General features: G+C 32.9%; 5 protein-coding genes and 1 long non-coding RNA gene across 6 annotated transcripts; all 6 read left to right on the top strand.

Annotated features, from left to right (window-relative positions):
- The first annotated feature begins 5,595 nt into the window (after positions 1-5,595).
- On the top strand, positions 5,596-14,848 carry LOC147398569 (UPF0481 protein At3g47200-like). Its single transcript, XM_086446739.1, has 3 exons — positions 5,596-5,755; positions 6,052-6,394; positions 14,191-14,848. Exons 1-3 carry the CDS (start codon positions 5,596-5,598, stop codon positions 14,846-14,848), a joined length of 1,161 nt encoding a protein of 386 aa, XP_086302865.1.
- An 8,000-nt stretch (positions 14,849-22,848) lies between these two features.
- LOC147398568 (UPF0481 protein At3g47200-like) lies at positions 22,849-24,150 on the top strand. The gene has a single exon (XM_086446738.1). It carries the CDS (start codon positions 22,849-22,851, stop codon positions 24,148-24,150), a length of 1,302 nt encoding a protein of 433 aa, XP_086302864.1.
- Positions 24,151-31,437: 7,287 nt separating this feature from the next.
- On the top strand, positions 31,438-32,583 carry LOC147398567 (UPF0481 protein At3g47200-like). Its single transcript, XM_086446737.1, has one exon. It carries the CDS (start codon positions 31,438-31,440, stop codon positions 32,581-32,583), a length of 1,146 nt encoding a protein of 381 aa, XP_086302863.1.
- Positions 32,584-40,862: 8,279 nt separating this feature from the next.
- LOC147398564 (uncharacterized) lies at positions 40,863-66,489 on the top strand. Its single transcript, XR_015179957.1, has 3 exons — positions 40,863-41,046; positions 43,653-43,757; positions 65,526-66,489. It is a non-coding gene; the product is annotated as an uncharacterized LOC147398564 (long non-coding RNA).
- On the top strand, positions 45,158-46,582 carry LOC147398566 (UPF0481 protein At3g47200-like). The gene has a single exon (XM_086447812.1). It carries the CDS (start codon positions 45,172-45,174, stop codon positions 46,438-46,440), a length of 1,269 nt encoding a protein of 422 aa, XP_086303938.1. The 5' UTR covers positions 45,158-45,171; the 3' UTR covers positions 46,441-46,582.
- LOC147398565 (UPF0481 protein At3g47200-like) lies at positions 55,523-58,227 on the top strand. Its single transcript, XM_086447811.1, has 2 exons — positions 55,523-55,616; positions 56,827-58,227. The coding sequence occupies exon 2, from the start codon at positions 56,835-56,837 to the stop codon at positions 58,131-58,133; it is 1,299 nt and encodes a 432-aa protein (XP_086303937.1). The 5' UTR covers positions 55,523-55,616; positions 56,827-56,834; the 3' UTR covers positions 58,134-58,227.
- Positions 66,490-72,089: the final 5,600 nt, after the last annotated feature.

The following is a 72,089-nucleotide window of genomic DNA, read 5'->3' as shown; positions in this document are numbered from 1 at the left end:
GAGTAAAAATAGGCCAATAGAGATTATGGGGGATCAAGAGATCTCATAGAGATGTTTGATGACGACACTTAAGGTTGGAAAGGTTGTTGAGGTAGTACTAAAAAAAGAAGAAGGAAGTACCCACAGGAGATTAGGAGCAATAACACTTATAGAGGGGGCCGTAGAAAGAATGGGTAGTAGTAGCGGAAAAGATAGTAGAAGTGGACCACAAGGAAGAAGAAAAAATGAATATCGGGACAAGCATACTCGAGGAACAGTGGGAGGAGTTAGTATAGTTTCTGAGGTCCAACAAAGATGTCTTTGCATGGTTGTTCGAAAACATGCTCAAGATAGACCCTCTCATCGTGAGCTACCGATTGAATGTGGAAGCAACAATCAAATTAGTCTGATAGAAGCCAAGAAGGTTATCTCCCCACCTAAGGTAGGAGGTAAATGAAGAAATTAGCAAGTTTCTCAATGTAGGATTTATCTGAAAAGTCGAATATCCAGAGTGAATATCAAATATTGTAGTAGTCCTGAAGAAAGATGAAAGAGTCAGGGTTTCGATCAACTTCACCAGCCTTAATAAGGTGAAGGATAGTTTTTCGCTCTTAAAGATTAATTGACTGGTTGATTCAACTTTGGGGCACGAAATGATGTCTTTCATGGATGGGTACTCGGACTACAATCAAATCTTCCTACCTTTCGAGGATCACAAGAAAACATTATTTGTAATCGAATAATGGTTTTCTATTATAGGGTTATGTCGTTTGGACTAAAAAAATATAGGAACAACCTATCAACGATTGGTAACTAGGATGTTCAAGGATATGATCAGAAAGACGATAGAGGTGTAGATAGATGATATGCTGGTGAAAAGCAAGTTGGCAAAAAACCATCTCAAGGACCTCGGAAAAAACGTTTGCACTGCTCAGAGAATACTGAATGAAGTTAAACCCAAAGAATGCACTTTCAGAGTCTCATCAGGGAAATTTATCGGGTATATGGTTACACAAAGGGGTATAGAGGCTGATCAGGACCAAATTAGATCGCTAATAGAGATGCTGAATCCGAAGAACTTGAAACAAGTGCAAACTTTGACTACAAGGATAAGGGCTCTGAACATATTCACTCAAGAGTATCAGACAGGTGTCGACCACTATTTGAATTATTAAAGAAAGGAAGGAGATTCGAATGGACCGAGGAATGTAAAATGCTTTTCCAGAACTTTAAAAAATACCTCGAAGAGCCACCCATACCTAGTACACCAGAGAAAGATGCCGATTTGAGAATTTATCTTGCAATAACGACACTCTTAGTAAGTTCGATTTTGTTCAGAGTAGAAACTAATTAAGAAATCCTAGGAAATACAAGATTTTGGGGATTTTATTATTTTTTATTTGGAAGTTGGAACTACCTATTTCCAAGGTTCAAGGTAATTAAGTCAATATTTTTTGGGATCTTATGCTCTAATTAAGAAATCCCCAGGGCATAGGAGATTTTGGATATTTTTTTAAGATTAATTTTTATTTGAAAATTGGAACTACCTATTTCCAACTTGAAAGACAATTCAAGTCAACATTTTTGGGGGTCTTATGCTCAGCCATGGATTTAGGAAATCTTATCTCCTATTTTATTTATTTTTGATTATTTTCAAATAAAAAATGTCTATTTTAATAAATAAATAAATAATTGCATTCCCTCGTCAATATTCTAACGTGAATACAAGATATCCATCCTAAATATGCTCGGTTCAAATTTTTTTTATTATTATATAAATTTTTTTTGGGGGTCTTGCATCTTAGTGAGGTCTTAGGCGGCTACGCAAATGACCTGATGCTTGAGCCAGCGCTAGGGTCGGGCATTTTATAACCATTCAAATTTGATGTCAGGTCACTTTTACTCCTTAATAACCACTCAAATTTGGTCCTTAAATATGAAAGTACAGGCATTTTATAACCACTCAAATTTGGTGATCACTTTTACTCCTTAAAAGGTGGGGCATTGCCATTTTGAGTGGCTAGCCCTCTGAATAATTTACTATGTTAACTCTAAACAATTATAATTTTAAGTCCTACTTATCTTTCTAAGTAAGAATTTCACCCTTACGAAGCGTCTTGGGCTTAACTTGTGGCATCCAAAATCATGATTCGATGCTTCAACATTGTATAGGACAAAATTTTAAGAATTTCGAAGAAAAAAATTATTATTTTAATTTTAAATTTTGGAGTTAGAGCTCATTTTGTGGCATCCAAATCCATGATCAGATTCAAGTTTATAAAGGCCAAACATTTATAAACTTTGAAAAAAAAAAATTAAGTAATTAATTTTCATCATCGATTTTAACTTTAAATTTGAGAGTAAATGTGGAAGTTCGGTAGTTGTATATTTTCAAAACCTTGGATCAAGTACAAAAGTTTTTTTTTTTTTAAAATGAGTTTTTCCATGAAATTTAGAGGGCTGTGGTGTTGGATTGCCAACGTGATTATCCATTTGAGGAAAATGACCCTTAATAAGGCTTAAAATCTTGCTAAGTTTGAAAGGAAAGTGTTAGTGGAAAAGAGTCGATCTTGTCCTTTCGGTATTCTTAAAAACCAATATAAACAAGTGCACAATACTTTTCACTTTGCATCCAAAGCAATAAACAGCAATAATCTCTCTCGGCTTTCTCCTCAAATTTTGGGCTTTTTGTCTCTGTATTGGGCCAGGTAATCATCTCCCTTTTTCCCTAAATTATGCTTCATGATGGATCATCTTGTGATTATAATTCTCTCTTTAGAACATGGTTTTAAAACTCGGTTTTACATCTCTCTAGTCCATGCCAAATACCGAATTGTCTCTGACTAGTTTTCCGATACGTTTGAGATGTCTTGTTCAAAAATGAGAAAAATGAGCATTAGATTTTAAATCTATTCCAAAAAATAGACTTGTCCATCCATCTCGTCCATGCCCAATACCAACAGACGACTCGAGTGATATGTCTCAGTCTCAGATTAGTTTTGAAACCATGCTTTAGAAGAAAAGGGGGTAGTTTAAATACTATTAAAATTAGTTCATCAACAAGACGTTGACTGCAAGTCAACGGCTACTCTTGAAATTTTGCAATGAGTGTTAATATCCCCAATTCTGTCGGGGTATATTTATTAGAATTCCCTTAAAATTGTGTAATTATGATCTTTCAACCCTTGCCATAAAATGGCTTTAATAAAAATAAAAAAAAAAAAAAAAAAAAAAACTTTCGAACTTGGTCCAAGGTGTTGAAAATGGACCGCTGTTGAGCACCCAAATCTGAAATTAAAATCCAATGGTGAAAAATAACTTTTTTAAATTTTTATCACAATTCATGGAATTTCATCCTCTACAGCATAGAATTGGATCATGTTTTTGAGTGTCAAAAGTGATTTAATCAATAAATTTCGTTTTTTTCACTGTGGGCAAGAGAGAAAATTTTTCTTTCTAATTGTTTTCGTCATCCGTGCCATATGTCAAACGGGTGTTGCGCTGTGAGTAAAAAAATCACTCAATTTATATATAATTAAATGAAATCTTTTCCTTGCTAACATAGTATGATTTTTAAGTCCAATATCACAGCCCTCTTAAGTTAAATTGAAAAACTCATATCTAAAAATAAAAAATAAAAATAATTTCTTTTGAACTAACTCCAATTTTTTTAAAAATGAACGGCTGTCAAACTTCCACCTAGCTGCCAAAGTTAGTCATGACTCATGACCGACACAGCTAGGCCAAAGATTAACTCAGGATCAATTATGCTTTGATGGATGTTTAGTTTGCTCATAAGGAGGGGTTCGTAAGGTTTAAATAATCAAAGAATCCAAACAATCACTACATGAAATTGGAAAATTCAATAAAAAAAATTGACAGACCAAGGCCCACTAATTTTAGAAACTGAATTTTGACAGTGTAGGACCATCGAAATTCTTGATATTCCCAGATTTGACGGCTTAGAGCTGTCGAATTTTTCCCATCCTTCATTAATTTGACAGTTTTGGCACATTGAAAAAAATAATTTGACAATGAAAAATTCAACGCCAATTTGACCTCTTGGTCCTCAACTCCCTTTTTTCCTAAATTATGCTTCATGATGGTTGATCTTGTGATTATAATTCTTACTTTAGAACATGGTTTTAAAACTCGGTTTTAAATCTCATCTAGTCCATGACAAATACCAAATTGATGTCAATTTCAATGTTACCAGAGCATTTTCCTTTAGTAATATCTGCATTAAAAATTGGTGATATTTGGTTTGAGTTGCGATCTGGTAAGGTTTCCCATTATATAATAGAAATGAACAATGTCTACATGACACTTTTTCATTGGAGACTAAACATATCAGGCTGCATGCCACATGAAGAACGGCTTGGTTAGTAGCCCAATATGTTTAAAACTCCAATTAAAACGTGCCAAGTAGACATTGTTTCTATTATAGGAACGAGACACCTTATCGTATCCTGAATACAGATGGGCCAAGCTTGTGCTAGATTTTTTCGGTCGAAAAAGGCTCAATACAATTTCTCTAATACTTATGGGATTGGAGAAGGATTGAATCTCTCAATGCCTCTCTATCCATTGTAATAAAGATATGATGGGTGACTGTAGCTTACTATTAACTGCAACTCACCATACCAACATCACTCACTGAATAATGCTATTGATTAGGACGGTCAATGGATCCGTTCTGGATAGGGTAGGCCTCGATTTGGGACCAAGCTAATAAGGAATAGATTGGATCAGGAGTTGACCTAATAAGCATTGTATTGAACTCATATCTAGTCTCAATAACAGGATTCAGACCCAATCCAATGTCAATTAGATCAGGTCCGGGTCTGGATCAACCCAACCCATTCAATATAAACGAACTTCATTATTTAAGTAGAGTATATAATACAATTTCTATACATTCTCACATTTTATTGGACATGCCCCTATTAGATCTGGACATAGTTGATGCTAAAGTGTTCCGATAAGTTATGGGAACAGAACCTTATCTGATGGGGTCCTCATTGGAATCCAAATCTTCAGTCTAGGACCGAAGTTTGGAATAGATCAGATCAATTGCCAGCCCTACGCACTATTGATGGATTTGCTTAGATTGTATTGAACATGGAAATTTATAAAAAGTTTAGCAATTTTTTTAAATGATAAATCTATTGATGATTACGTCTTTCTCATGTTCGCATAATCAATATTTGAACAATGCAATCAAATGTTTGACCATACTATTTATTTTTAAATAACCTTTCGCATGTTTGGTTAAAACAAACAGGAATAAAGATGTCAAACAACAATGGAAGTGATGAAAGAATGGGAGAAATTCATGTTTCTTTTGAAATTAAACATGCCAACAAACTATTAGCTGAGTCAATCAAGAGAAAAATTCAACCAAAACCTTCACAACGTCCAAGTATCTATAAAGTTTCCCCAATTCATAAACAAGGAAAAGAAGAGATGTTCATACCTAACGTAGTATCTATTGGCCCTTTTTATCATGGAAAAGAAAGCCTACAAATCACGGAAGAGCATAAAAAGTGGTATTTACATGCTTCCCTCTCTCGAAATTCGGCAAATTTGGAGGAATGGGTAAACGCAATCGGGGAGATGGATAAAAACGCTCGTGAGTGCTATGCAGAATCAATCAACCTCAGTCGTGATGAATTTATAGAAATGATGTTACTTGATGGCTGTTTTATACTTGAGATATTCTACTTATTTGCAAAGGAAGTAGAGATGGACGAAGAAGACCCCTTCTTAAGTACAGGTTGGATGACTTCTAGATTACAACAAGACTTCATATTACTTGAAAATCAGATTCCTTTTTTTATCTTGGACTGTTTGTTCAACCTAACTAGGGTCTCTAAGGAAGGAAATCGCTCACTCAATGAACTTGTAATGTGCTACTTTGAAAGTATATTACCTACAATTAAAAGATTCCAAGTACAATCTGGCATCCATGGCAAACATATATTGGACTTGATCACAATTTTCTCCTTCCCCCCTATCAATCACAAGATATCGGCGATTCTCCAATATGGCGACACACTTATTCTGCTACAGATCTTTGGGAGGCAGGAGTGGATTTCAAGAAGAAGGACAATGAGGACAATGGCAAGGAAAACGGTAACAACAACGGTAACGTTGGACTACTAGACATCACATTCAATGAACGTACAGGGGTGTTAGAAATCCCTCCTTTCTTTTTGGGAAGAGCAACAAGTTGTCTTCTCCAAAATCTCATTTCGTTGGAGGAATATGGTCGTGATTATACAAGTCAGATCAAATCTTATGTTAGATTTATGGATATTCTCATCGACTCTCCGAAGGATGTAATATTACTTTGTAATAAAGGGATTATGGAGACCTTCAGGGACTATGAAGAGGTTGCGCGTGTCGTAAATAGGTTTGGAAAAGACCTAATGAATGAGGATTTTTATTACGATGGGCTGTACCACCGAGTTAATCAATATTGCAAAACTGATTGGCATAAATGGCGCGCAATCTTGATACATAATTATTTCAATTCTCCTTGGTCAATCATTTCAGTTGTTGCTGCCTTCATACTTTTAGTTCTAACCATATTACAAACTATTTTCTCCATTCTTCCTTAGAGACACCCTTCTTCTCTTTCCTCCAAAGTCACTCCCAGTTCTTGTAATATCAATGAACAGTTGTTGTATTGTAGTAATTACCCTTTGATTTCATGTATTCAACTCTTAGTTGTTTCTCTTTACATATTCTAAGATGTTTGGTTATTTTTATAAATTAATGAATGCATATTTTGGAACAGAACAGATCAGATCAGATCAATTGACAGCCCTACTATTGATGGATTTGCTTAGATTGTATTTAAGATGGAAATTTATTAAAAGTTTAGCAATTTTTTTTAAATGATAAATCTATTGATGATCACGTCCTTCTCATGTTCACATAATCAGTATTTGAACAATGCAATTGAATGTTTGACCATACTATTTATTTTTAAATAACCTTTAGGCATGTTTGGTTAAAGCAAGCAGGGATAATGATGTCAAACAACAATGGAAGAGATGAAGAAATGGGAGAAATTCATGTTTCGTCTGAAATTGAAGATGCATACAAAATATTAGTTGAGTCTATCAATAGAAAAATTCAACCAAAACCTTCACCACGGTCATGTATCTATAAAGTTTCCCCAATTCTTCAACAAGGAAAAGAAGATATGTTTATACCTCAAATTGTAGACGTATCATAAAGTCAAAAAAACATGTTTGTTGTTAAAAACTTTTCCGGGAAGCCAAAAACTATGTTTTTGATAAGCTTTGTTGGGGCTGCTTTTGAGCGGGAACCACTAATAAAAGCCAATACCGCAAAATCTCTTCTTAACTCATTGATTAAACAACAAAATCAATTCAACCCTCTTTCTACTACTTTTTCAGCTACTTCTATAATAAACAAGATTCTCCTAAAAGCAACTGCCTAGACTCTAAACTTTTGCTTATCCTAGACACAGAATCCTGAAGCTAAAGTTGAAATCTATAATAAACAGACTCTAATATACCTCTATCTTTTTTCACTAAGACAAAATGATATAGGGATTATTGGAAAAAAAAATGTTGGATAATGCTAACGTTCCACATAAGGTCTTGGACGTTAGCATTGTCCAACAAAAATTTTCAAATAATATTTTCCCATCATTTTGTCTTTTAGTGAAAAAGATAAATGTGTATTAGTCTTTTACATAATAATTGGTATAAGCATTTAAGTATTTTGAATTAAATATTTTTATTGTAGTAAATGATTTGACAATAAATACCAACATAATAAATGCATTTATTGCGTAAATGATTAACATGTCCTTGTCTTTTTCATTTAAAGATAAAATGAAAAAGGGTATTACTGAAAAATAAAAGTGTTGGATAATGCTAACGTCCCCATGAGATTTTAGATGTTAGCATTTCCTTATATATATTAGACATTATATTTAAATTTATGAAATTCATTTTGAATTTATATATCAAATCGGGATCGACCCAATCTTACTTTTATCGAATTGAGTTTGTTTCGATAGAACCCAACCCAATAAGCACCTGATCCAAGGTTTATTGGATCAATTCCAAATCTGAGTCAGTTCTATCCAATCCAAACCTGATCTATTGACAGTCTTAATCACGATCAACACACCCAAGCCAAAGATTAACTTGGGGATCAATTATGCTTTGATAGATTTTTAAGTTTTTGCCAAACAATGGGTTGGTAAGGTTTAATGAAAGAATCCATATTTACCAGAGAGACATAGAGGGAAGTTTCCTTTCTCATCCTTAAAATAAAATGAATATTTACAAAATATAATCCAATTCTAAATAAAAATGAATATTTACTATCGTCCTCCCCGCACTATATAATTTACATCTATATAAATATTTAAATTGGATATGGTTAAGATAGTCTTAAATGTATATATTATATAGTCCCTTTGCCATTGAATTTTTGAATCAGCTGTTCCGCTATATAATTTACATATAATTAATTTATTTTAAATTTAATATTACCAAGATACCCCTAAATGATAGTATTTCAACTCTTATATAGGGTCAACATTGTCTATTCAGTGTCCTAAAGATCCAACATAAACAAGTGTACAATACTTTCCACTTTCTATCCAAAGCAATTAACACCATTTTGTTACTTGTAAAAACAAATAAAAAAATAAAAAAAGATAAATTAACACCATATGTGCTATATTTTAAAACATAAGGTCACTGATGTTATTTTTCATATATATATATATACCTTTTTCATGCTTATTTAGTGGATCATGTCGCGAGCAAGCTGTTAACATTCATTAATTACCCAATCTCATAAGATATGAAATTGAAACTAAAAAAATTCCAGCCATGTCTAGGGTTGTTATGGATCAGATCATTACCTAAAGTTTAATTCATTCCGATCGGGGATTTGGATTCTAATAAAGTTCGAATTTAATATCTTATCGGTTCATTCTTGGATCCAATAAAATGTGGGAAGGTATGTAAATTATATACTATACGTTATGTTAAAATATATAAATTTCATTTTGATTTTATATATCAAATCAAGTCTGACCTTATACTATTTTTATTGAATCCAGTTTGATCAATTCCAAATTTGATCTGATCCTTATTGGAGTGATACCAAATTGATCTGATCCTATCCGATCACCAATCCATTGACAGCCCTAGTCGTAACATACAGAGCCATATCAAAGATTAATTTGAGGATCAATTATACTTTGAAGGATTTTTAAGTATGTGTCTAACAGTGGGTTGGTAAGGTTTAGTGAAAGAATCCAAATTTACAAGAGAGATGGAGAGAAGTTTCGTCTTTTTAAATAAATAAAATATTAAAATCCCATTAAAAGTGGTTTAGAATTGTGAATTGTTGATTTTTTTATCTTTAATTTGTAAATATTTTTAATGGGTTTAAAAGTTTCAAATTAGGATGATTTTCATTACACAAATGTATCAGATTCTTTGATAACCAAAACTTGTAAGATATCAGATTGAATCTAAAATATTCCAGCCATGACGTTAGCTGTCAATGAGTTGACAAGGTTTTAATAATGAAAGGATCCAAATAATGAGTTGGTAAGGTTTAATGAAAGAATCCATATTTACTACTTCTCTCGTCCTTCTCGAATAAAAAAAATGAATATTTATAAAATATAGCCCATTTGTATATTAAAAAAAATAAATGTATACATAATAATGTCCATTATCCATAGGTCACATTTTTAATAGGCTCGCCTGCTATAAAAAAAATGAATATTTATAAAATATAGCCCAATTGTATATTAAAAAAAATAAATGTATATATAATAATGATTATTATCCATAGGTCACATTTGCTTTATGCATGAAATTTTTTTTCCATTATTGAATATTTTTTGTTGACTCTAAAGATTGAATAATCAATCCAAAGAGATATTTTTTCTATCTATCTCTAAAAACTGCTATCTTTCTTGAGGTTTGAAATTGTGAAGTAGATAGAATCTTAAGATTGAAGATAAATTATTATTATTATTATTTTTTAACAAAACAAGTTAAAAATTGACATCGAGTAAAACAAATCAAGGGTTTGCCAATTCCAATGTCTTCTTTGTAAGTTCAATTTTATTCTTGAGTTTGAAGGTTTTGAAGTAGATAAAATCCCAAGTTACAAAATTTTTAATAGAAAAAGTTAAAGATGACACATGGTATTTTATTTAAAGAATTAAGGGTTAGTATAATATTTAATCTTCTAAAGTGATGTGGGCCCACTTCAATGTTTGTTGAGTAACAAGCTTGAGAAAGTAGGTTCCCTTGAAATTGTCAGAGGTACTCTAAGGGAGATTTTTAATAAAAATGCAACAAATAGATATAATTCATAAATATTTCTCTCGAGAAATATTTGTAAAGAAACAGAAGTGACTTTGAAAATAACACTGTGCAGATATTGGTCAAGGTAGTGTTATAGGAAGTCAGTGTAGCACTACTCATTTGTAAAAAAAGGTACATACCACCCTCTTTGGGAAATAGTTTGAAAATGTATCTATTTCACTAATTTAGAAAAGTTTGAAGTCATTTTCCTTGATTCTTCTTAATTAGAGTTTTGTGGAAGTATGATATGATAGATTTTTGGATAGAAAAATATAGGACTTTTTTCAATGAGTTAAAATACCTTTATTTATATTCATAAAAGGGTGGTCCTAAAAATCCATGATTTATTGGTTAAACCTATTAAATTAATTGAATTACCTTGCAAGGTAAACAAAGAAGTAACCCCCAGTCAAAATTAAAACTCATCAGTAATAAATTATGGAGAAACCCTTTCCTTACTAAGATAGTGAGGAAAAAGGCCTTACTAAGCCTCAGCCACTGCCAAAAGGACCTTGAGATGCATAAAACAAGACCTCCAGCCGATTTATTACAAATATCGAGGACTTGTTTAATTCATCTCCAGGTCCTTTCGATGGTGGATGAGTATTAGTAAGACCTTTTCTTCCTCTTTATCAAAGTAAGGCTAGCCGGACTCTAAATTATACTTTGATGGGCTTGTAAGTTTTGGATCTAATCATGAGAATCATGTCCTCATTGTCTTTCTCTTTTTCTATTTTTATTTTGTGAGCATGACGATTTTCTAAAAGAATCCATACTTACCTTAGAGATGGATGAAGGTATCATTTACAGTCTTTCTTAAAATTCCTATAAGTAGGAAGTGATTCTAGTAATCAGATCAATGGTTGTGAAGGAGCATTTCTAACTTTGAGGTGCCCAGAGACTAAACATCACCCTTTTGAACGTGGAATTTGACATAGTTGTAAGCTATTGGAGGTATTTCTAGACTCTGCTCTATCTTTAGTGATTTATGTTTCAATCTTGAGCATATGACTTATGTTTAGGAAGCCAAAATGGAGTCAAAGTTTTGTCCCATATGATTACAAGTTTTGCATGAGCTGATTTTTTGTGAGGATGATTTTTATGGTGAGGAGATAATCCTTACAAAAAATTAGCCCATTCTGAAACTTTTAGACCCATCACAAGTATTTTACAAATTAACACTAGAAATTGATGGTCCACGATTATTCAATTTGTTAATTGGGGTTAAAAGTTTCAAAATGGGCTGATCCTCTCAAAAAGTCAACTTATTCTGAAACTTTTAGTCCATATAAGACAAAATACTTTGACTATCTTGTTGACTATCTTATTGGTACTCTAAGATAAATTTGAATCGGTGGATTTTGCATTTACACCATCCAGATTGTGCGTGTGAACATATGAATTCATTTCCATGAGTTCTTTTTTCCTATGTGTGTGTGAGAGAGAGAAAGAGAGGGTGCAACGGGTAGAAATCTACGAATCCAAAATTATTTATCAAACACATCTTTAAAACATTTTTCAAAAAATAGCTTATACCAGTTTTGGTATTTTACTTTTTGGGAGATTTAGATTCTCCATCCATGTTTTGTTGAATATTTGAGATACCCCTAGATGTTTTAATTAACATACAAAGAAGGCCAATAAAAAGTTACCTAAATGCTCTCTTCTTCAAAATCAATCAGAAAATCTTGGATTTTACACTCAAAAATTTGTCTTCTTCAAGTGCTAGAACCTCTAAGATAAGTTATGTTGACCTATTTTTCAACGTTGTCTTGAACCTCTTATAAAATATCCTTAATTTTTCCATCCAAAAAATCAATCTTCTTTCACTTTTATTGGAAATTGAACGTCAAATTTTAAAAGTTTGGAATTTCCCGGTGGATTTTGTGCAAATTGGGGTGTGCACGAGTTGCTTTTATGAACACGGGTTTTTTGAAGCTCGGGCTTCTCAAGTTGTAGAACATGGGTTCCTTTTGTGAGTGTGGGCTCTTTGAAGCTCAGATTTCTCTAATTGGGGAACGCGTGTTTCTTTTGTGAGTGTGGGCTCTTTGAAGCTCAGATTTCTCTAATTGGGGAACGCGTGTTTCTTTTGTGAGCATGGGCTCTTTGAAGCTCAGGCCTCTTAAGTTGTGGAACGTGAGTTCCAAGAGCGTGGGCTCATTGTTTTTGAAGCTCGGGCTTCTTTATTTTTGGAATATTTCGAAGCTCTGGCTTCTTAAATTTTGCAACGTAGGTTCTAAATCGTGGGCTCATCGTATTTGTTAAGCGTGGGCTTCTTTTTTGAGTGTGGACTCTGGGTCTTGGACTTTTAATCGTACTGAACTTTCGAGTTGGGGTATGATTCCAGGCAACTCGGCTTGGAAATCTTACACTAATTGAAAAGAAAATTACATATTCTTTCCCCTTTTAATCATCAGGATGCAAGTCGAGTTTTTTTTATTAAAAAAATACTTTTTTGTTGCTATGCTTGCAATGCCTCTCTTATTCAATTGAATAATAATACACTAAATTACTGTAGTTCACCATTAACTGAGATCACACCATATGAACATCACTCACTGAATGATTCTATTAATTAGCACTGTTAATGGATCGAATCCAGATTGCATTGAGTGGATTTGGGACCAATCCAATTAGGAATGGATCAGATCTGAAGCTGATCCAATAAGTATTGGATCGGACTCTTATCAGATATCAATAACAGGATCCAGACCCAATCCAATGACAATTGGATCAGATCTATATTGGCCAGATATAAATTGTAAACAAACTAAATTATTTAAATAATATAATTTACATAATTTCTCACATTTTATGGGAAATGTCCGTAAGACATTGGGATATGGTTGACAGAAAAGCGTTATGATAAGAACCTAATAGGATTGGGTCCTTATTGGAATCCAAACCCAAAGTTATTGGATTGGAACAAATCGGATCAATTGGAAGCCCTACTATTGATGGATTTTCTTAGATCATATTGAACATGGAAATTTATAATAATTTTTTTTATAGCAATTTTGGTTAAAATAATGGATAGATCGATGACCATATCTTTCTCATATACAAAGTTAATATTTTGACAATGAAATTGTATGTTTAACCTTACTATTTATTTTTTTAAATAACCTTTGCATGTTTGATTAAAGCAAACTGGGATAAAGATGTTCAACAAGAATGGAAGTCATGAAAGAATGGGAGAAATTCATGTTTCTTCTGAAATTGAAGATGTGGCCGACAAAATATTAGCTGAGTCGATCAAAAGAAAAATTCATCCAAAACCTTCACAACATCCATGTATCTATAGAGTTTCCCTAATTCTTCAACGAGGAAAAGAAGACATGTTCGTACCTCAAGTAGTATCTATTGGCCCTTTTCATTGTGGAAAAGAAAGCTTACAAATCATGGAAGAACATAAAAAATGGTATTTGCATGCTTCCCTCTCTCAAAATTCTGTAAATTTGGAGGAATGGGTCAAAGCTGTTAGGGAGATGGAGAAAGAAGCTCGTGATTGCTATGCAGAATCAATCAACCTTAGTATTGAAGAATTTATAGAAATGATGTTACTTGACGAATTTATAGAAATGATGTTACTTGACGGTTGTTTTATCCTTGAGAGATTCTACTCATATAAAGGAATTTGAGATGGCCGAAGTGGTCCCCTTCTCAAGTACAAGTTGGATGACAACTGTATTAAAAAAAGATTTCATATATTACTTGAAAATCAGATTCCTTTTTTTATCTTGGGCCGTTTGTTCAACCTAACTAGGGCCTCAAACGAAGGAAATCGCTCACTCAATGAACTTGTAATGTGCTACTTTGATAGTATATTACCTACAATTAAAAGATTCCAAGTACAATCTGGCAAACATATATTGGACTTGATACGCAATTTTCTCCTTCCCCCTGATCAATCACAAGATATCGGTGATTCTCCAATATGGGGACACACTTATTCTGCCACAGATCTTTGGGAGGCAGGAGTGGATTTCAAGAAGAAGGACAATGGTAATGGTGGACTACTGGACATCACATTCAATGAACATACAGGGGTGTTAGAAATCCCTCCTTTCTATTTGGGAAAAGCAACAAGTTGTCTTCTCCAAAATCTCATTTGCTTGGAGGAATATGATCGTGATTATACGACTCAGATCAAATCTTATGTTAGATTTATGGATATCCTCATTGACTCTACGAAGGATGTAAGATTACTTTGTAATAAAGGGATTATGGAGACCATCAGGGACCATGAAGATGTTGCACTTGTCGTAAATAGTCTTGGAAAAGATCTACCATATGTGGATTTTTATTACGATGGGATGTACCACCGAGTTAATAAATATTGCCAAACTGATTGGCCTAAATGGCGGACAATCTTAATGCAAAGTTATTTCAACACTCCTTGGTCAATCATTTCAGTTGTTGCTGCCTTTATAATTATAATTCTAACTTTATTACAAACTATTTTCTCCATTCTTCCTTAGAGACACCCCTTCTTCTCATTCCTCCAAAGTCACACCCAGTTCTTGTAATATCAATGAACAGTTGTTGTATTTTAGTAATTACCCTTTTGATTACATGTATTCAGCTCTTAGTTGTTTCTCTTTACATATTCTAAGATGTTTGGTTGTTTTTATATATTAATGAATGCATATTTTGGTCAATAAATTTTTTTTTTCCAATGATTATGTGGATCCCTTATGGGGAAATTGAATATATTTTGTTAATTTTCTTAATGATTCAATTTGTTTATTTTTGTACTTACAGTGAGCCATGTTTCATTAAGAAATGTGTCTGTTTGTGTGTGTGGAATCGCTACTGTTTACACTGCTTGGAAAGTAAAATAATAGTTCATTAGTCTATGATGTTGGGGAATTTAAACCCTTGAACAAGAATTAAGACTAAAAATCCAGGATCTAGAGGAACAAAGGTCACGAGGATTAACGAATCCAAAATGTAAATAATATGCCTGTTTGGGAAGACGAAATGACTGTATAGTGGCTATAAGATCCGATGCCAAATAAAGCTCAATCCTTATGGAATCTTCAATTAACCTGAAAAAGAATAACCAATACAGTGGAAAAAGAAGTACTGCCACTTCCTTTTGTACTAAATATGATGGAGATTAAATCTAGCGTACATTGGAAGGGGACGACTACCCTTTTTATAAACAAATCAATTGGTTTGATCTAGTATTTCTCAGCCCATCATAGGGAACATGGATCTGGGTAGAATTACTCAATGTGGAATACCATGATCGTTAAGCAATTGGTACTGCACCAATTTTATTATACCCCTTTTATTTTACACAAATTGCAAACCCATCCTTTTTAGAAAAGGCATGCGTTGGTCATAGAGAGGTTGTAACGAAAATAAAACTTTGCAATTGAGGATGACTCATTTAAAAATATGAGACCCACAAGAACTAAAAGAAACTGTGGATCATATTAAAATCGAACCAACAATCTCCCACTTGACTCATTCATGCATTTGAGTATTTTAAGAAAATTAAACAAACATGGGTTGTAACCTTTTAAAGTTGAGTAGCCACGCATATTATCAAAACTAATTTTTGGTATGAACTTTTACTTTCAATTAATCTCAAAGTAGCACTAATGATAGATCGTCAAAGTACAAATTGTTCTCTATGACACCTGTAGATACGCGAGCTTCGAAATCTTTAGAATTTTGACCTCATCTACATGGATTTAGGAGTTGCCACCATTCAATTAATGTGTGAATGGGCACCATATGAAATGTTTTGAAATCTATTTTTCTTTAAGTTGTAGTAACTCTCATATCCAAAGGATAGGGCAAACTTGGATTACCTTTGATATACCGTATAGGTACGAGTCTAGGGTTGTAGCTTTCATAAATAGTTTAGCATCCCACGAGATAACCGACCACGTACTAGTACTATGTTGACAATCGGGACATGTGACTGTGCAGCTTACAATAGGTCAAAGGCTCAGGTCGTTCCAGCCTGGGTGCATCGATATACCTTTTCAGAGTCACCTAATCAGATGGTACTGATGTCCTAGTTTGATATACCTTAAGATACGTGACTGGAGTTGTGATTTTCATGAATGACGTCGTATCTCCGAAGAGACTAGGACACTCACTAGTGCCACATTGGCTATATTGGAACATGCAAGTGTGCAAAACAGTAAACGTACTTGTGGTGTGTGCAATATAAGGTGGGGTGTGCCCGGGGCATTTTTTCAAATAAATGGGTCCGTGGGCCATATCAAACAACAAAATATGGATATCCCATAGCATCAAAAATTAAGACCAAGGCATGCACATAAAAAGTATATATCAAACAAGATCATGACATGTTAGATAAGCGATTAATCAGTATAGTACAAGGAATAATCAATCAGATCCAATATTGAAACAGGTACAATTTTTTTTTTTTTTTTATCTATGATTCATTAAGAATCACTTTAGGTGATCCAACATAAATCAAGATTCTAACAAATATTGAATTGATGATAGAATGATGGTTGTAGGGATAAGGAGCGATGAACCCTTTTTTTTTAAATTAAAAAAAAAAATTAGAAACACATCCTAAAAGAAAATCAAAGAGAAAGATCCTAGTGCCAAATGAGCTTGCTCTCATAAAATAAATTAGGAACATTAACTGTGCTAATACCAGATAAATTCGGATTTTCTATGAATTAGGAAAATACAATCTGAACTTGCATCGATGATATCTAAGGCTCCCGATAATGAAATTGAGTGAATTCAGGTTGTAAATTAATATACTCGATGAGATCTACATTTTATTAATAGGTGTCCAAACTTAATTCTCAAAAGAATGTTCTGTAAAAACGTTTTAACATTGTTGTCTCAACCTTCATTCAGCAACAATTCCAGATTTACAGATTAATCCGAACTTGCATCGATGATATCCAAGGCTACCGATAATGAAATTGAGTGAATTCAGGTTCTAAATTAATCTACTCGATGAGATCTATGTTTTGTTAATAAATATATTTTAATTTGATGCTACTACAATACCCCTAAATGATTACCATTTCAATGTTTATATTGGGGCAATCCTGTCTATTCAATATCCTAAAGAACCAATATAAACAAGCGTACAACACTTTCACTTTGCATCCAAAGTAATTAACATCATTAATCTATGTCTCTCTCTCTCCTCGGTATTCGTTCAAAAGTAATCATCTCTCTTTTGTCCTTAATTATGGTGGCGACTCCAAACAATGTAACATTGAGGTTCATGGTAAACATTTCATGTCTACAAGATTGAGATAAATAGAGAACCATAATTTACTGATAATGCTTGTGAAGGTGGATCCAATTGATCTACAATTCTATCTCGTATTTCTATGTTTATTTTATTTTAGTAGTTTATTTTAGATAGATCCTCTCTTACAAACTGTTTTTAAATCGTTTGTTAAACTTGAATTGGATTGGAAGTAAAAAATTATGTGGTTCGACCCTTACTTGCCAATGTTTTCTTTTGTTCTTTATTTTATCATCATCTACAGTTCGAACAAGGGGTTATGAAAAAAAAACTTGATTTTGAATGAGTTTACATAATAGTTAGGGTTAAATACAAGTAAAATCGAAAATTTCAATCTGATTAAAAAAATCATCAACACAATATAATACATGAGAAATTAAATGGCCTAAGACTGATTTATATTATAGCAAACAAACCTAGTTGTAGTTGTAGAGTTGGAGATCATCATCTTCTCTATCCTTGAATCTCATCCCTCACCTTCTTCAGTTACCTCGATTCTCTTCTCTTTCTAGTGAAACAAACCCTTCATTTCTTGCAATCTATACAACACCCTCATCCACCTCTTTGCGCCCATTTGCTTCTATACTATAAATCTCCCATCTCTCTCTCTCTCTCTTGATTAAGAACACCAATTGACAGAGCCTCTGCATTATTTATTTTATGAATGGTGTTACAGTCATTTCACATGAACCATTTTTAAATACAATTGTGAGAAGCTCCTATAACCCGATAGTTAAAACTACGGTCAAAAGTCAGAAAAAACGTGAATGAAAAGCTCTATCAAACATAAATCGCGGCATGAAATCAATTTTTAACCGCAAAAGCTATAAAAAAAAAAAAGGATTGTGAAGCGCTATCAAACGACACCTATGTAAAAAGACTAAGAGTTTGATTGTTACAGCTTTTTTCGACAGCTTTCTGGATTTTGAGCCGAAAAAATCAGAAAAACATGTTTGTTTGTAACAACTTCTGCTTCAATAAATTTTGCGAGAAGTCAAAAACTACGCTTTTGATAAGTCTTGTTAGGACTGCTTTCGAGGGAGAACCACTAATAAAAGCCAACATCAAAAAATCTCTTTTTAACTCATTGATTAAACAACAAAATTAATTTGATGCTCTCTTTACTATTTTTTCAGCAGCTTTTATAATAAACAAGATTTTCTTAGAAGTTGCTTCCAGACCCTAAGTTTCTGCTTCTGCTGGACACAGAGTCATGAAGCTTAAGTTGAAATCTATAATAAACAAACTTTATTATACCTTTATCTTTTTCACTAAGACAAAATGGGTAAGAGGATTATTAGAAAAAAAAAAAAAAGTGTTGGAGAATGCTAACATTTGCCATAAGGTCTTGGATGTTAGCATTGCCCAATAAAATTTTTCAAATAATACCCCTCATCATTTTATTTTTTAGTGAAAAAGACAAGAGTGTATTGATCATTTACACAAAAAATGTTTCTTTACATAATAATGAATTAAATATCTTTTTTGTAGTAAATGCTTTGGTAATCAATGCTAACATAATAAATGCATTTATTGTATAAAAGACTAACATGTCTTTATCTTTTTCATTAAAAGACAAAAAAAGAGGGGTATTACTGAAAAGTAAAAGTGTTGGACAATGCTAACATCCCCATGAGGTCTTAGACGTTAGCATTTCCCTATAATAATTATAAATAAAAAAAAATTAGACATTATTTTTTTAAATTTATGAAATTCATTTTGAATTTATATATCAAATCAAGTTTGACCCGATCCTACTTTTATCGAATTGAGTTTGGTTCGATAGAACCCAACCCAATAAGCACCTGATCCAAGGTTTATTGGATCAATTCCAAATCTGAGCCAATTCTATCCAATCCAAACTTGATCTATTGATAGCCTTAGTCACAACAACACAGCCAAGCCAAAGATTAACTCCGGGAACAATTATGCTTTGATAGATTTTTAAGTTTTTGCGTAACAATGGGTTGGTAAGGTTTAATGAAAGAATCCATATTTACCAAAGAGACATGGAGGGAAGTTTCCTCTCTCATCTGTAAAATAAAATGAATATTTATAAAATATGATCCAATTGTAAATAAAAATGAATATTTGCTATCGTCCTCTGAGCCCACTAAATAATTTACATATATATAAATATTTAAATTTGATATAGTTAAGATACTCCTAAATGTATATATTATATAGTCCCTTTGCCATTGACTTTTTGAATCGGCTGTTCTGCTATATAATTTACATATAGTTAATTAATTTTAAATTTAATATTACCAAGATACCCCTAAATGATAGTATTTCAACTCTTATATAGGGTCAATCTTGGCTATTCAGTTCCTAAAGATCCAACATAAACAAGTGTACAATACTTTCCACTTTGTATCCAAAGAAATTAACACCATTTTGTTACTTGTAAAAACAAATAAAAAAATAAAAAAAGATAAATTAACACCATACGTGCTATATTTAAAACATAAGGTCACTGATGTTATTTTTCATTACATATATATATATATATACCTTTATCATGCTTCTTTAGTGGATCACGTCGCGAGCAAGCTGTTAACATTCATTAATTACCCAATCTCATAAGATATCAAATAGAAACTAAAAAAATTCCAGCCATGTCTAGGGTTGTTATGGATCAGATCATTACCTAAAGTTCAATTCATTCCGATCGAGGATTTGGATCCTGATAAAGTTCGAATTTAATATCTTATCGGATCATTTTTAAATCCAATAAAATGTGAGAAAGTATGTAAATTATATACTATACGTTATGTTAAAATATATAAAGTTCATTTTGATTTTATATATCAAATCAGGTTTGACCTTATACTATTTTTATTGAATCGAGTTTGATCAATTCCAAATTTGATCTGATCCTTATTGGAGTGATACCAAATCGACCTGATCCTATCCTATCACCAATCCATTGACAGCCCTTGTTATAACATACAGAGCCATATCAAAGATTAATTTGGAGATCAATTATACTTTGAAGGATTTTTTAAGTATGTGTGTAACAGTGGGTTGGTAAGGTTTAGTGAAAGAATCCAAATTTACAAGAGAGATGGAGAGAAGTTTCTTCTTTGTATATCACTTTTGATGGGTTTGAAAGTTTCAAATTAGGATGATTTTCATTACACAAATGTTTGAGATTCTTTGATAACCCAAACTTGTAAGATATCAAATTGAATCTAAAATATTCCAGCCATGACGTGAGCTGTCAATGAGTTGACAAAGTTTTAATAATGAAAGGATCCAAATAATGGGTTGGTAAGGTTTAATGAAAGAATTCATATTTACTACTTCTCTCGTCATTTGAATAAAAAAAAATGAATATTTATAAAATATAGCCCAATTATATATTAAAAAAATAAATGTATATATAATAATGTCCATTACTCAAAGGTCACATTTTTAATAGGCTCACCTGCTATATGACTTGCATATATAATAAATGGGTCCCGTTCAGCACCAATCATTTTTGTCCTACATGGGTTAGAAGTTTTGGAATGGGCTGATTTTTGGTGAGGATGATCTCTGTGGTGAGGAGATCATCCTCACCAAAAATCAGCCCATTCCAAAACTTCTAGCCCCATATTTACAAGTTGAAAAATTGTGGACCGTCCATTTTTCGTAAACCATTTTTGATGGGATTAGAAGTTTTGGAATGGGCTGATTTTTGGTGATGATGATCTCCTCACCGTAGAGATCATCCTCACCAAAAATCAGCCAATTCCAAAATTTCTAACCCATGTTTTGAAAAATATTTTGCCAAATTGTTTGTTGCTGAATATTTCCCATAATAAATATATTTAAATTTGATGTTACTACAATACCCCTAAATGATTACCATTTCAATGTTTACATAGGGTCAATCCTGTCTATTCAGTATCCTAAAGATCCAATATAAACAAGCGTACTACACTTTCACTTTGCATCCAAAGCAATTAACACCATTAATCTCTGTCTCTCTCTCTCTCTCCGGTATTCGCCCAGAGGTAATCATCACTCTTTTGTCCTTAATTATAGTTCATGATGGATGATCTTGTGATTATGATTCTTAAACTAGGAGAAGGGTGTATTTCGATTGCCATTAAAGTTATGATAATTTAGTAATGAGTAATGTTGGAGCAACATTCAAATTGACATCGTTTGGGACATTGGTGTGCATAGAACCATAGATGCTTCTCATTCGTATCTCAATGAAAAGTTTCTATGGTTTTTTAGGCACATCCATGTCAGCAATGTCCCAAAAGAAGTCAATTTCAATTTCATTGGAGAATAAACACATCAGGCTGCATGCCACATGAAGAGCAGCTTGGTTAGGAGCCCAATGTGTTTAAAGTAGACATCATTTCTATTATAGGAATGAGACACCTTATTGTATCCGGAATACAGATGGGCCAAGCTTGTGGTAGAATTTTTCCGTCGATAAAGGCCCAATACAATTTCTCTAATACTTATGGGATTGGAGAAGGATTGAATCTCTCAATGCCTCTCTATCCAATCGAATAAAGATATGATGGGTGACTGTAGTTTACTATTAACTGCGCTCACCATACGAACATCACTCACCGAATAATGCTATTGATTAGGACTGTCAATGGATCCGTTCTGGATATGGTAGGCCTCAATTTGGGACCAATCTAATAAGGAATAGATTGGATCTGGAGTTGACCTAATAAGCATTGTATTGAACTCATATCTAATCTCAATAACAGGATCCTGACCCAATCCAATGTCAATTAGATCAGGTCCGTGTCCGGATCAAGCCAAACCCATTCAATATAAACGAACTTCATTATTTAAATAAAATATATAATAGAATTTCCATACATTCTCACATTTTATTGGACAAGCCCCTATTAGATCCGGACATAGTTGATGCTAGAGCGTTCCTATAAGATATGGGAACAGAACCTTATCGGATCGGTTCCTCATTGGAATCCAAATCTTCAGTCTAGGACCGAAGTTTGGAATAGATCAGATCAATTGAGAGCCCTAGTATTGATGGATTTGCTTAGATTGTATTGAACATGGAAATTTATCAAGAGTTTAGCAATTTTGGTTAAATGATAAATCTCTTGATGATTATGTCTTTCTCATGTTCACTTGATCAATATTTGAACAATGCAATTGAATGTTTGACCATACCGATTATTTTTAAATAACCTTTGGCATGTTTGGTTAAAGCAAGCAGGGATAAAGATGTCGAACAACAATGAAAGAGATGAAGAAATGGGAGAAATTCATGTTTCGTCTGAAGTTGAAGATGCATACAAAATATTAGCTGAGTCTATCAACAGAAAAATTCAACCAAAACCTTCACCACGGTCATGTATCTATAAAGTTTCCCCTATTCTTCAACAAGGAAAAGAAGATATGTTTGTACCTCAAGTAGTATCTATTGGCCCTTTTCATCATGGAAAAGAAAGCCTACGAAGCGTGGAAGAGAGTAAAAAGTGGTATTTGCATGCTTCCCTTTCTCGAAATTCGGCAAATTTGGAGGAATGGGTCAAAGCCATCGGTGAGAAGGAGGAAGAAGCTCGTGAGTGCTATGCAGAATCAATCAACCTCAGTCGTGATGAATTCATAGAAATGATGTTACTTGACGGTTGTTTTATCCTTGAGGTACTCTACAGGGCTGCAAATAACAAAGAGATAAACGAAAATGAACCATTTTACAGGGGAAGGTGGGTGTTTAGTAGATTAGCACAAGATTTCTTATTACTTGAAAATCAGCTTCCTTTTTTTATTTTAAACCTTTTGTTCGACTTAACTATGGCCTCCTTGGAAGAAAATCTTTCACTCAAAGAACTTGTAATCTGTTCATTTAAGAATTTTTTACCTACACCTAAACCAAACCCCGGAGACTATAGCATTGATGGCAGACATATGCTGGATTTGATACACAATATTCTCCTTCCCTCTTATCAACAACATGATGTTGTGCATTCTAAAACACAATGGCAATACACTTATTCTGCCACGGATCTTTGGGAATTAGGAGTTGATTTCAAGAAGAAGGACAACAATGGTGGAATACTGGACATCACATTCAATGAAGATGAAGGGGTATTAGAAATCCCTCCTTTCTTTTTGGGAAAAGAAACAATTTGTCTTCTCCAAAATCTCATTGCCTTGGAGGAATATGATCCAGATTGTACGAGTCAGATCATATCATATGTTAGATTTATGGATTTCCTCATTGACTCTCCAAAGGATGTAAGATTACTTTGTAATAAAGGGATTATGGAGACCTTCAGGGACCATGAAGAGGTTGCACATGTCGTAAATAGGCTTGGCAAAGGGGTAATCAATATGGATTTTTATTACGATGGGCTGTACCACCGAGTTAATAAATATTGCAGAAGTGATTGGCATGGATGGCGTGCAAACTTGATGCATAATTATTTCAATACTCCTTGGTCAATCATTTCAGTTGTTGCTGCCTTCATACTTCTAGTTCTAACTTTACTGCAAACTGTATTTTCCATTCTTTCTTATTGACACCCTTCTCCTCATTCCTCTAAAGTCACTCTCGGTTCCGTTCTTGTAGTTTGTTTATATTTCAATAAACAATTGCTGTAATGTAGTAGTTACCCTTTGATTACATGTATTGAAATCTTAGTTGTTTCTCTTTATGTATTCTTACTTGTTTGGTTATTTTTATAAAAGAATGCATTTTTATTTTATTTTATTTTTTTTTGTTCAGTAAAGTATCTCTTTTTTCCAAAGATTAGGCGGAACCCTTGTGGGGAAATTGAATATATTTTGTTAATTTTCATAATGATTCAATTTATTTAATTTTTCTAGATACAATGAACTATGTTTGATTCAAGTAGAGTTACATTGTTTGGATGTTTCATCAGTCTTAGACAATTAGATATGAACAGAAGTGCCTATGCTTGGTTGCTTTTCTAATCTGTATGTCTATAGTTCATGTAAGCTCCAACTATATAATACCTCTACAACTTTATTATCTCACAATTTTTTAAAAACACCTCTACAACTTTATTATCTTTTTCCTTTTATCCTTTTAACCTCAAAGATTTTTAATAATATTCTTTCAAACTTTATTATTTTTCTTCTTTTACCACCTTAATCATAAATTAGTCCATTCCAAAATTTTTAAGTCATGTTTTGAAAAATGTTTGACTCATTTCAGGGCCTCCGAACCCCCCCCCCCCCCCTCCTCCTTAAAACACACACCCCCCCTCCCTCCCCCCCTTAAAACACACACACACACACACACACACACACACACACACACATATATATATATATTAGCCCATTCCAAAATTTCTAAACCATGTTTTGAAAAATGTTTGGCACAATGTTTAGCTCACTCTAGGGCCTCCGAACGCCACACACACATATATATATGTACTATTAATATATTATATAGTCTCTTTACCGTTGACTTTTTGAATCAGCTAGCCAGCTATATAATTTACATATAATTAATTTATTTTAAATTCGATATTATCAAGATATCCCTAAGTGATAGAATTTCAACTCTTATATAGGGTCAATCTTGTATATTCAAGATCTTAAATATCCAATATCAACATGTGTACCATTTTGGGCTATATTTTAAAAAATAAGGTCATTTATATATATATATATATATAGAGGGAGCGGTTCAGCAGCCTTAAAGTTTGCCAAAAATTGTGCCAAACATTTTTCAAAACATGGGTTAGAAGTTTTTGAATGAGCTGATTTTTTGTGAGGATGATCTCTATGATGAGAAGATCATCCTCACCAAAAAGCAGCCTATTCCAAAACTTCTAACCCCATCAAAAGTGATTTACAAAAATTTAACGATCCACGATTCTTCAATTTGTAAACTATGGTTAGAAATTTCAAAATGAGCTGATTTTTGAAGAGGATGATCTCTTCACCGTAGAAATCATCCTCACGAAAAATCAGCTCATTCCAAAGCTTTTAACCCATGTTTTGAAAAATGTTTGGCAAACTTTAGGGCCATTGAACCGCTCCCATATATATATATATATATATATAGCTGGATCACGTGGGGAGCAAGTTTTTTGACATTCATTAATAACCCAATCTCATAAGATATCAAATTGAAACTAAAAAAAAATTCCAACCATGACTAGGGTTGTTAATGGATCGGATCATTACCTGAAGTTCAATTCATTTCGATCGAGGATTTCGATTTTGATCAAGTTCGGATTTAATATCTTAGAGGATCATTTTTGGATCCAATAAAATGTGAGAAGGTATGTAAATTATCTCTACAACAAAAATGGAGTTTGAAATGGTTGACATGTCTCTTATGGAGGTGTCTTTAATGTCTAAGGTTAACATACAAGTAAAATCGAAAATTTCAATCCAATTAAAAGAAAATCATCAAACACAGTATAATACATGATAAACTCAAATCAAATGGCCCGAGAATGATTTATATTATAGCAAATGAACCTAGTTGTAGTTGTAGAGTTGGAGATCATCATCTACTCTATCCTTGAATCTCATCCTTCAACTTCTTCAGCTTCCTCAATTTTCTTCTCTTTCTAGTGAAACAAACCCTCTATCTCTCGCAATTTACACAGCACCCTTGTCCACCTCTTTGCACCATTTTACTTATACACTATAAATCTCCCATCTCTTTCTCTCTCTCTTTTCCACTCTCGATTAAGAACACCGATCTATAGAGTCTCTGTATGATTTATTTTATGAATGGTATTACGGTCATTTCACATTAACCAATTTTAAAGGCAATTGTGAGAAGCTCCTACAACTCGATCGTTAAAATTGTGGTCAAAAGCCAGAAAAGTATGAATGAAAAGCGCTATCAAATACAAATCGCGGCACGAAATTGATTTTTAACCGTAAAAGCTACAAAAAAATGGGATTGTGAAGCGCTATCAAACACCACCAATGTTAAAAGACTAAGAGTCTATTCTTTGCGGTTTTTTTCGACAGCTTTCTAGGCTTTGAGTTGAAAATGTCAGAAAAACATGTTTGTTGGTAACACCTAGGTGTTACCAACAACTTTTGCAGGAACCCAAAAACTACGTTTTTTAGAAGGCTTGTTGGGGCTGCTTTTGAGTGGGAACCACTAATAAAAGCCAATACCCAAAACTACTTCTTAACTCATTGATTAAACAACAACATCAATTCGACCCTCTTTCTATTACTTTTTCAGCAACTTCCAGACTCTAAACTTTTACTTCTCCTAGACACAGAATCCTGAAGCTGAAGTTGAAATCTGTAATATACAGACTCTACTATAGCTCTATCTATTTCACTAAGACAAAATGGTAAAGGGATTATTGGAAAAAAAAATGTTGGAGAATGTTAACATTCCACATAAGGTCTTGGACGTTAGCATTGTCCAACAAAATTTTTCAAATAATACCTCCCCATCATTTTGTCTTTTAGTGAAAAAGACAAAGGTGTATTGGTCTTTTACATAATAATTGCTATAAGCATTTAAGTATTTTGAATTAAATATTTTTATTGTAGTAATGCTTTGGCAATCAATACCAACATAATAAATGCATTTATTGCGTAAAAAACTAACATGTCCTTGTCTTTTTCATTTAAAGACAAAACGAAGAAGGGTATTACTGAAAAATAAAAGTGTTGGACAATGCTAACTCCCCAATGAGGTCTTAGACGTTAGCATTCCCCTATATATATTAGACATTATATTTAAATTTATGAAATTCATTTTGAATTTATATATCAAATCGGGTTTGACCCGATCCTACTTTTATCGAATTGAATTTGTTTCGATAGAACCCAACCCATTAAGCACCTGATCCAAGGTTTATTGGATCAATTCCAAATATGAGCCAGCTCTATCCAATCCAAACCTGATCTATTGACAGCCTTAATCATGACCAACACACCAAGCCAAAGATTAACTCAGGGATCAATTATGCTTTAATAGATTTTTAAGTTTTTGCCCAACAATGGGTTGGTAAGGGTTAATGAAAGAATCCATGTTTACCAAGGAGACAGAGAGGGAAGTTTAATTTCCTCTCTCATCCTTAAAATAAAATGAATATTTACAAAATATAATCCAATAGTAAATAAAAATGAATATTTGCTATCGTCCTCCCTGAGCCCACTATATAATTTACATATATATATAAATATTTAAATTTGATATGGTTAAGATACTCCTAAATATATATATTATATAGTCCCTTTGCCATTGACATATAATTAATTTATTTTAAATTTAATATTACCAAGATACCCCTAAATGATAGTATTTCAACTCTTATATAGGGTCAATCTTGTCTATTCAGTATCCTAAAGATCCAACATAAACAAGTTTACAATACTTTCCACTTTGTATCCAAAGCAATTAACACCATTTTGTTACTTGTAAAAACAAAAAAAACAAAAAAAAAAGATAAATTAACACCATTTTGTTACTTGTAAAAACAAAAATAAAAAATAGAAAAAGATAAATTAACACCATACATGCTATATTTTAAAACATAAGGTCACTGATGTTATTTTTCATTATATATATACCTTTATCATGCTTATTTAGTGGATCATGTCGCGAGTAAGCTGTTAACATTCATTAATTACCCAATGTCATAAGATATCAAATTGAAACTAAAAAAATTCCAGCCATGTCTAGGGTTGTTATGGATCAGATCATTATCTAAAGTTCAATTCATTCCGATCGAGGATTTGGATTCTGATAAAGTTCTAATTTAATATCTTATCGGATCATTTTTGGATCCAATAAAATGTGAGAAGGTATGTAAATTATATACTATACGTTATGTTAAAATATATAAAGTTCATTTTGATTTTATATATCAAATCAGGTTTGACCTTATACTATTTTTATTGAATCGAGTTTGATCAATTCCAAATTTGATCTGATCCTTATTGGAGTGATTCCAAATTGATCTGATCCTATCCTATCACCAATCCATTGACAGCCCTAGTCGTAACATACAGAGCCATATCAAAGATTAATTTGGGGATCAATTATACTTTGAAGGATTTTTTAAGTATGTGTGTAACAGTGGGTTGGTAAGGTTTAGTGAAAGAATCCAAATTTACAAGAGAGATGGAGAGAAGTTTCTTCTTAATCACTTTTGATGGGTTTGAAATTTTCAAATTAGTAGGCCTGTCAACGGATAGCCGAAATCCGAATTCGAATTCGAAAAATCAGATATTATCCGAAATTTTCAGATATCGAATTCGGATTCGGATAGTTTTCAATATCTGATATCATTTCGGATACGAATTCGGATATAGGTGAATTCGAATTCGATAATATCCGATTCGAAAATAATAGTTTTTTTTTAAATATTTTTTTAATATATTTTTTCATTTTAACTTTCGAACTTTGGTTCTGTCGAACAAAACTCAGCCCGACAGGCGACAACAGCCTCTGCCCTCTGCGACTCTACCTTCATCGTCTTCTACCCTCTTCGACAGGCGTCATCGACAGCCATCGTCGTCTTCACTCTTCAACCCTCATCGACAGCCATCGTCTTCTTCACTCTTCAACCCTCATCGACAGCCATCGTCTTCAGTCGAAAACGGAATTTCTCTCAACAGCTCACCTTCGGCATCAGCTTCCATTGACAGGTCGAATCGGCGTCAGTCTCTTTGTCTCTCACTCTCTCTCTCTCAAAAGCTTTTTACAGACTTCAGCCCGACAACCGACAACCCTCATCATTTTCCACGATTTCAACCCCTCGCCGTCGGAATCTCTCTCAACGGCTCACCTTGGGCATCGGCGTCCATGGATAGGCCGAATCGGCGTCTGAATCTGTTTCTCCCTCTCTCTCAAAAGATCATCGACATCGTTAGGTTAGGGTTTTATTTTTTTCGAATAAGTTTCAGATGATTTCGAATAATTATTTCGGATAATTTTTGGATAGTAAATTTTGGATTCGAATCGGATAATATCGGATATCCGATAATTTATTCGGATACGAATTCGAATATTGGTTAGTGGTATCCGATCAGATTCGAATTCGAATTCGAATTCGGATATTACTAAAAAATTTCGGATTCGAATTCGGATATAGCATTATCCGATTGGATATCTATCTGTTGACAGGCCTACAAATTAGGATGATTTTCTTTACACAAATGTTTCAGATTCTTTGATAACCCAAACTTGTAATATATCAAATTGAATCTAAAATATTCCAGCCATGACATGAGCTGTCAATGACTTGACAAGGTTTTAATAATGAAAAGATCCAAATAATGGGTTGGTAAGGTTTAATGAAAGAATCCATATTTACTGCTTCTCTCGTCCGTCCTTCGAATAAAAAAAAATTGAATATTTATAAAATAAAGCCCAATTGTATATAAAAAAATGAATGTATATATAATAATGTCCATTACTCATAGGTCACATTTTTAATAGGCTCACCTGCTATATGATTTGTATATATAATAAATATATTTAAATTCAATTTTACTACTATACCCCTAAAAGATTACCATTTCAACTCTTATTTAGGGGTAATCCTATCTACTCAGTATCCTAAAAAACCAATATAAACGAGCGTGCAACACTTTCACTTTGTATCCAAAGCAATTAACACCATTAATCTCTCTCTCTCTCTCTCTCCGGTATTCAACCAGACAAAAGTGTCTCTCTTTTGTCCTAAATTATGGCTCATGATGGATGATCTTGTGATTATGATTCTTAAGCTAGGAGAAGGGTATATTTTAACTGCTATTAAAGGTATGATAATTTAGTAATGAATAATGCTGGAGCAACATTGAAATTGACATTGTTTGGGACATTGGTATGCATAGAATCATAGATGCTTCTCATTCATATCTCAATGAAAAGTTTCTATGGATTTTTAGACACATCCATGTTAGTTGTATCTGCATTAGAAATTGGTGATATTAGGTTTGAGTTGCAATCTGGTAAGGTTTCCCATTATATAATAGAAACGAACAGTGTCTACATGACACTTTTTCATTGGAGAATAAGCACATCAGGCTGCATGCCACATGAAGAGCGGCTTGGTTAGGAGCCCAATGTGTTTAAAACTCCAACACAGATGGGCCAAGCTTGTGCTAGAATTTTTCGGTTGAAAAAGGCCCGATACAATTTCTCTAATACTAATGGGATTGGAGAAGGATTGAATCTCTCAATGCCTCTCTATCCAATGGAATAAAGACATGATGAGTGACTGTAGTTTACTATTAACTGCGCTCACCATACCAACATCATTCATTGACTAATGAGATAATTGATTTGGACTGTCAATGGATCAGTTCTGGATCGGGTAGGCCTTGATTTGGGACCAATCTAATAAGTAATAGATTGGATCTGGAGTTGATCTAAAATGCGTCGTATTGAAGTCATATCAGTTCCGGATCATGCCAAACCCATTCAATATAAACGAACTTCATTATTTAAATAAAATATATAATACAATTTCCACACATTCTCACATTTTATTGGACATGCCCCTATTAAATCCGGACATAGTGGATGCTAGTTATGGGAGCAGAACCTTATCAGATCGCGTACTGTTAGGAATCCAAATCTTCGGTCTAGGGCCGAAGTTTGGAATATATCAGATCAATTAACAGACCTACCATTGATGGATTTGCTTAGATTGTCTTGCCCATGGAAATTTATCAAAAGTTTAGGAATTTTGGTTAAATGATGAATATATTGATGATTCTGTCTTTCTCATGTTCACATAATCAATATTTGAACAATGCAATTGAATGTTTGACCATATATACTATTTATCTTTAAATAATCTTTGGCATGTTTGGTTAAAGCAAGCAGGGATAAAGATGTCAAACAAGAATGGAAGTGATGAAAGAATGGGAGAAATTCATGTTTCTTATGAAATTGAAGGTGCCGACAAAATATTAGCTGAGTCGATCAAGAGAAAAATTCATCCAAAACCTTCACAATATCCATGTATTTATAAAGTTTCCCCAGTTCTTCAACAAGGACAAGAAGACATGTTCATACCTCAAGTAGTATCTATTGGCCCTTTTCATCGTGGAAAAGAAAGCTTACAAATCATGGAAGAACATAAAAAGTGGTATTTGCATGCTTCCCTTTCTCGAAATTCGGCAAATTTGGAGGAATGGGTCAAAGCCATTAGGGAGATGGAGAAAGAAGCTTGTGATTGTTATGCGGAATCAATCAACCTTAGTAGTGAAGAATTTATAGAAATGATGTTACTTGACGGTTGTTTTATCCATGAGAGATTCTACTCATATGCAAAGGAATTTGAGATGGCCGAAGTGGTCCCCATCTCAAGTACAAGTCGGATGTCTTCTATATTAAAAAAAGATTTCATATTACTTGAAAATCAGATTCCTTATTTTATCTTGGACCGTTTGTTCAACCTAACTAGGGTCTCCAAGGAAGGAAATCTCCCACTCAATGAACTTGTAATTTCCTACTTTGAAAGTATATTACCTACAATTAAAAGATTCCAAGTACAATCTGGCATCCATGGCAAACATATATTGGACTTGATACGCAATTTTCTCCTTCCCCCCTATCAAGCACAAGATGTCGACGATTCTCCAACATGGGGACACACTTATTCTGCCACTGATCTTTGGGAGGCAGGAGTGGGTTTCAAGAAGAAGGACAATGGTAATGCTGGACTACTGGACATCACGTTCAATGAACATACAGGAGTGTTAGAAATCCCTCCTTTCTATTTGGGAAGATCAACAAGTTGTCTTCTCCAAAATCTCATTTTCTTGGAGGAATATGGTCTTGAGTATACGAGTCAGATCAAATCTTATGTTAGATTTATGGATATCCTCATTGACTCTCCGAAGGATGTAAGATTACTTTGTAATAAAGGTATTATGGAGACCTTCAGGGACCATGAAGAGGTTGCGCGTGTCGTAAATAGGCTTGGAAAAGATCTACCATATGTGGATTTTTGTTACGATGGGCTGTACCACTGAGTTAATAAATATTGCAGAACCAATTGGCATAAATGGCATGCAATCTTAATGCATAGTTATTTCAGCACTCCTTGGTCAATCATTTCAGTTGTTGCTGCCTTCATAATTATAATTCTAACCTTATTACAAACTATTTTCTCCATTCTTTCTTAGAGACACCCTTCTTCTCATTCCTCCAAAGTAACTCCCAGTTCTTGTATTATCAATGAACAGTTGTTGTATTGTAGTAATTACCCTTTTGATTACATGTATTCAACTCTTATTTTTTCTCTTTGCATATTCTAAGATGTTTGGTTATTTTTATAAATTAATGAATGCATATTTTGGTCAATAATTTTTTTTTTTCCAATGATTATGTGGAACCCTTATGGGAAAATTGAATATATTTTGTTAATTTCATATTGTTTCAATTTATTTATTTTTGTACTTTCAGTGAGCCATGTTTCATTAAGAAATGTTTATGTGTGTGTGTGTGTGTGTGGAATCGCTACTGGTTACGTAAGGGAGTAGATTACATTGCTTGGAAAGTAAAATAATAGTTCATTAGTCTATGATGTTGGGGGTTTTAAACCCTCGAACAAGAATTAAGACTAAAAATCCAGGATCTAGAGGAATAAAGGTCACGAGGATTAACGAATCCAATGCGAAATAAAGCTCAATCCTCGTGCAATCTTAAATTAACATGAAAAAGAATTACCAATACAGTTGAAAAAGAAGTACTGCCACTTTCTTTTATACTAAATATGATGGAGATTAAATCTAGCGTACATAGGGAGGGGATAACTACCCTTCTTATAAACAAATCAATTAGTTTGATCTAGGCAGAATTGCTCAACGTGGAATACCATGATCGCTAAGCAATTGGGACTGCACCAATTTTATCATACCCCTTTTATTTTACACAAATTGCAAACCCATCCTTTTTAGAAAAGGCATTTGTCGGTCATAGAGAGGTTGTAACCAAAATAAAACTTTACAATTGAGGATGACTCATTTAAAAATATGAGACCCACAAGAACTAAAAATCCCTTAGGACGATGTTAAAATTGAACCAACAATCTCCCACTTGACTCATACATGCATTTGAGTATTTTAAGAAAAATAAACAAACATTGGTAGTAGTAACCTTTTAAAGTTGAGTAGCCAGTCATATTATCAAAACTAATTTCTGGTATGAAATTTTACTTTCAATTAATCTCAAAGTAGCACTAACGATGGATTGATCAAATGTGAGATTAGAAACTCAATTTTGCATTTTAAAGATAGAGGAAATTATAAAAAATATTAAAAAAATTGATTATAGTTTATTTCTAAAAAATAACAAATCAAGATGATGAGCAAGCCCCAAAAGAAGTAGGTGCTTGCTATTTTTTTTTTTTTTTTGTAAGCTTGAGACTTTGATGAAAATCTATATGGATTTCATCATTTAAGATCTCAAAGCTTCAAAACAAGTTTATGTGATTCCTAAGGAGACTTTATCTGTTAGTTTGATCCTTAAGTGATGTTTATAGATTGAACAAAATCATATTAGAATCAAATTTTATGCATGAAGATTTTGTCCATTGTTGGATTGTTTTTGTTAGTTCTAAAGATTGAATAATAAATTTATAAGGACTTATACTCTTGTTTGTAACCATTTTTAAAGTGGGTGTGTGCAAAGTGTATCTATGGGATGGACTTAGCAATAGAAGATTACATCATAAGAAGGTTTACCCTCTAACTCTATTGTCATCTAAAGAAAAATAAAACATCCGCAAAGAAATTTAAATTGCATGAAGTAAATAAAATTAAAAATCATAATCTAATACTCTCAATGAGCTTATTGAGAACTTATAAAGGGAGATTACCTCAAAGAAGGATTATTAGCTCTCTTCATGCCTCTAACTAAAGAAATGTAAATCTATATTAATAAAATAGAAAGTATGTAAATAAAGTAAAATTGCTTAAAACTGAAGAAGATGGGTAGTAAGAAAGGAGTGATTAGATGGGAAAATAGAGGGTTTAACCCCACCTTGGTATTCTTCTTCCTCTTTCCTCTTCTTCTTCTTCTTCTTTTTTTTCTTGATTTTTTCTTTTATGGATTTTGGGAGAGGTTTGAAATAATAGGGAGGGACTTGGATCACCAAATGAACTCTTCCCCTTTTATTTATAGGATTTTGGGAGTCCCTTAAGGATAAATTGGTCCTGAATCTTTAAGTTCCCAATAATTGCATTAAAACCTTGATGAAAAATCTAAATTACTTTTCGTCTCCTTGGCCTTGATGGTATTTGACTTACTTATGGGTTTTACTAATCATGATCATCAATGGGTAAGATGGTAAAAGCTTAAAAGTTCTAGAAAATTCTTTGAGAGGGGTAAAATGGTCCTAAAACTTTGGTTTTGAGTCAATTGTTAAGGAATCAAGTCAAGTGACATGTAATTAAATGATAGGTTTTTGGCCTCTTTGATTACTTCCTTTAAAATAAACTCTAACAAACTGGGGATTAAAGAGTCAAGTAACACAAATTCTAGAGAATTTTGTAAGAAGGATAAAGTAGTCATAGGCTTTGAAAGATAATCAATTTACATTGAATGTCGTAGGAGTTAGAATCTCCAACAAACTAGGGATTAAAGGGTCAATTGACACAAATTCTAAGAATTTTCTAAGAAAGACAAAGTAGTCATAGGCTTTAGAAGATAATCAATTTACATCTAATGACACGGGAGCCATATGAATTTTGAAGAAGATTAAAAGAGTAGCAGTGGGAATCCACTCTTTTGAGTTTTAATAAACTTGGGTCAGGGAGGTAATTATCCATGAGTGGGGACCAAGCAAGACTTAGAATCTTTTTAGAAGATCTTGAAGAATTACTTAAAAACCAAGGTGAGGAAATTATTAGAGAATTAATACAAGAATTAAAAAAGTAAAATAATGAATTTCGTGAGGGAAAATTCATTAAAGAGAGGGATTATGAAGTCATTTTTCCTAAGAAAATTCAAGAGCACATAGGTTTTAACTATTTGGGTTGAACTCAAGGTTTGACCAAACTAAATTTAACCCTAGCCAAACTTGAGGTTCAGCCAGACAAAACTTTAACCCTAGTCAAACCCCAAAATTTGTTTTTGGTGTGGGTGAGGTCATTCCAGGATTAAATATGGCCTGATCAAAGGCAAGGTTCTGTCATACTTAAAATTTTCTCTAAAAATGGCCTATGGACCATGTGACTTCTCAAAAGCTAGGTTTTAAAATTCTTTAAAAAGTTTCTTAGGTCAAACCCATTTTTGGAAGGTTCTTGATGCTCTCCAACTCAGCCAAGGCAAAAATGGGGTGTGTAAAAAAAATCAAGCCATCGACTTACAAAAAAACAAACAACATATCTCCATTTTTTTTTTTTTTTTATCTTGGTATTTAGTGCATGCTCTTATGGGCATTTGATAAAATCATTATCATGAAAATATTGATTGATTTTACTATTTCATACCCTTAGAGCTTGTTTTAAACCAAACAAGGCCCCTTTTCTAATATGACCAATGATTGCTTCACATAGATCCATTTTTCAAAGTAAACACTCAAAAATGCAGATTTAGTGGATCATGCACAAGATTTCTCTTTCTTCAAAAATTCTCTCTCACCATCTCATCATTGCTTCATATTCATCACACCAATCTGGCTAATCTTTTTTTTTTTTCGTTTCAGTTTGCTCGCCACAAATTGCCACTATTGCAAGTTTTATGATGCATACTACATAGTTTTCAAAGATTATACTTTTTTTTTGTGTGAGAAGAGAGGGGCATATTGATATAGAGGTGGTTATAAATGTATTAATTTTGATTATTTGAAATTTGGTTAAATGTATATACATTAATGAAACAATTTAGATTTCTTTCTTATCTCTTGGTCGATCATCTTTCTTCTTATTTTAAGAGTGTGTTTGTAGATGGACTCTGGAATAATAAAGTCTAAGTCCAAGTTTGATATGTTCTATATCAGATTTGGGTTTGGAAATAATATAGACCATGTTCAATATCTATTGCGTCGAATTTAAGCTCAGAAATAATATGTCCTTGGATTGAGTCTAGGACAGTGAATCAATACGTCAGATTCTGGGGGTGGAAATATTACTTGATCGAGGTACCTTAGGCATTTTTTCCATGGATGCAAAAATTCAAACTACAGTACTACATGAGATGGATCAAGTGCCTGATGGTTCATCTTTTCTATTTTGGGCTTTGGTTTTTAGTGAAAGAGAAACGGGTATGTTGATCTTTTATATAATAATTCCAAAGGACATTTTAGTATTTAGATTTAAATGTTTTATTCACAGTAAATGCTTTGACAATCAATGCCAACAACATTATATAAGATTTTTTTATATTTATAACAATATCATTGCACAAATACCAGCATATCATTGTCCTTTTCATTAAAAGAAAAGTTGGGCAAGGGCATTGATAAGGTCCCATTAATGTGATTTTGGGATCGTAATTTCACAAATTCTATAACATTTTAAATGTTAGTCCTTGTAAATAATTACAAAATTAAATTGTTTCTCCAATTAATGAAACTAATGAGATATTATTGTTAATTACAGATAAATAAAGTGCACGTGAAAGTTATCAAACAAAGTAACAAAGTCGGTTACAATGTACGAGCAAAAAGGAGAAACTTCATCGAAGATGAGCAACAAAACCTGTCACGTTACCGCACCGCGGTGATCTAGAGCCATCTTGCCTCGAGATTCACACAGGATATTTCAGATACTTCGGTCGTTGTAACTGAATGGTTCTTTCGAATTGAATCATCCGAAAAGTTGACCCAATAACTCGATTACGAATGTTATAAATTAGAGGTTTGATTTCAAAGAAAGGGCTTCTCTCTTGATCTTTAATTTTTTTTCATTTTCTCTGTAATTCTCTGTAGTTTTCTTTGTTTTTTTAGAAAACTCTTGATTGTAGTGAGAACATCAAGAGTGATTTCAACCATTAGTTATTATTGTAATTCTTTTGAAAAGCCATCAAATAAGGAATCAAGTTACATATCTATTTTACATCATCTTCTTCATCTATCATTTTCTTTATTTTTTTATTGCTGCAACTATGAACCCTGCAATGAGTGGCTAGATTCTCCTTAAAGATGTCAAGAATGCCAGAGCAAATTCATCCCTCTAATGTAGTTTTAATTTCTTATTTTGCTTACATGTTAATTATTTTGAAAACTCTCCTTTGATTAGGTAATCTACCTTATATTACTAATTCAACTTTGATAGCTATTATTTAGATAAGTTCAAGAACGGCTATGCTCTGTGAAGAATCTAAATATAAGTTAGGCAATCTCAATCAAATTATGATTTTCATGAATAACTTTTGGTTGCTTTCGATGATTTAATTGTTCCACCTTCCAATCCATGAGCAATGACTTGCTACATGGATTGAGTTAATTCTAGAATTAATTTGTATTATGGATGATTTGCAAATGTTGAATTGACTTTTCTAAGCCCCTTTCTTATATCTTCAATCTCTACTTTCTGTTTTTATTTCAATTACAAGTTAATTTCCATCTTATTTGTGCAACAAATTTGTTTTGTTTTCAATCAATTTGTTTTAAACTCTGTTTTAATTTTCAATTTGAATTTTAATTGAATTCCAACTGTCCTTGTGGAACGAATTCGACTTCCCAAAGTTTCATTTTAAATATTTATTCATCTGCAATCTACATCAAGTTTATACAAACATGGTATTATTGAAAAATAAATGTGATAGAGAAATATGATAGCATCCCCACGAGACCTTGGACAATAGCATTCTACTAGTTAATATATTTAAATTTGGTATCACTTGAATTCCCATAAATGATTAATACTTCAACTCTTATCTATGGTCAATCTCGTATATTCCTAAAGAACCCATATAAACCAATGGTCAGCAGTTTCCACTTTGTATCCAGAGCAATTAACACCATTTTGTTACTTATATAAAAATGAAAAAATGACACCAATTTGTTACATATGGTAAAAAAATAAGGCCATTGATATCATTTTTCATTATATTTTTTTTTTATTAGGCTAATAGTATTGTGGTGGATCGTGTCCAGAGCAAGTTGTTGAGATTCATTGAAAACACAATCTTGTAAGATAACATATTGCATCTAAAATATTCCAACCGTGCCGAGGGCTGTCAATGGATAGGATCATTATCAAAGTTCAATTAATTTCGATCCGATAATTTCAAGTCTGGATCAAGGATTTGGATTCTAATAATAGGTTCAGATTTGTATCTTACTAGATCAGTTCTGGATCTAATAAAATTTGAGAAAGTATGTAAATTATTTTATACGTTATGTTTAAATATATGAAGTTGGTTCTAATTTTATATATCAAATCAGGTTTGACCCAATCCTGCTTTTATTGAATTGAGTTTGGTCCATATTGAAGATTTGGATTTTGATAAGGTTCAGATTTAATATCTTATTGGATCAGTTCTGGGTCCAATAAAATTCGAGAAAGTATATATGTAAATTATTTTATACATTGTGTTTAAATATATGAAGTTCATTTTGATCATTTTATATATCAAATCAGGTTTGACCCAATCCTACTTTATCGAATTGAGTTTGTTCCATAGAGATTTGATAAAACCCAACTCGATAATCAAATCCATATGATCCTATCCAAACCCTATTCATTTACACAGTAAGGTTTTAATAATGAAAGAATACAAACAATGGGTTTGGTAAGGTTTAATAAATGAATTCATATTTACCAAAGAGATGGGTGGAAGTTTCCTCTCTCGTCCTTAAATAACTGAAAATTTATAAAATATAGTCCAATTGTTTATTTAAAAAAATGTATATATAATAATGTCTCTTTCCCATAGATGACATTTTGAATCGGCTGACCGGTTATATGATTTGCATATAATAGATATATTTAAATTTGATGTTACTACAATACCCCTATCTGATTACCATTTCAACGCTTATATAAGGTCAATCCTGTCTATTAAGTATCCTAAAGAACCTATATAAACAAGCGTACAACACTTTCATAGTAGAAACTAGTTAAGAAATCCTAAGAAATAAGAGATTTTGAGGGTTTTTTTATTTTTTATTTGGAAGTTGGAACTATCTATTTCGAAGATGCAAGGTAATTAAGTCAACATTTTTGGGCGTTTTATACTCTAATTAAGAAATCCTAGGAAATAGGAGATTTTGGATTTTTTTTATTAATTTTTATTTGAAAATTAGAACTACCTATTTCTAACGTGGAAGGCAATTAAAGTCACATTTTGAGGGGTCTTATGCTCAGCCATGGATTTAGGAAATCTTATCTCTTATTTTATTTTTTGATTATTTTTAAATCAGAAATTTCTATTTTAATAAATAAATAATTGAATTCCTCCGTAAATATTCTAACGTGAATAGAAGATATCCCTCATTCCATCCTAAATTTGCTTGGTTCAATTGTTTTTATTATATATAAAAAAAATAAAATTGGGGTCTTGTATGTTTGCGGGGTCTTTTGGCGGCCACATGCTTGAGCCGGCCCTGGGGTCGGGCATTTTATAACGACTCATATTTGGTGTCAGTTCACTTTTACTCCTTAAACGTGACAGGTGGGGCATTGATTTCTTGAATGGCTAGCCTTCTAAACAATTATAATTCTAAGTCCAACTAACCTTTGTAAGTAAAAATTTCATCCTAACTATGAGTCTTGGGTTTAACTTGTGGCATCCAAAATCATGATCCAATGCTTCAACGTTGTATGGGACAAAATTTTAAGAATTTCAAAGAATAAATTTAAATAAAAAAAAAGAAATTATTTTAATTTTAAATTTTGGACTTAGGACTCATTTTGTGACATCCAAATCCATGATCAGATGCTTCAAGTTTATGGAGGACAAATTTTTATAAATTTTGAATATATATATCTTTTTTTTTTTTTTTTTTAATTTCTATCATTGATTTTAATTTTAAATTTTAGAGTTAATGTGAAAGTTCAGTAACTGTATATTTTCAAAACCTTGGATCAAGTACAAAAGTTTTTATTTGTATTTTTTTTAATTGAGTTTTTTTATGAAATCTAGAGCGTTGTGCTATTGGATTGCCAACATGATTATTTATTTGAGTAAAATGACCTTTAATAAGATTTAAAATCTTCCTAAGCTAATTAGACAAGTGTTAGTGTTATTTCAACTCTTATCTAGGATCAATCTTATCATTCAGTATTCTTAAAAATCAATATAAATAATTGCACAATACTCTTCACTTTCCATCCAAAGCAATAAACATTAGTAATCTCTCTCTCTCTCAATAATTGCACAATACTTTTCCCTTTGCATCCAAAGCAATAAAGTGCAATAATCTCTCTCTCTCTCTCTCTCAATAATTGCACAATACTTTTCCCTTTGCATCCAAAGCAATAAAGTGCAATAATCTCTCTCTCTCCTCCTCAAATTTTGGGCTTTTCGTCCCTGTATCGGGCCAGGTAATCGTCTCTCTTTTTTCCTAAATTATGCTTCATGATGGATGACCTTGTGATTATAATTCTTACTTTAGAATATGATTTTAAAACTCAGTTTTAGATCTCGTCTAGTCCATGCCAAATACCGAATTGTCTCTGATTAATTTTCCAATATGTTTGAGATGTCTTGTTCAAATTATTTTATACATTGTATTTAGAATAATTTACCAAAACGGTAGAGTTTTCGAAATTAATTCCGAAAATGGTACACTGTAGCAATTAATTCCGAAAATGGTAAATTTACCGTTTTCAGAATTAATATTTTTTACCAAAACGGTAAAAACAGTAAAAAAAAAATTTTTTTACCGAAAATACCCTTTTTTTTGTTTTACATATATATTTATAATTTTAACCTTAAAAAAATGAAAATCGAACTAAAAAGATTCACTCTCTTTCGGTAATCCAACAATAATATGTATTTATAATTTTTTTTTTTTTTACCAAAATCAATTTTATTTTCATAATTTCAGTCAAAAAATAAAAAAGGGCATTTTCGGTAAAAAAAAAAAATACATTTTACTGTTTTTACCGTTTTGGTAAAAAAATTAATTCCGAAAACGGTAAATTTACCATTTTCGAAATTAATTGCTACAGTGTACCGTTTTCGGAATTAATCGAAATGTTGTGCATGTTTTGGTAAATCTGCCTTGTATTTAAATATATGAAGTTCATTTTGATCATTTTATATATCAAATTAGGTTTGACCCAATCCTACTTTATCGAATTGAGTTTGGTCCATAGAGATTCGACAAAACCCAACCTGATAAGCATCTAATCGGATCCTTATTGGAGTGATACCAAATCCATACGATCCTATCCTATCCTATCCAAACCCGATCCATTAACAGCCTTAGTTATGATCGACACAGGCAGGTTAAAGATTAACTCGGGGATCAATTGTACTTTGATTTAAGTTTGCGCATAAGAACGGGTTGGTAAGGTTTTACTAATGAAAGATTCCAAATAATGGGTTGGAAGGCTTAATTAAAGAATCCAAACAATGGGTTGGTAAGGTTTAATGAATGAATTCATACTTACCAAAGAGATGAGTGGAAGTTTCCTCTCTCGTACTTAGATAAATGAATATTTATCCAATTGTATATTTTTTTTAAAATGTATATACAATAATGTCCCTTTCCCATAGATGACATTTTTGACCCGTTACAGGATTTGCATATAATAAATATATTTAAATTTGATGTTACTACAATACCCCTAAATGATTATCATTTCAATGTTTATATAGGGTCAATCCTGTCTATTCAATATCCTAAAGAACCAATATAAACAATCGTACTACACTTTCACTTTGCATCTAAAGCAATTAACACCATTAATCTCTGTCTCTCTCTCTCTCTCCCAGTATTCGCCCAGAGGTTATCATCTCTCTTTTGTCCTTAATTATAGTTCATGATGGATGATCTTGTGATTATAATTCTTAAACTGGGAGAAGGGTGTATTTCAATTGCCATTAAAGTTATGATAATTTAGTAATATTTGCATGAGAAATTGGTGATATGGATCGAGTTTGATAAGTTCTATGTCGAGTTTGAAGGTAATATAGATCGAGTTCAATATTTATTGTGTCGAATTCGAGCTTAGAAATAATATGGCTCGAGATTGAATTTGGGATGATGATTCACTATGTTGGACTCTGGTCATGGAAATATAATTTGATAGAGGTATCTGAGCATTTTTTTCCCAGATGCACAAATTCAAACTACAATACTACTAGAGATACCATATCATTTTTGTTTTAGACTTTGACTTTTGATAAAAGGGAAGGATATGCTATTTTATACATAATACATTTTAAGGATATCTTATTCTTTAGATTTAGTAGTAAATGTTTTGATAATCAATGTCAATAATACTATATAAATATATCTATAAGATTTTTTATATTTACAACAATACCATTACACAAAGATCAACATACAATTATCTTTTTCACTAAAAGAAATATGATAACATCCCTATGAGGTCTTAGACATTAGCATCACCCTACTTAATATATTTAATTAAATTTGATATCACTATAATATCCCAAAATAATTACTAGTTCAATTCTTATTTATAGTCAATCTCGTCTATTCAGTATATCCTAGAGAATCAATATAAACAAGTGTTCAATATTTTTCATTTTCTATTCAAAGCAATTAACACCATTTTGTTACTTATATAAAAAATAGAAATAAAAATAAAAAGAAATAACACCATTGTCCAGAGCAAGTTGTTAAGATTCTTTGATAACCCAAACTTGTAAGATATCAGATTGAATCTAATAATGCGTTGGTAAGGTTTAATGAGAGAATCCATATTTAGTAGAGAACCAATATAAACAAATGATTTGCATATAATAAATGAATATTTATAAAATATAGCCCAATTGTATATTAAAAAAAAATGTATATATAATAACGTCCCTCACCCATATGTGACGTTTTAAATATGCTGACCCGCTATATGATTTGCATATCATAAGTATATTTAAATTTGATTTTACTACTACACCCCTAAAAGATTACTATTTCATCGCTTATTTAAGGTTAATCCTGTATATTCTGTAGTCTAAAGAACCAAATATAAACAAGCGTACAACACTTTCACTCTGTATCCAAAGCAATTAAGACAAATAGTCTCTCTCTCTCTCTCCCCCTGCTATTCAATCAGAGGTAATCATCTCCCTTTTGTCCTAAATTATGGTTCATGATGGACGATCTTGTGATTATGATTCTTAAGCTAGGAGAAGGGTATATGTTATTTGCTATTGAAGGTAAAATAATTTAGTAATGAGTCGTGTTAGAGTAACATTGATATTAACATAGTTTGGGACATTGGTGTGCACAGAATCATATATGCTTCTCACTCGTATCTCGATGAAAAGTTTCTATAATTTTTTAGACACAACCCTGTCAGCAACGTCCCAAACAATGTCAATTTCAATGTCACTAGAGCATTTTCCTTTAGTAATGTACGCATTAGAAATTGGTGATATTAGGTTCAAGGTTTCCCATTATATAATAGAAATGAACAGTGTCCACATGACACTTTTTCATTGGACAATAAACACATCAGGCAGCATGCCACATGAAGACCGGCTTGGTTAGGAGTCCAATGTGTTTAAAACTCCAATTAAAACATGCCAAGTAGACATTGTTTCTATTATAGGAACGAGACATCTAATAGGATCCTAAATACAGATGGGCCAAGCTTGTGTGCTAGAATTTTTCGGTCGAAAAAGGCCCAATACAATTTCTCTAAGACTTATGGGATTGGAGAAGGATTCAATCTCTCAATGCCTCTCTATCCAATGGGATAAAGACATGATGAGTGATTGTATTTTACTATTAACTGCGCTCACCATACGAATATCACTCACTAAATAATGCTATTGATTAGTAGGGGAGCACATGATTCGGATTGGTTCGGATTTTTGCAAAATTGAAATTGAATCAAACATAATCGGTTCTAAAAATTAGGAACTGAGCCAATCCAATTATCCTATAGAACTGAACCAATCCAAACCAACCTTGGTTTGGACCGGTTCTCGATTCTCATACTTTCAAAATAGAAAAAGTAGTATTTTTTTTTTTTTTTTTCAAAAGAGGATCTCTTTGGATCAAATCATAAATAATGCCTATTTTAAAAATGAAAATGATTTTATGATTAAATTTTGATTGAAATCTATATAAATTGAATATTCTAAGAAGTTCAATGAGACTAAAAAAAAATTATAATTTTAAAATTGGTATTTTGGATGGATTAGTGAGGAAACTAATCCATAAATGGTAGATTAACGAATCTAAGTCTAGGTTCGTCTATTATATTTCATCTAACAAACATGGCATAAATATTGTTATCATAAAAAAACAATGAATCAAACTTTTTGAAAAAGTTTTTTTATAAATGGGTTGATCCATTTGAGAGTTAAGAGAGAGATTTGTGTACATTTTTTTGAGTTTTTATTAGAAAAAACATAGAGGAGATGAAATTGAAGAAGAGAGAAATAGATAATAGAAGAATAAAACTTAGAAAGGGTTTTATTTTTATATATATCTATATATATACAATGGAAGTGATGAAAGAATGGGAGAAATTCATGTTTCTTTTGAAATTGAAGATGCGGACAAACTATTAGCTGAGTCGATCAAGAGAAAAATTCAACCAAAATCTTCACAACATCCAAGTATCTATAAAGTTTCCCCAATTCATCGACAAGGAAAAGAAGAAATGTTCGTACCTAAAGTTGTATCTATTGGCCCTTTTTATCAGGGAAAAGAAAGCCTACAAATCACGGAAGAGCATAAAAAGTGGTATTTGCATGCTTCCCTCTCTCGAAATTCGGCAAATTTGGAGGAATGGGTAAAAGGAATTGGGGAGATGGAGAAAAAAGCTCGTGAGTGCTATGCAGAATCAATCAACCTCAGTCGTGATGAATTTATAGAAATGATGTTACTTGACGGTTGTTTTATCCTTGAGAGATTCTACTTATCTGCAAAGGAAGTGGAGATGGACGAAGAAGACCCCTTCTTAAGTACAAGTTGGATGACTTCTAGATTACAGCAAGATTTCATATTACTTGAAAATCAGATTCCTTTTTTTATCTTGGACTGTTTGTTCAACCTAACTAGGGTCTCTAAGGAAGGAAATCGCTCACTCAATGAACTTGTAATGTGCTACTTTGAAAGTATATTACCTACAATTAAAAGATTTCAAGTACAATCTGGCATGCATGGCAAACATATATTGGACTTGATACGCAATTTTCTCCTTCCCCCCTATCAAGCACAAGATGTCGACGATTCTCCAACATGGGGACACACTTATTCTGCCACAGATCTTTGGGAGGCAGGAGTGGATTTCAAGAAGAAGGACAATGGTAATGGTGGACTACTGGACATCACGTTCAATGAAAATACAGGTGTGTTAGAAATCCCTCCTTTCTATTTGGGAAAAACAACAAGTTGTCTCCTCCAAAATCTCATTTCCTTGGAGGATTATGGCCGTGATTATACGAGTCAGATCAAATCTTATGTTAGATTTATGGATATTCTCATTGACTCTCCGAAGGATGTAAGATTACTTTGTAATAAAGGGATTATGGAGACCTTCAGAGACTATGAAGAGGTTGCGCGTGTCGTAAATAGGCTTGGAAATGAGCTAATTAATGAGGATTTTTATTATGATGGGCTGTACCACCGAGTTAATAAATATTGCAGAACCGATTGGCATAAATGGCGCGCAATCTTAATGCATAATTATTTCAATACTCCTTGGTCAATCATTTCAGTTGTTGCTGCCTTCATAATTATAATTCTAACCTTATTACAAACTATTTTCTCCACTCTTCCTTAGAGTCTCATTCCTCCAAAGTCACTCCCAGTTCTTGTGATATCAATGAACAGTTGTTTTATTGTAGTAATTACCCTTTTGATTACATGTATTCAACTCTTAGTTGTTTGGTTATTTTTATAAATTAATGAATGCATATTTTGGTCAACAAATTTTTTTTCCACTGATTATGTGGAACCTTTATGAGGAAATTGAATATATTTTGTTAATTTTCATAATGCTTCAATTTATTTATTTTTGTATTTATAGTGAACCATGTTCATTAGGAAATGTGTGTGTGTGTGTGGAATCGCTACTGGTTGCATAATGGAGTAGATTGCATTGCTTGGAAAGTAAAATAGTAGTTCGTTAGTCTATGATGTTGGGGGTTTTAAACCCTCGAACAAGAATTAAGACTAAAAATCCAGGATCTAGAGGAACAAAGATGACGAGGATTAATGTATCCAAAATGTAAATAATATGCCCGTTTGGCAAGACGAAATGACTGTATAGTGGTTATAAGATCCGATGTGAAATAAAGCTCAATCTTCGTGCAATCTTCAATTAACCTGTGAAAGAATAACCAATACAGTGGAAAAAGAAGTACTGCCACTTCCTTTGATACTAAATAAATATGATGGAGATTAAATCTAACGAACATAGGAAGGGGAGGGCTACCCTTTTTATAAACAAATCAATTGGTTTGATCTAGTATTTCTCAGCCCATCATAGAGAACATGGATCCAGGTAGAATTGCTCAACGTGGAACACCATGATCCCTAAGCAATTGGGATTGCACTAATTTTATCATACCCCTTTTATTTTACGCAAATTACAAATCCATCCTTTTCAGAAAAGGTATGCGTGGATCATAGAGAGGTTGTAACCAAAACAAAACTTTGTAATTGAGGATGACTCATTTAAAAATATGGGACCGACAAGAACTAAAAGAAACGTGGACCCCATTATTAAAATCGATTCGACAATCTCCCACTTGACTCCTGCATGCATTTGAGTATTGTAAGAAAAATAAGAAAATTAACATGGGTTGTAACCTTTTAAAATTAAGTAGCCACTCATAATTTTGAAAAATATTATCAAAACTAATTTTTGATATGAGCTTTTACTTTCAATTAATCCTAAAGTAGCACTAATGATGGATCATGAAAATATAAATTATTTTCTTTATGACACCTATAGATACGTGAGTTTCGAAATTTTTGAGATTTTGAGTTCATCTACACGAGTTTAAGAGTTATCACCATTCAATTAAAGTGTGAATAGACACTATAAAAAAAGTTTTGAAATCTAGTTTTCTTTAACTTGTAATGACTCTCATATCCAAATGATAGAGCAAAGGTTTTCCCAGATATTCTGTGGTAAAGGAGTTCGGTTGAGGGACAAAGAAGATGTTAAGCACCTTGTCCCTCCCATCTAAAGATGACTACCAATAATTGACCAAATGTGATATTAGAAACTCATTTTTGAATTTTAAAAATAGAGGAAGTTATAAAAAATATTAAGAAAATTCATTATAATTTATTTATAAAAAATAGCAAATCAAGATGTTGAACAAACCCCTATTAGAAGTAGGTGTTTGTTGGATTTTTTTGTGAGCTCAAGACTTTAATGAAAATCTACATAGATTTCATCATTTAAGGTCCTGAAGTTTCAAAATAAGTTTATATTATCCTTAAGGAAACTTTATTTGTTAGTTTGATCTTTAAGTAATGTTCATGGATTGAACAAAATTATATTAGAACCAAACTTTATGCATACAATTTTTGTCCATTGTTAGACTGTTTTTGTTAGCTCTAAAGATTGAATAATAAATCCATAGGGACTTATACTTTTGTTTGTAATCATTTTTAAAGTGGGCGTGTGCAAAGTGTATGAATGAGATGGACTTAACAAGAGAAGATTATCTCCTATGAAGGTTTTGAAAGCGCACTCAATTAGCGGGTACATATCTGATTTATTATCTTAGAAGTCGCCACCTAATTTTATGGTCTAGGAACTAAACACGACTCTAAATAGATAAATAACACTAAGTTACAAATAGATTATGGTATGGGGACCAGGTTACGAGATTGGAAGGTGTTAGGCACCAATCCCGTCCGACGAAAATTGATATCTATTTTTCTCAAATATTTACATTACAAATATGGCTTAAATCTAAAATAAAGAAAAAAAAATTACCTTTCTTATTACCTAAGTGATTGCAATGATTGGTTCTATCAGAATTGGTGGTAAACATTCTTTGCATGAATTTTCTTAATTTATCTTTATTTTTATATTTGCTTTCGATATCAAAATGAGACATTATTCTTCTAAATCTAGAGGTTTTTATAGTATTTTTAAGTGTTTTTAAGTTGAAAATTAAGGCTTGGGAATTAGGTATTGATTTGGGAATCTAAATTTAGGATTTTGAAAGGGTTTTGGAGAGTTTTTGACATTTATTTTCTAGGATTTTTCAAGATTTACGAAATTAGGTGGTGGAAGCTCATTTTTAAAGAGCTTTATTTATAAAATTATGGTTTAATTAGATCTCTTAGAGATAAGGTTTATCTCTAACTAATTTATTAAATGATTTAGATAAGATTTTAATTAAGTTTTACTTTGATTTTTTGAACTTGCCTAAAATGAGAATTTTTTAAATTTTGGAGAACTCCCCAATAGAGGGTTCTTTATTAAATTATTCTAAATTCTTTGGGTCCCCGATGGAGGGTTATGTATTAAATATCAGGTGGGCTTCACTTGAATAAATGGGCCACCAATTAAAATTTGGCCCATGGGTATAATTAATTGAATTTATTTGTTCAAAAATTTTAATTTGATTTATTAAGATTTCTGATTTCAATACATTTGATAAAACGTCTGGTGAATAGTAGGGCGTTGAACAGCTTCCTATATATATATAGGAGAGCGGTCGGAGGACCTAAAGAGAGCCAAACATTATGCCAAACATTTTTCAAAATATGGCTTAGAAGCTTCGGAATGGGCTGATTTTTTGTGAGGATGAAATCTACGGTGAAGAGATCATCCTCATCAAAAATCAGATCATTTTGAAACTTCTAACCCTAGTTTACAAATTGAAGAATCGTGGACTGTTCAATTTTTGTAAATCACTTTTGATAAGGAGATCATCCTCACCAAAAATCAGCCCATTCAAAACTTCTAAGCCATGTTTTGAAAAATGTTTGGCACAATGTTTAGCTCACTTTAGACCCCCCAAACGCCATATATCTATATCTATATATATATATTTGAATTTTATACTGTTAATATATAATATAGTCCCTTTAGCATTAACTTTTTGAATTAGCTAGCCAGTTATATAATTTACATATAATTAATTTATTTGAAATTCGATATTATCAAGATATCCCTAAGTGATAAAATTTTAACTCTTATATAGGGTAATCTTGTCTATTCAGGATCTTAAATATCCAATATCAACAAGTGTATCACACTTCCACTTTGTATCCAAAGCAATTAACATCATTTTTGTTACTTATCCAAAAATAAATTAATTAATTAATTAGTTAACACCATTTTGTGCTATATTTAAAAAAAAATAAGGTGATTGATAAATATATCATGCTTATTTAGTTAGATCATGTCGGGAGCAAGTTGTTTGACATTCATTAATAACCCAATCTCATAAGATATCAAATTGAAACTAAAAAAATCCCAACCATGATTGCGGTTGTTAATGGATCGGATCATTACCTGGAGTTCAATTCGTTCCAATCGAGGATTTGGATTTTGATCAAGTTCGGATTTAACATCTTAGTGGATCCAATAAAATGTGAGAAGGTATGTAAATTATCACTACAACAAAAATGGAGTCTAAAACAATTGGCAGACTGTCTCTTATGGAGGTGTCGTTAATGTCTAGGGTTAACATACAAGTAAAATCGAAAATTTCAATCCAATTAAAAGAAAATCATCAAACACAATATAATACATGAGAAACTCAAATCAAATGGCCCAAGAATGATTTATATTATAGCAAATGAACCTAGTTGTAGTTGTAGAGTTGGAGATCATCATCTTCTCTATCTTTGAATCTCATCATTCCCCTTCTTGAGCTTCCTCGATTTTCTTCTCTTTCTAGTGAAACAAACCCTTTATCTCTCACAATTTACATAACGCCCTCGTCCACCTCTCTGCACCCTTTTGCTTATACACTATAAATCTCCCATCTCTCTCTCTCTCTCTCTTCCACTCTCGATTAAGAACACCAATCTACAAAGTCTCTGTATGATTTATTTTATGAATGGTATTGCGGTCATTTCACATGAACCAATTTTAAACGCAATTTTGAGAAACTCCTATAACCCGATCTTTGAAACTGCGGTCAAAAGCCAGAAAAGTATAAATGAAAAGCACTATCAAACACAAATCGTGGCACGAAATCGATTTTTAATTGCAAAAGCTATAAAAAACGGGATTGTGCAGTGCTATCAAACACCACCTATGTAAAAAGACAAAGAGTCTTGTTGTTCCGATTTTTTTCGACAGCTTTCTAGGCTTTGAGTTGAAAAAGTTAGAAAAACATGTTTGTTGGTAACAACTTCTGCTTCAACAACTTTTGCGGAAGTCAAAAACTACGTTTTTGGGTGTATTGATCTTTTACATGATAATTGCTATAAGCATTTACGTATTTTGAATTAAATATTTTTATTGTAACAAATGTTTTGGCAATCAATACTAACATAATAAATGCATTTATCATGTAAAAGATTAACATGTCTTTGATTTTTTCATTTAAAGACAAAACGAAGAGGGGTATTACTAAAAAATAAAAGTGTTGGACAATGCTAACATCCCCATGAGGCCTTAGACGTTAGCATTCCCTTATATATATTAGACATTATATTTAAATTTATGAAATTCATTTTGAATTTATATATCAAATCGGGTTTGACCCGATCCTACTTTTATCGAATTGAGTTTGTTTCAATAGAACCCAACCCAATAAGCACCTGATCCAAGGTTTATGGATCAATTCCAAATCTGAGCCAATTCTATCCAATCCAAACCTGATCTATTGACAACCTTAATCACGACCAAAACATCCAAGCCAAAGATTAACTCGGGATCAATTATGCTTTGATAGATTTTTAAGTTTTTATGTAACAATGGGTTGGTAAGGTTTAATGAAAGAATCCATATTTACCAGAGAGACATAAAGGGAAGTTTCCTCTCTCATTCTTAAAGTAAAATGAATATTTACAAAATATAATCCAATTGTAAATAAAAATGAATATTTGCTATCGTCCTCCTCGAGCCCACTATATAATTTACATATATATAAATATTTAAATTTGATATAGTTAAGATACTAAATGTATATATTACATAGTTCCTTTGCCATTCCGCTATATAATTTACATATAATTAATTTATTTTAAATTTAATATTACCAAGATACCCCTAAATTTCCACTCTTATATAGGGTCAATCTTGTCTATTCAGTATCCTAAAGATCCAACATAAACAAGTGTACAATACTTTCCAATTTGTATCCAAAGCAATTAACACCATTTTGCTACTTATAAAAACAAATAAAAAAATAATAAATTAACACCATATGTGCCATATTTTAAAACATAAGGTCACTGATGTTATTTCATTATATATATATATACACCTTTATCATGCTTATTTAGTGGATCATGCGAGCAAGCTGTTAACATTCATTAATTAACCAATCTCATAAGATATCAAATTGAAACTAAAAAAATTCCAGCCATGTCTAGGGTTGTTATGGATCAGATCATTACCTAAAGTTCAATTCATTCCGATCAAGGATTTGGATTCTGATAAAGTTCGAATTTAATATCTTGTCGGATCATTTTTGGATTCAATAAAATGTGAGAAGGTATGTAAATTATATACTATACGTTATGTTAAAATATATAAAGTTCATTTTGATTTTATATATCAAATCAGGTTTGACCTTATACTATTTTTATTGAATCGAGTTTGATCAATTCCAAATTTGATCTGATCCTTATTGGAGTGATACCAAATCGATCTGATCCTATCCTATCACCAATCCATTGGCAGCCCTAATCATAACATACAGAGCCATATCAAAGATTAATTTGGAGATCAATTATACTTTGAAGGATTTTTTAAGTGTGTAACAGTTGGTTGGTAAGGTTTAGTGAAAGAATCCAAATTTACAAGAGAGATGGAGAGAAGTTTCTTCTTTGACTTTTGATGGTTTTGAAAGTTTCAAATTAGGATGATTTTCATTACACAAATGTTTCAAATTGAATCTAAAATATTCCAGCCATGACGTGAGCCGTCAATGAGTTGACAAGGTTTTAATAATGAAAGGATCCAAATAATGGGTTGGTAAGGTTTAGTGAAAGAATCCAAATTTACAAGAGAGATGGAGAGAAGTTTCTTCTTTGACTTTTGATGGGTTTGAAAGTTTCAAATTAGGATGATTTTCATTACACAAATGTTTCAAATTGAATCTAAAATATTCCAGCCATGACGTGAGCCGTCAATGAGTTGACAAGGTTTTAATAATGAAAGGATCCAAATAATGGATTGGTAAGGTTTAGTGAAAGAATCCAAATTTACAAGAGAGATGGAGAGAAGTTTCTTCTTTGACTTTTGATGGGTTTGAAAGTTTCAAATTAGGATGATTTTCATTACACAAATGTTTCAAATTGAATCTAAAATATTCCAGCCATGACGTGAGCCGTCAATGAGTTGACAAGGTTTTAATAATGAAAGGATCCAAATAATGGGTTGGTAAGGTTTAGTGAAAGAATCCAAATTTACAAGAGAGATGGAGAGAAGTTTCTTCTTTGACTTTTGATGGGTTTGAAAGTTTCAAATTAGGATGATTTTCATTACACAAATGTTTCAAATTGAATCTAAAATATTCCAGCCATGACGTGAGCCGTCAATGAGTTGACAAGGTTTTAATAATGAAAGGATCCAAATAATGGGTTGGTAAGGTTTAGTGAAAGAATCCAAATTTACAAGAGAGATGGAGAGAAGTTTCTTCTTTGACTTTTGATGGGTTTGAAAGTTTCAAATTAGGATGATTTTCATTACACAAATGTTTCAAATTGAATCTAAAATATTCCAGCCATGACGTGAGCCGTCAATGAGTTGACAAGGTTTTAATAATGAAAGGATCCAAATAATGGGTTGGTAAGGTTTGGTGAAAGAATCCAAATTTACAAGAGAGATGGAGAGAAGTTTCTTCTTTGACTTTTGATGGGTTTGAAAGTTTCAAATTAGGATGATTTTCATTACACAAATGTTTCAAATTGAATCTAAAATATTCCAGCCATGACGTGAGCCATCAATGAGTTGACAAGGTTTTAATAATGAAAGGATCCAAATAATGGGTTGGTAAGGTTTAGTGAAAGAATCCAAATTTACAAGAGAGATGGAGAGAAGTTTCTTCTTTGACTTTTGATGGGTTTGAAAGTTTCAAATTAGGATGATTTTCATTACACAATTGTTTCAAATTGAATCTAAAATATTCCAGCCATGACGTGAGCCGTCAATGAGTTGACAAGGTTTTAATAATGAAAGGATCCAAATAATGGGTTGGTAAGGTTTAGTGAAAGAATCCAAATTTACAAGAGAGATGGAGAGAAGTTTCTTCTTTGACTTTTGATGGGTTTGAAAGTTTCAAATTAGGATGATTTTCATTACACAAATGTTTCAAATTGAATCTAAAATATTCCAGCCATGACGTGAGCCGTCAATGAGTTGACAAGGTTTTAATAATGAAAGGATCCAAATAATGGGTTGGTAAGGTTTAGTGAAAGAATCCAAATTTACAAGAGAGATGGAGAGAAGTTTCTTCTTTGACTTTTGATGGGTTTGAAAGTTTCAAATTAGGATGATTTTCATTACACAAATGTTTCAAATTGAATCTAAAATATTCCAGCCATGACGTGAGCCGTCAATGAGTTGACAAGGTTTTAATAATGAAAGGATCCAAATAATGGGTTGGTAAGGTTTAGTGAAAGAATCCAAATTTACAAGAGAGATGGAGAGAAGTTTCTTCTTTGACTTTTGATGGGTTTGAAAGTTTCAAATTAGGATGATTTTCATTACACAAATGTTTCAAATTGAATCTAAAATATTCCAGCCATGACGTGAGCCGTCAATGAGTTGACAAGGTTTTAATAATGAAAGGATCCAAATAATGGGTTGGTAAGGTTTAGTGAAAGAATCCAAATTTACAAGAGAGATGGAGAGAAGTTTCTTCTTTGACTTTTGATGGGTTTGAAAGTTTCAAATTAGGATGATTTTCATTACACAAATGTTTCAAATTGAATCTAAAATATTCCAGTCATGACGTGAGCTGTCAATGTGTTGACAAGGTTTTAATAATGAAAGGATCCAAATAATGGGTTGGTAAGGTTTAGTGAAAGAATCCAAATTTACAAGAGAGATGGAGAGAAGTTTCTTCTTTGACTTTTGATGGGTTTGAAAGTTTCAAATTAGGATGATTTTCATGACACAAATGTTTCAAATTGAATCTAAAATATTCCAGCCATGACGTGAGCCGTCAATGAGTTGACAAGGTTTTAATAATGAAAGGATCCAAATAATGGGTTGGTAAGGTTTAGTGAAAGAATCCAAATTTACAAGAGAGATGGAGAGAAGTTTCTTCTTTGACTTTTGATGGGTTTGAAAGTTTCAAATTATGATGATTTTCATTACACAAATGTTTCAAATTGAATCTAAAATATTCCAGCCATGACGTGAGCTGTCAATGAGTTGACAAGGTTTTAATAATGAAAGGATCCAAATAATGGGTTGGTAAGGTTTAATGAAAGAGTCCATATTTACTACTTCTCTCGTCCTTAGAAAAAAGAAAAAAAAAAAAGAATATTTATAAAATATAGCCCAGTTGTATATTAAAAAAATGAATGTATATATAATAATGTCCATTACTCATAGGTCACATTTTTAACAGGCTCACCTGCTATATGATTTGCATATATAATAAATATATTTAAATTCAATTTTACTACTATACCCCTAAAAGATTACTATTTCAACTCTTATTTAGGGGCAATCCTATCTACTCAATATCCTAAAAAACCAATATAAACGAGTGTGCAACACTTTCACTTTGTATCCAAAGCAATTAACACCATTAATCTCTCTCTCTCTCTCTCCCCGGTATTCAACCAGAGGTAAGTGTCTCTCTTTTGTCCTAAATTTTTGTTTATGATGGATGATCTTGTGATTATGATTCTTAAGCTTGGAGAAGGGTATATTTTAACTGCTATGAAAGGTATGATAATTTAGTAATGAGTAATGCTGGAGCAACATTGAAATTGACATTGTTTGAGACATTGGTGTGCATAGAATCATAGATGCTTCTCATTCGTATCTCAATGAAAAGTTTCTATGGTTTTTTAGACACATCCATGTCAGCAACGTCCCAAACAAAGTCAATTTCAATGTTACTAGAGCATTTTCCATTAGTTGTATCTGCATTAGAAATTGGTGATATTAGATTTGAGTTGCGATCTGGTAAGGTTTCCCATTATATAATAGAAACGAACAGTGTCTACATGACACTTTTTCATTGGAGAATAAACACATCAGGCTGCATGCCACATGAAGAGTGGCTTGGTTAGGAGCCCAATGTGTATAAAACTCCAATTAAAACATGCCTGGTAGACATCGTTTCTTTTATAGGAAAAAGGCCCAATACAATTTCTCTAATACTTATGGGATTGGAGATCGAAGGATTGAATCTCTCAATGCCACTCTATCCAATGCGCTCACCATACCAACATCACTCACTGAATAATGCTATTAATTAGGACTGTCAATGGATCAGCTCTGGATCGGGTAGGCCTTGATATGGACCAATCTAATAAGCAATAGATTGAATCTGGAGTTGATCTAAAATGCGTCGTATTGAACTCATATCTAGTCCTACTAACAGGATCCAGACCAACTCATATCTAGTCTTAATAACAGGATCCAGACCAAATCCAATGTCAATTAGATCAGGTCTGGGTCCCGATCAATATAAACGAACTTCATTATTTAAATAAAATATATAATACAATTTCCATACATTGTCACCTTTTATTGGACAAGCCCCTATTAAATCCGGACATAGTAGATGCTAGTTATGGGAGCAGAACCTTATCAGATCGCATCCTCATAGGAATCCAAATCTTCAGTCTAGGGCCGAAGTTTGGAATATATCATATCAATTAACAGACCTACTATTGATGGATTTGCATAGATTGTATTGCCCATGGAAATTTATCTAAAGTTTAGCAATTTTGGTTAAATGATAAATATATTGATGATTCTGTCTTTCTCATGGTCACATAATCAATATTTGAACAACGCAATTGAATGTTTGGTTAAAGCAAGCAGGGATAAAGATGTCAAACAACAATGGAAGTGATGAAAGAATGGGAGCAATTCATGTTTCTTATGAAATTGAAGATGCCGACAAAATATTAGCTGAGTCGATCAAGAGAAAAATTCATCCAAAACCTTCACAACATCCATGTATCTATAAAGTTTCCCCAGTTCTTCAACAAGGACAAGAAGACATGTTCATACCTCAAGTAGTATCTATTGGCCCTTTTCATCGTGGAAAAGAAAGCTTACAAATCATGGAAGAACATAAAAAGTGGTATTTGCATGCTTCCCTCTCTCGAAATTCGGCAAATTTGGAGGAATGGGTCAAAGCCATTAGGGAGATGGAGAAAGAAGCTCGTGATTGTTATGCAGAATCAATCAACCTTAGTAGTGAAGAATTTATAGAAATGATGTTACTTGACGGTTGTTTTATCCTTGAGAGATTCTACTCATATGCAAAGGAATTTGAGATGGCCGAAGTGGTCCCCATCTCAAGTACAAGTCGGATGTCTTCTATATTAAAAAAAGATTTCATATTACTTGAAAATCAGATTCCTTATTTTATCTTGGACCGTTTGTTCAACCTAAGTAGGGTCTCCAAGGAAGGAAATCGCCCACTCAATGAACTTGTAATTTCCTACTTTGAAAGTATATTACCTACGATTAAAAGATTCCAAGTACAATCTGGCATCCATGGCAAACATATATTGGACTTGATACGCAATTTTCTCCTTCCCCCCTATCAATCACAAGATATCGGCGATTCTCCAACATGGGGACACACTTATTCTGTCACAGATCTTTGGGAGGCAGGAGTGGATTTCAAGAAGAAGGACAATGGTAATGGTGGACTACTGGACATCACATTCAATGAACATACAGGGGTGTTAGAAATCCCTCCTTTCTATTTGGGAAGATCAACGAGTTGTCTTCTCCAAAATCTCATTTGCTTGGAGGAATATGGTCTTGATTATACGAGTCAGATCAAATCTTATGTTAGATTTATGGATATCCTCATTGACTCTCCAAAGGATGTAAGATTACTTTGTAATAAAGGGATTATGGAGACCTTCAGGGACCATGAAGAGGTTGCGCGTGTCGTAAATAGGCTTGGAAAAGATCTACCATATGTGGATTTTTATTACGATGGGCTGTACCACCGAGTTAATAAATATTGCGGAACCAATTGGCATAAATGGCGTGCAATCTTAATGCATAGTTATTTCAACACTCCTTGGTCAATCATTTCAGTTGTTGCTGCCTTCATAATTATAATTCTAACCTTATTACAAACTATTTTCTCCATTCTTCCTTAGAGTCTCATTCCTCCAAAGTCACTCCCAGTTCTTGTAATATCAATGAACAGTTGTTGTATTGTAGTAATTACCCTTTTGATTACATGTATTCAACTCTTAGTTGTTTCTCTTTACATATTCTAAGATGTTTGGTTATTTTTATAAATTAACAAATGCATATTTTGGTCGATAATTTTTTTTTTCCAGTGATTATGTGGAACCCTTATGGGAAAATTGAATATATTTTGTTAATTTTCATAATGATTCAATTTATTTATTTTTGTACTTACAGTGAGCCATGTCTGTTTCAGAAATGTGTGTGCGTGTGGAATCGCTGTTGGTTACATAAGGGAGTAGATTACATCGCTTGGAAACTAAAATAATAGTTTGTTAGTCTATGATGTTGGGGTTCTTAAACCCTCGGACAAGAATTAAGACTAAAAATCCAGGATCTAGAGGAACAAAGGTAATGAGAATTAATGAATCCAAAACGTAAATGATATGCCCGTTTGGGAAGACAAAATGACTGTATAGTGGCTATAAGATCCGATGCGAAATAAAGCTCAATCCTCTTGCAATCTTCAATTATCCTGAAAAAGAATAACCAATATGGACCCCAATATTAAAATCAAACCAACAATCTCCCACTTTGACCCATACACGCATTTGAGTGTTTTAAGAAAAATAAACAAACATGGGTTGTAACCTTTTAAAGCCAAGTAGCCACTCATATTATCAAAATTAATTTCTAATATGAAGTTTTACTTACAATTAATCTCAAAGTAGCATTAATGATGGATCGTGAAAGTACAAATTGTTCTCTCTATGACACTTGTAGATATGTGAGTTTCGAAACCTTTGGGATGGACTTAGCAAAAGAAGATTACTTTTTAAGAGGGTTTACTCTTTAACTCTAGTGCAATCTAAGGAAAAATAAAACAAAGAACTATTATTTTAAGAAACTTAAAGTGCAAGAAAAATAAAAAAAATAAATCATCTACATTATGAAATTTAAATTACATGAAGTAAATAAAATTATAGCATTCTAATCTAATACTCTCAAGGAGCTTATTGAGGACTTATAAAGGGAGATTACCTCAAAGAAGGATTACTAGTTCTCCCCAAGCCTCTAACTAAGGAAATGTAGATCTACATTAATAAAATAGAAAACATGTAAATAAAGTAAAATTACTTAGAATTAAAGAAGAGGAGTAGTAAGAAGGGAGGGATTAGATGGGGAAATAGAGGTTTAACCCCACCTTGGTTTTCTTTTTCCTCTTTCCTCTTCTTCTTCATCTTTTTCTTGGTTTTTTCTTTTCTAGATTTTAGGAGAGGTTTTAGAGAGTAAAGAAGGATTTGGACAGAATTTTGGATCACCAAATGAGCTCCTCCCCTTTGCCTTGGAAGGATCTCCTATTTATAAGATTTTGAGGACCCTTGGGAATAAATTAGTCTTGAATCTTCAAATTCCCAATATTGCATTAAAACTATTATGAAAAATCTAAATTACTTCTCATCTCCTTGGCCTTGATGCTCTTTGACTTACCTATGAATTTCACCAATCATGATCATCAATGGGTAAAATGGTAAAAGTTCAAAAGTTTTAGAGAATTCTTTGGGAGGGGTAGAGTGGTCCTAAGACTTTGATTTTGAGTCAATTGTGAGGAAATTAAGTCAAATGACATATAATTAAATGATAGGGTTTTGGCCTCTTTGATCATTTTCCTTGAAAGAATTTCCATCAAACTAAGGATTGAAGGGTCAATTGACACAAATTATAGAGAATTCTATAGGGAAGACAAAGTAGTCATAGGTTTTGAAAGATAAACAATTTACATTTAATGTCATGAAAGCCAAAATCTCCAACAAATTAGAGATTGAAGGGTCAATTAACACAAATTCTAGAGAATTCTCTAGGAAGGACAAAGTAGTCATAGGCTTTAGAAAATAATCAATTTACATCTAATGCCATAGGAGCCATATGAATTTTGAAAAAGATTAAAAAGGTAAAAATGGGAATCTACTCTTTTGAGTTTTAACAAAATTTGGTTAGGGAGGTAATTATCCTTGAGTGGGGACCAAGCAAGATTTAGAATCTTTTTAGAAGATATTGAAGAATTACTTAAAAATCAAGGTGAGGAAAATAATGGATTTCTTGAGGGAAAAGTCATTAAGGAGAGGGATTCTGAAGTCATTTTTCCTAAGAAAATTCAAAGGCACATGGGTTTTAACTGTCAGGGTTGAACTCAAGATTCAGTCAAACTAAATTTAATCCCAGCCAAACTTGAGATTCTTCTAGAACAAACTTTAACCTTGGTCGAACCCTGAAATTTGCCTTTGGTTTGAGTGAGGTCATTCCAAGATTAAATATGGCCTGATCAAAGGTAAGGTTCGGTTAAGCTTAAATGTTTTCTAAAACTGGTCTTCAGGCTATCTGACTTCTCGAAAGTTAGGTTTTAAATTTTTTTGAAAATTTCTTGGGTCAAACCCATTTTTGGAAGGTTCTTGATACTCTCGAACTCACCTGAGGCAAAAATGGGGTGTGTACAAAAAATCAAGCCATCGACTTACAAAAACCAACAACATATCTCCATTTATTTATTTATTTATCTATGTATAAAGTGCATGCTCTTATGAGCATTTGATAAAATCATTATCATGAAAATATTGATTGATTCTATTGTTCAATGCCCTTGGAGCATGTTTTAAGCCATACAAGGCCCCATTTCTAACATGACCCAGTGGTTGCTTCACATAGACCCATTTTTCAAAGTAAACACTCAAAAATGTAGATTTAGTGGATTGCGCACTCATTACAACAATCTGGTTGATCTTTTTTTTTTTCCTTCCAGTTTGCTAGATTATTTGTTGCTTGCCATGAATTGTCACTGTCGACAAGTTTTAAGATGCATACTACAAAGTTTTCAAAGATTATACTCTTTTTTTTTGTGAGAGAGACATTGATATAGAGGTGGTTATAAATGTAGTAATTTTGAATATTTGTAATTTGGTTAAATGTAGATACATTAATGAAACAATTTAGATTTCTTTCTTATCCCTTGGTTGATCATCTTTCTTTTGATTTTAAGAGTGTGTTTGTAGATGGACTCTGGAATAATAAAGTCTGAGTCCAAGTTTGATATGTTCTATATCGGATTTGAGTTTAAAAATAGTATAGACCACGTTCAATATCTACTACGCCGAATTTGAGCTCAGAAATAATATGGCCTTAGATTGAGTTTAGGACAGTGAACCAATACGTCGGTGGAAATATTACTTGATAGAGGTACCCTGGGCATTTTTTCCACGGACGCAAAAAATTCAAACCACAGTACTACATGAGATGGATCAAGTGCTTAATTGGTTCATCATTTCTATTTTGGGCTTTGAATTTTAGTGAAAGAGACACGGGTATATTGATCTTTTATGTAATAATTCCTAAGGACATTTTAGTATTTAGGTTTAAATGTTTTGTTTGCAATAAATGCTTTGACAATCAATACCAACAACATTCTATAAATATTATATAAGATTTTTTATATTTACAACAATGCTATTGCACAAATATCAACATATCATCATCCTTTTCATTAAAAGAAAAACTAGACAATGGTATTATTCAAAAATAAATATGATTGAGAAAAGTGATAACACATCCATGAGACCTTGGACATTAGCATTCTCCTAGTTAATATATTTAAATTTGATATCACTAGAATTCCCTTAAATGATTAATACTTCAACTCTTATCTAGGTTCAATCTCGTATATTCCTAAAGAACCAATATAAACTAGTGGTCAACAGTTTTCACTTTGTATACAAAGCAATTAACATCATTTTGTTACTTATAGAAAAATGAAAAAATGACACCATTTTGTTACATATGACAAAAAATAAGGCCATTGATATCATTTTTCATCATATTTTTTTTTATTAGGTTTATAGTATTGTAGTGGATCGTGTACCCAGAGTAAGTTGTTGAGATTCATTGATGACACAATCTTGTAAGATATCATATTGAATCTAAAATATTTCATCCATGCCGAGGGCTGTCAATGATAGGATCATTATCAAATTAAGTTCAATTCATTTCGATCAGATAATTTCAAGTCTGGATTGAGGATTTGGATTGTGACAATAGGTTCAGATTTGTATCTTGCTAGGTCTGTTCTGGATCCAATCAAATTTGAGAAAGTATGTAAATTATTTTATATGTTATGTTTAAATATATGAAGTTCGTTTTGATTTTATATATCGAATAAGGTTGACCCAATCATACTTTTATTGAATTGAGTTTGATCCATATTGAGGATTTGGATTTTGATAAGGTTCAGATTTAGTATCTTATTGGGGCAGTTCTGGGTCCAATAAAATTTGAGAGAGTATATATGAAGTTCATTTTGATCATTTTGTATATCAAATCAGGTTTGACCCAATCCTACTTTATTGAGTCGAGTTTGGTCCATAGAGATTCGATAAAACCCAACCTGATAAGGATCTAATCGGATCCTTATTGGAGTGATGCCAAATCCATACGATCCTGTCCTATACTATCCAAACCCGATCCACTAACAGCCTTAGTTATGACCGACATGGGCAGGCCGAAGATTAACTCGGGGATCAGTTGTACTTTGATTTAAGTTTGCACGTAAGAACGGGTTAGTAAGGATTTAATAATGAAAGAATCCAAACAATGGGTTGGTAAGGTTTAATGAATGAATTTACCAAAAGAGATGGGTGGAGGTTTCCTCAATCGTCCTTAAATAAATGAATATATATAAAATATAGTCCACTTGTTTATTTAAAAAAAATGTATATATAATAATGTCTCTTTCCCTCAGATGACATTTTGAATCGGCTGACCGATTATATGATTTGCATATAATAGATATATTTAAATTTGATGTTACTACAATACCCCTAATTGGTAACAATTTCAACGTTTATTAGAGTCAATCCTGTCTATTCAGTATCCTAAAGAACCTATATAAACGAGCGTACAACACTTTCACTTTGCATCCAAAGCAATTAACACCATTAATCTGTCTCTCTCTCCCCGGTATTCGCCCAGAGGTAATCATCTCTCTTTTGTCCTTAATTATAGTTCATGATGGATGATCTTGTGATTGTGATTCATAAACTAGGAGAAAGGTGTATTTCAATTGCAATTAAAGTTATGATAATTTAGTAACATCTGCATGAGAAATTGGTGATATAGATCAAGTTCGATATGTTCCATGTCGGGTTTGAAAGTAATATAGACCAAGTTCGATATTTATTGCGTCGAATTCGAGCTTAGAAATAATATGGCTCAAGATTGAGTGTGGGATGATGATTCACTATGTTGGACTCTGGTCATGGAAATATAATTTGATAGAGGTACCCTAAGCATTTTTTTCAAAGATGCACAAATTCAAACTACAATACTGCTAGAGTTATATATCATTTTTGTTTTGAACTTTAACTCTTGGTGAAAGGGAACGATATGCTATATTATGCATAATACATTTTAAGGATATTTTATTCTTTAGATTTAATAGTAAATGCTTTGATAATCAATGCCAACATATATAAATATATTTATAAGATTTTTTATATTTACAACAATACCATTACACAAAGATCAATATATCATTATCTTTTTAACTAAAAGAAAAAAATAGAAAATGAATGTGATGAAGAAATATGGTAACATTGCCATGAGATTGTGAATGCTAGCATTACCCTATTTAATATATTTAAATTTGATATCACTATAATATCCCAAATGATTACTAATTCAATTCTTATCTAGGGTCAATCTCTCTATTCAGTATATCCTAAAGAGCCAATATAAACAAGTGTTCAATACTTTTCACTTTCTATCCAAAGAAATTAATACCATTTTGTTACTTCTATAAAAAAATAAAATTAAAAAGAAGAAAACAACACCTTTGTCCAGAGCAAGTTGTTGAGATTCTTTGATAATCCCAACTTGTAAGATATCATATTGAATCTAAAATATTCCAGCCATGACTAGAGCTGTCAATGAGTTGGCAAGGTTTTAATAATGAAAGAATCCAAATAATGTGTTGGTAAGGTTTAATGTAGGAATCCATATTTACTATCTCTCTCATCCTTAAAAAAAAATGAATATTTGTAAAATATAGCCCAATTGGATATTAAAAAAAAAATGTATATATAATAATGTCCATCAGCCGTATGTGGCATTTTTGATAGGCAGACCCGCTATATGATTTGCGTATAATAAATATATTTAAATTTGATTTTACTACTATACGCCTAAAAGATTACCATTTCAACTCTTATTTAGTAATGAGTTGTGTTAGAGTAACATTGAAATTGACATCGTTTAGGACATTGGTGTGCACATAACCATAGACGCTTCTCACTCGTATCTCAATGAAAAGTTTTTATGGTTTTTTAGACACATCCCGAATGATGCATATGTCAATGTTACTTGAGCAGTTTCCTTTAGAATAGAATAGAAATGAACAGTGTCCACATGACAGTTTTTCATTGGAGAATAAACACATCAGGCAGCATGCCACGTGAAGAACATGCCAAGTAGACATCATTTCTATTACAGGAGCGAGACACCTTATATGATCCTGAATACTGATGGGCCAAGCTTGTTTTTCGGTCGAAAAGGGCCCAATACAATATCTCTAATACTTAGGGGATTGGAGAAGGATTGAATCTTTCAAAGCCTCTATCTAATCGAATAAAGATATGATGAGTGACTGTAGTTTACTATTAACTGCGCTCGCACTACAAACATCACTCACTGAATAATGCTATTGATTAGGACTGTCAATGGATCCGTTCTGGATAGGGTAGGCCTCAATTTTGGACCAATCTAATAAGGAATAGATTGGATGTGGAGTTGATCTAATAAGTGTTGTATCGAACCCATATCTAATCTCAATAACAGGATCCAGATCCAATTCAATGTCAATTAGATAAGGTCCGGGTCCAGATCAAGCCAAACCCATTCAATATAAACGAACTTCATTATTTAAATAAAATATATAATACAATTTCCATACATTCTCACATTTTTATTTGACATGCCTGTATTAGATCCGGACATAGTTGATATTAAAGCGTTCCTATAAATTATGGACAGAACCTTATCAGATCGGGTCCTCATTGGAATCCAAATCTTCAGTCTAAGACCGAAGTTTGGAACAGATCAGATCAATTGACAGCCTTACTATTGATGGATTTGCTTAGATTGTATTGAACATGGAAATTTATCAAAAGTTTAAGCAATTTTGGTTAAATGATGAATCTATTGATGACAATGTCTTTCTCATGTTCACACAATCAATATTTGAATAATGCAATTGGATGTTTGACCATACTGTTTATTTTTAAATAACCTTCGGCATATTTGGTTAAAGAAAGCAGGGATAAAGATGTCAAATAACAATGGAAGTGATGAAAGAATGGGAGAAATTCATGTTTCTTTTGAAATTGAAGATGCTGACAAACTATTAGCTGAGTCGATCAAGAGAAAAATTCAACCAAAATCTTCACAACATCCAAGTATCTATAAAGTTTCCCCAATTCATCGACAAGGAAAAGAAGAGATGTTCGTACCTAAAGTAGTATCTATTGTCCCTTTTTATCATGGAAAAGAAAGCCTACAAATCACGGAAGAGCATAAAAAGTGGTATTTGCATACTGACCTCTCTCGAAATTCGGCAAATTTGGAGGAATGGGTAAAAGCAATCGGGGAGATGGAGAAGAAAGCTCGTGAGTGCTATGCAGAATCAATCAACCTCAGTCGTGATGAATTTATAGAAATGATGTTATTTGACGGTTGTTTATCCTTGAGAGATTCTACTTATATGCGAAGGAAGTGGAGATGGACGAAGAAGACCCCTTCTTAAGTACAAGTTGGATGACTTCTAGATTACAACAAGATTTCATATTACTTGAAAATCAGATTCCTTTTTTTATCTTGGAACGTTTGTTCAACCTAACTAGAGTCTCTAAGGAAGGAAATCGCTCACTCAATGAACTTGTAATGTGTTACTTTGAAAGTATATTACCTACAATTAAAAGATTTCAAGTACAATCTGGCATCCATGGCAAACATATATTGGACTTGATATGCAATTTTCTCCTTCCCCCCTATCAATCGCAAGATATCGATGATTCTCCAATATGGGGACACACTTATTCTGCCACAGATCTTTGGGAGGCAGGAGTGGATTTCAAGAAGAAGGACAATGGTAACAATGGACTACTGGACATCACATTCAATGAGCATACAGGGGTGTTAGAAATCTCTCCTTTCTTTTTGGGAAAAACAACAAGTTGTCTCCTGCAAAATCTCATTTCCTTGGAGGATTATGGTCCTGATTATACGAGTTATTAGGGTGTAAATATTGTAATAATGCTTAGTTGTTAATCTGTTGTAACTGTTAGTTAGTTAGATAGCTTTCTCATTATGCTTTCTGTTATAACTACTTCATTGTAATAGTGGCTATATAAATAGCTGGCTTCTGTATTGTTTGGCATATATGAATGAAGATCATCTTCTTCTTCTTGAGTGTAATATGGTATCAGAGCAGATCTGATCTGCTGCAAATTTGCTTGTTTTCTTCTTCCTTCGTTGATTGTTCTTATTTTCATCGATATGGCGAATCTTTCCTCGATGAGTGATTCCAATCCTGGAGAGCGTACCAATTCGAATCGTTCTGCCATTGAAGAACCTTCGAATCCCTACTATCTTCATCATTCTGATAGCCCTGGGCAAGTGCTTGTCTCGCAACAGCTCACCGGTGAGAATTACACCAATTGGAGTCGCACGATGTTAATTGCACTATCTGTGAAGAACAAATTGGGATTTGTCGACGGTTCCATTCCTGAACCTCAAGGTACTAATGCTAATTTGTTCAACTCCTGGATTCGTAATAATAATATTGTCATATCTTGGATATTAAATTCGGTTTCAAAAGAAATTTCTGCCAGTATTATTTTTGCTACTTCTGCCCGAGAGATTTGGTTAGATCTTAGAGATCGTTTTCAACAGAGGAACGGACCTAGAATTTTTCAGCTTAAACATGAATTGATGAATTTGCGTCAAGAACAGAGTTCTGTTAGCATTTACTTCACAAAGTTGAAAACTATATGGGAAGAACTGAGTAATTATCGGCCTAATTGTTCTTGTGGAAAGTGCTCTTGTGGTGGAATTAAAAATCTTAACGATCATCATCAAATGGAGTACATAATGTCCTTCTTAATGGGACTTGATGACTCTTTCTCTCAAGTTCGTGGTCAGTTGCTTCTCATGGATCCGATGCCTCCTATCAATCGTGTTTTCTCTCTAATTGTTCAAGAAGAACAACAAAGGAGGATTAATCCTTCCTCTGATTCGAGTAATTCTACTGGCACAATGGCTTTTGCTGTTAAAACAGATGTTGCTAAGTCTGGTGGATCTGGTTCTCATAATTCTCAAAATTCCAATATCAGTGCTTCCAAGAATCAGAAAAGAGACAGGCCTTTTTGCACACATTGCAAGATTCTTGGACATACAGTGGATCGTTGCTACAAGATCCATGGATATCCTCCTGGATATAAATTCAGATTGAACAACAATTCTAATGCTGCTGCTCATCAAGTTTCTACTTCTGATGATAGACCAGATCAGTCTAATTCTTTTGGAGGTTTTGTTCAGAATCTGAACTCCAATCAATATCAACAGCTAATGTCCATGCTTTCTACACATTTGAGTAGCTCAGCAAAGGTCACCAATGCTCCTGATCCTTCTCAAACCAACTGTCTCGCAGGTATTTGCTTTTATGTATCTTTGAGTCCTCTATTTTCATCCAATCAGTTCTGGATTGTAGACTCAGGAGCTACTCGACATATTTGTTCACAAGCTAGTGCCTTTGTTTCCTTGCATTCCATTCATCACACAACAGTTACTTTGCCAAATCATTCTCAGATTTTGGTCCATTTTGCTGGTGATGTCAAACTGCATTCTGACCTTGTGCTTAAAGATGTATTGTTTGTTCCTCAATTCAAATTCAACTTGATTTCAGTCAGTGCTTTAGTAACTGGATCTGGCCTTACAGTGAGTTTCCTTCCTGACTACTTTGTTATCCAGGATCTATCAACCAAGAGGATGATTGGCAGGGGTGACAAAGTCCAAGATCTCTATGTTCTTAATGTTCAGTGTTTGAATTCTATTTCTAATGCCTTTGTCAATAATGTTTCTGCTCATATTTGGCATAATAGGCTAGGACATATTTCTTTTAAGAGACTTGATTCTTTGAAAGATCAGTTGAAATGTGATGTAACTAGATTGCATAAGTCGAATCCTTGTTATATTTGTCCTCTTGCTAAGCAAAGAAGGCTGCCCTTTGAATCCAATAATCATTTGTCCAAGTTTCCTTTTGATCTTGTGCATTGTGATATTTGGGGGCCATATCAAACTGTTTCTTATACTGGTCATCGATTTTTCTTGACTCTTGTTGATGATTGCACTCGTTTTACTTGGGTTTATTTGTTGAAGAATAAATCTGATGCTGTCTTTGTGATACCAAGGTTTTTCAACATGGTTTCCACTCAGTTTAATGCCAAAATCAAGGTATTTCGATCTGATAATGCACCTGAGTTATCTTTTGTTGAGTTTTTCCAACATAAAGGAGTTTTGCATCAGTTTTCCTGTGTTGAAAGGCCTCAGCAAAACTCAGTTGTGGAGCGCAAACATCAACACCTCTTGAATGTGGCTCGGTCATTGTTTTTTCAATCCAGGATTCCAGTTTCTTTTTGGACAGATTGTGTTCTTACTGCGGCTTTCTTGATTAACAGAACTCCTTCTCCACTATTGCGGCACAACACACCTTTTCATTTGCTATACAAAACAGCTCCTGATTATACTCTTTTTCGAGTTTTTGGCTGTTTAGCATTTGTTTCCACCTTAGCTGCTCATCGAACCAAGTTCCAACCTCGTGCTCGAGTTTGTGCTTTCCTTGGTTATCCACCTGGTGTGAAAGGTTATAAGTTCTATGATGTGGAGACCAAACAAGTTTTTCTTTCACGAGATGCAGTGTTTCATGAGGAAGTATTTCCTTTTCATGCTATTACTAGTTCAGATCAAGTTACTGATCCGTTTCCAGATTTGGTTCTGCCACATTCTTCATTACAAACTCATTTTATTTCAGATATTGCTACTTCCCATGTTCATGATCCTCCTGTTACTTCTGGTATTCCAGTTGATCTTCCCATTGATCGTCCGGATTCTAATTCTCCAATTGATTTTGCTTCTCCTTCAGCAGCTATTATTCCAATAGATGATATTCCAGCAATTGCTCCTTCTACATCTGGTGGTGTTCTTCGAAAATCTACCAGAGTGATTCATCAACCTAATTACTTGAAGGATTATCACTGCAATTTACTTGCTGGCTCTTCTATTCATGCTTCCACATCTACATCTTATCCAATCTCTAACTACATCTCTTATCATGGCCTTTCTAATTCCCACAAGCAGTTTGTGCTTAGTGTATCCTCTCAGGTTGAGCCTCAATACTATCACCAAGCAGTGAAGTTTCCTGAATGGAGATCAGCTATGCATGAAGAGTTGAAAGCTATGGAAGAAAATAACACCTGGACTGTCACTCATCTTCCTCATAACAAGCATACCATTGGATGCAAATGGATTTATAAGATCAAGCTTAAATCGGATGGATCTATTGAGCGACATAAGGCTCGTTTGGTAGCTAAAGGCTATACACAACAAGAGGGTTTGGACTTTGTTGAAACCTTTTCTCCAGTAGCAAAATTAGTGACTGTGAAGGTTCTTCTTGCACTTGCTGCCTCACATAATTGGCATCTAGCTCAACTCGATGTCAACAACGCCTTTTTAAATGGCGATCTTTTTGAGGAAGTCTATATGGATCTTCCTCTCGGCTATCTTAGACAGGGGGAGTCCTCTTCATCTCAAAGCAAACTAGTATGCAAGCTTCACAAGTCCATTTATGGTCTCAAGCAAGCTTCGAGACAATGGTATTCAAAATTTTCTCAAGCTTTGCTCAAGTTTGGTTTTCTTCAGTCAAAATCTGATTACTCTCTTTTCACAAAAGGTCATGGATCCTCTTTTGTTGCCCTTCTCGTTTATGTGGATGATATAATTCTTACTAGTCCTTTATCTCAAGCTATTGATGAGCTCAAACAGTTTCTGCATACACAGTTTAAGCTCAAGGATCTTGGTTGTCTCAAGTACTTCCTTGGTCTTGAGATTGCTAAGTCCACACAAGGTATTGTGCTTTCTCAACGCCATTACACCTTACAATTGCTTGAGGACACAGGTTACTTGGCTTGTAAGCCAACTGCTGTTCCAATGGATCCAAAACTTTGTTTAACTGCCACTGAAGGTGACTTGCTTCCTGATATAACACACTATCGACGGCTTGTTGGGAAACTTCTTTATCTCACTTTATCTCGCCCAGATATTACTTTTGCCGTTCACAAGCTCACTCAATTCTTGGCTCAACCTCGACTTCCTCATCTCAAGGCAGTGCATCACCTACTTCGTTATCTCAAGAAAAGTCCTGGTCAAGGGTTGTTGTTTTCTTCTACTTCTTCCTTGCAACTCAGAGCTTACTCTGATGCTTGTGCTCCAGTTCGTTTGAAAGCATTCTCTGATGCTGATTGGGGATCATGTCCTGATTCTCGACGCTCCATTACAGGTTTTTGCATATTTATTGGAGACTCTTTAGTCTCTTGGAAGGCCAAAAAGCAGACCACTGTCTCTCGATCCTCAGCTGAAGCTGAGTATAGAGCTCTTTCCTCTACTGCCAGTGAGCTTATTTGGTTGCAGCAACTTCTTAAAGATTTTCAAGTCCAGATTGATTCTCCTGCTTTGCTATATTGTGACAATCAAGCTGCGATACATATTGCCTCTAATCCCACCTTTCATGAACGCACTAAGCATATCGAGATAGATTGCCATTTTGTTCGTGAAAGAGTTGCTTCGGGAGTTCTCAAATTGCTGCCCATTAGATCTCAATACCAATTGGCTGACATGTTTACTAAACCTCTCCCATCTACTCAACTTTTTTCTTTGTTGTCCAAGATGGCTGTAAAGGACATTTACAAGCCACCTTGAGGGGGAGTATTAGGGTGTAAATATTGTAATAATGCTTAGTTGTTAATCTGTTGTAACTGTTAGTTAGTTAGATAGCTTTCTCATTATGCTTTCTGTTATAACTACTTCATTGTAATAGTGGCTATATAAATAGCTGGCTTCTGTATTGTTTGGCATATATGAATGAAGATCATCTTCTTCTTCTTGAGTGTAATACTAGTCAGATCAAATCTTATGTTAGATTTATGGATATTCTCATTGACTCTCCAAAGGATGTAAGATTACTTTGTAATAAAGGGATTATGGAGACCTTCAGGGACTATGAAGAGGTTGCGCGGGTCGTAAATAGGCTTGGAAATGAGCTAATTAATGAGGATTTTTATTATGATGGGCTGTACCACCGAGTTAATAAATATTGCAGAACTGATTGGCATAAATGGCGCACAATCTTAATGCATAATTATTTCAATACTCCTTGGTCAATCATTTCAGTTGTTGCTGCCGTCATAATTATAATTCTAACCTTATTACAAACTATTTTCTCCATTCTTCCTTAGAATCTCATTCCTCCAAAGTCACTCCCCAGTTCTTGTAATATCAATGAACAGTTGTTGTATTGTAGTAATTACCCTTTTGATTACATCAACTCTTAGTTGTTTCTCTTTACATATTCTAAGATGTTTGGTTATTTTTATAAATTAATTAATGTTTATTTCGGTCAACAATTTTTTTTTGAATATATTTTGTTAATTTTCATAATGATTCAATTTATTTATTTTTGTACTTACAGTAAGCCATGTTTCATTAAGAAATGTGTGTGTGTGTGTGGAACCGTTACTGGTTACATAAGGGAGTAGATTGCATTGCTTGGA

This window comes from Akebia trifoliata, chromosome 7 (genome assembly GCF_017979445.1).
Source record: "Akebia trifoliata isolate Shusen 1 chromosome 7, ASM1797944v1, whole genome shotgun sequence".
NCBI classification, from domain to species: domain Eukaryota; kingdom Viridiplantae; phylum Streptophyta; class Magnoliopsida; order Ranunculales; family Lardizabalaceae; genus Akebia; species Akebia trifoliata.
The sequence above is the reverse complement of the archived record's forward strand: the minus strand, read 5'-3'. Positions and strand labels throughout refer to the sequence as shown.

What these genes read in the sequence shown, in the direction of transcription:
- LOC147398569 (XM_086446739.1), top strand. Translation starts at nt 5,596, where the DNA reads ATGGATAAAAACGCTCGTGAGTGCTATGCAGAATCAATCAACCTCAGT. An exon ending in AGACCCCTTCTTAAGTACAG is followed by an intron (nt 5,756 to 6,051) that starts GTTGGATGACTT and finishes ATTCTGCTACAG; the next exon opens with ATCTTTGGGAGGCAGGAGTG. An exon ending in GTTGCGCGTGTCGTAAATAG is followed by an intron (nt 6,395 to 14,190) that starts GTTTGGAAAAGA and finishes CTACTTTGATAG; the next exon opens with TATATTACCTACAATTAAAA.
- LOC147398568 (XM_086446738.1), top strand. Translation starts at nt 22,849, where the DNA reads ATGTCGAACAACAATGAAAGAGATGAAGAAATGGGAGAAATTCATGTT.
- LOC147398567 (XM_086446737.1), top strand. Translation starts at nt 31,438, where the DNA reads ATGTCAAACAAGAATGGAAGTGATGAAAGAATGGGAGAAATTCATGTT.
- LOC147398566 (XM_086447812.1), top strand. Translation starts at nt 45,172, where the DNA reads ATGGGAGAAATTCATGTTTCTTTTGAAATTGAAGATGCGGACAAACTA.
- LOC147398565 (XM_086447811.1), top strand. Translation starts at nt 56,835, where the DNA reads ATGTCAAACAACAATGGAAGTGATGAAAGAATGGGAGCAATTCATGTT.